General features: G+C 44.8%; 2 protein-coding genes across 8 annotated transcripts; both read left to right on the top strand.

The window, feature by feature from the left end:
- Window positions 1-17,925: 17,925 nt before the first annotated feature.
- skor1b (SKI family transcriptional corepressor 1b) lies at window positions 17,926-19,791 on the top strand. The gene has a single exon (XM_039016993.1). It carries the CDS (start codon window positions 17,926-17,928, stop codon window positions 19,789-19,791), a length of 1,866 nt encoding a protein of 621 aa, XP_038872921.1.
- A 13,981-nt stretch (window positions 19,792-33,772) lies between these two features.
- Window positions 33,773-71,250, top strand: pias1b (protein inhibitor of activated STAT, 1b). 7 transcript variants are annotated; one of them, XR_005478771.1, is made up of 14 exons: window positions 33,773-33,832; window positions 37,818-38,283; window positions 38,511-38,595; window positions 41,030-41,077; window positions 43,358-43,448; window positions 44,545-44,679; window positions 54,161-54,266; window positions 56,601-56,674; window positions 62,199-62,359; window positions 62,567-62,697; window positions 64,406-64,592; window positions 66,778-66,992; window positions 67,080-67,174; window positions 67,233-67,970. XR_005478771.1 is itself a non-coding variant. In XM_039017817.1 (14 exons), the coding sequence occupies exons 1-14, from the start codon at window positions 33,809-33,811 to the stop codon at window positions 67,366-67,368; spliced, it is 1,785 nt and encodes a 594-aa protein (XP_038873745.1). In that variant the 5' UTR covers window positions 33,773-33,808; the 3' UTR covers window positions 67,369-67,970. The 7 variants fall into 7 exon arrangements, 4 of the variants coding, with proteins under 4 accessions (XP_038873745.1, XP_038873744.1, XP_038873747.1 ...); XR_005478772.1 differs by having other exon boundaries at window positions 67,080-67,203; window positions 67,394-67,970; XR_005478770.1 differs by having other exon boundaries at window positions 67,080-67,232; window positions 67,270-67,970.
- The last annotated feature ends 839 nt before the right edge of the window (window positions 71,251-72,089 follow it).

Raw genomic sequence — 72,089 nt, 5'->3', positions numbered from 1 at the left:
AGTTATTCTAGTCGCTTTGGTGAGAGTTGTGATGGTGGCTGCAATGGTAAACTATGATTTATACCTGAAATATGCAAATATTTCTAACAAAACATATGCTATACAATAAATATGTTATCAGACTGTCATCTGATGAAGTTGTTTCTTGGTTAGTGGCTATTTATATCTTTATTTGGTCGAATTTGTGATAGCTACTGATGGAGTAAAAAACTGGTGGAGTAAAAAAAAGTGGTGTCTTTTGCTAACGTGGTTAGCTAATAGATTTACATATTGTGTCTTCCCTGTAAAACATTTTAAAAATCAGAAATGATGGCTGGATTCACAAGATGTGTATCTTTCATCTGGTGTCTTGGACTTGTGATTTAATGATATTTAGATGCTAGTATTTACTTGTGACGCTATGCTAGGCTATGCTAGTCAGCTTTTTTACTGATGGGGGTGCTCCCGGATCCGGGTTTGGGAGGAATTAGAGGTTAAATTGTTTAACTTGGGTCAAACGTTTCGGGTAGCCTTCCACAAGCTTCCCACAACAAGTTGGGTGAATTTTGGCCCATTCCTCCTGACAGAGCTGGTGTAACTGAGTCAGGTTTGTAGGCCTCTTTGCTCGCACATGCTTTTTCAGTTCTGCCCACCAATTTCCTATAGTATTGAGGTCAGGGCTTTGTGATGGCCACTGCAATACCTTGACTTTGTTGTCCTTAAGACATTTTGCCACAACTTTGGAAGTATGCTTGGGGTCATTGTCCATTTGGAAGACCCATTTACGACCAAGCTTTAACTTCCTGACTGATGTCTTGAGCTGTTGCTTCAATATATCGACATAATTGTCCTTCCTCATGATGCCATCTATTTTGTGAAGTGCACCAGTCCCTCCTGCAGCAAAGCACCCCCACAACATGATGCTGCCACCCCCGTGCTTCACGGTTGGGATGGTGTTCTTCGGCTTGCAAGCCTCCCCCTTTTTCCTCCAAACATAACAATGGTCATTATGGCCAAACAGTTCTATTTTTGTTTCATGAGACCAGAGGACATTTCTCAAAAAAGTACGATCTTTGTCCCCATGTGCAGTTGCAAACCGTAGTCTGGCTTTTTTATGGTGGTTTTGGAGCAGTGGCTTCTTCCTTGCTGAGCGGCCTTTCAGGATATGTCGATATAGGACTCGTTTTACTGTGGATATAGATACTTTTGTACCTGTTTCCTCCAGCATCTTCACAAGGTCCTTTGCTGTTGTTCTGGAATTGATTTGCACTTTTCGCACCAAAGTACGTTCATCTCTAGGAGACAGAACGCGTCTTCTTCCTGAGCGGTATGATGGCTGCGTGGTCCCATGGTGTTTATACTTGCGTACTATTGTTTGTACAGATGAATGTGGTACCTTCAAGGGTTTGGAAATTGCTCCCAAAGATGAACCAGACTTGTGGAGATCTACAATATTTTTTTCTGAGGTCTTGGCTGATTTCTTTTGATTTTCCCATGATGTCAAGCAAAGAGGCACTGAGTTTGAAGGTAGGCCTTGAAATACATCCACAGGTACACCTCCAATTGACTCAAATGATGTCAATTAGCCTATCAGAAGCTTCTAAAGCATTTTCTGGAATTGTCCAAGCTGTTTAAAGGCACAGTCAACTTAATGTATGTAAACTTCTGACCCACTGGAATTGTGATACAGTTCATTATAAGTGAAATAATCTGTCTGTAAACAATTGTTGGAAAAATGACTTGTGTCATGCACAAAGTAGATGTCCTTACCGACTTGCCAAAACTATAGTTTGTTCACAAGAAATTTGTGGAGTGGTTGAAAAACGAGTTTTAATGACTCCAACCTAAGTGTATGTAAACTTCCGACTTCAACTTAACAGCCTTGTCGAAGCCTTCAAGGGAAAATGACTTGTCCTGACCCGTCAAGTAGAAGTCAACCTTTCAACTAGTCTCTTGCAGAGCAAGGGGAACAACTACTTCAAGGTCTCAGAGCGAGTGACGTCACCGATTGAAACGCTATTAGCGCGCACCACAGCTAATTAGCTAGCCATTTCACATCGGATACATATGTGAACAGACATTTTCAGTGATGAAATATAACAAGTCAAGGCACAGCTCATCTCTTACTGACTCTCACCTCTCAGCAATCCTGCACATAGCCACGTCTGAAACTATACCTGACTTCACTACTCTAGTCAATGTCCATCAGAGACTTCACTCCTCACGCTGGCTGAGTAGTTTAAATGTAATGTTGAACTCCCTCTCTCATGTTTTTGTGCGTACCCGTTAACAAGAGTTCTGTCCGTGGTGCACAGTGTATTTTTAGGCCAGCATCCCGAAGGCCAGCATCCCGGAGTCACCTCTTCACTATTGACGTTAAGACTGGTGTTTTGCGGGTACTATTTAATGGTGCTGCCAGTTGAGGAAATGTCTAAGTGACCCCAAACTTTTGAATGGTAGTGCATATATTTATTTTTACTTTCAATATTAAGTATATTTTAGCAATTACATTTTTTTTTTTTTTTTTTTAAAGGAAAGTCAGTTACCAACAAATTTTTATTTACAAGAACGGCCCTATGGGGCTCCCAATCAAAGCCGGATGTGATACAGCCTGGACTTGAACCAGGGACTGTAGTGACACCTGTAGTGACACCTCTTGCACTGAGAGCCCACAGTTACTTTTGATACTTATGTATATTTAAAAACAAATACTTTTAGACTTTTACTCAAGTAGTATTTTACTGAGTGACTTTCATTTTCTATTCAGGTTTCTTTACTTTTACTCAAGAACACTACTGACTGTTTCCACATTTTGTTACTGTCGTGGAGAATCGTCTCAGAAATATAACACTCTTACAAGAACTTGTGAATTCAATATAGACTTTAATACAAAGTAGCAAAGCCGAGCCCCTCCATGGAAAGAGACTAAATTCTCATATTACAGAGTCCTGCCTTTATAGGATTCTGTCTTTGCATAACGTATAGAGTCCCCTCCCTCTATATGAAAATAGCTTCCCTTGACTTTTCTCTATGATTATCTTTTCATCTCAGAGCTTGCTTGTTCACGCCCACTAACGCTCATATCTGCTTTTGGTTAGGTTATAACGATGACAGAACCCCCTTCACGTCCTATAATAATCTATGCATTGCATGCTTATGTTTTACGCGTTAGTCATCAGTTATCTTGCCTCCATCTTTCCTCCTGTATCCTGCTGACCATAGTACGTCCAGCTGTCATAAATGTACGTGTGGTCTTGGTTAATGTACTCTTTCAAAAATAGAGTATAGCCTGGGTGTCATATGGCCTGGGTGTCATCTTCTCTTAATGTGCATGTCCTTGCTACTTCAGCCTGGCAACTAGACCTACTCATATTTAATGCTCAGCTCTCCTTCATGATTTGCTCCAACATAATGTTACAACAAATTCTAAAATAGATTTTTTTCTTAAAATTCCTCATCAATCTACACACAATACCACACAATGACAAAGCGAAAACAGATTTTTGGAAATTTTGCTAAATGATAAAAAATTCCAAACTGAAAAATCACACTTACATAAGTATTCAGACCCTTTACTCAGTACTTTGTTGAAGCACCTTTGGCAGCGATTACAGCCTCAAGTCTTCTTGGGTATGACTCTACAAGCTTGGCACACCTGTATTTGGGGAGTTTCTCCCATTCTTCTCTGCAGTTCCTCTCAAGCTCTGTCAAGTTGGATGTGGAGCGTCACTGCACAGCTATTTTCAGGTCTCTCCAGAGATGTTCGATCGGGTTCAAGTCCGAAGCTTTGGCTGGGCCACTCAAGGACATTCGGAGACTTGTCCCGAAGCCACTCCTGTGTTGTCTTGGCTATGTGCTTCGGGTTGTTGTCCTGTTGTAAAGTGAACCTTCGACCCAGTCTGAGGTCCTGGGCGCTCTGGAGCAGGTTTTCATCAAGGATCTCTCTGTACCTTGCTCCATTCATCTTTCCCTCGATCCTGACTAATCTCCCAGTCCCTGCTGCTGAAAAACACCCCCACAGCATGATGCTGCCACCACCATGCTTCACCGTAGGGATGGTGTCAGGTTTCCTCCAGACGTGACGCTTGGCATTCAGGACAAAGAGTTCAATCTTGGTTTCATCAGACCAGAGAATCTTGTTTCTCATGGTCTGAGAGTCCTTTAGGTGCCTTTTGGCAAACTCCAAGCGGGCTGTCATGTGCCTTTTACTGAGGAGTGGCTTTGGTCTGGCCACTCTACCATAAAGGCCTGATTGGTGGAGTGCTGCAGAGATGGTTGTCCTTCTGGAAGGTTCTCCCATCTCCACAGAGGAAATCCACATATTTTCCTTTCATTTGCAAAAACTCCGTATTCTCCGTCACCTCCCTGACCAAGGCCCTTCTCCCCCGATTGCTCTGTTTGGCCGGGCGGCCAGCTCTAGGAAGAGTCTTGGTGGTTCCAAAATTCTTCCATTAAAGAATGATGGAGGCCTCTGTCTTCTTGGGGACCTTCAATGCCGCAGAAATGTTTTGGTACCCTTCCCCAGATCTGTGCCTCGACACATTCCTGTCTCGGAGCTCTACAGATAATTCCTTCAACCTCATGGCTTAGTTTTTGCTGTGACATGCACTGTCAACTGTGGGGTCTTATATAGACAGGTGTGTACCTTTCCAAATCATGTCCAATCAACTGAATGTACCACTCATCTCAAGGATGATCAATGGAAACAGGAAGCACCTGAGCTCAATTTTGATTCTCATAGCAAAGGTTCTGAAAACTTATCTAAATGAGGTATTTCTGTTTTTTTTTAAATATAATTTGCAAAATTCAATTTTAGAATAAGGCTGTAATGTAAAAAATGTGGAAAAAGTCAAGGGATCTGAAAACTTTCCGAAAGCACTGTATTCCTTCTCTCTCTCTCCTCCTATTTTCTCTTTCCCTTTCCCTTTCCCTTTCCCTCTCCCTCTCCCTCCTCTCGTTCTCTCTCTTACATCCTTTATTTCCATTCTGAATGTACAGGCCTCCATGGGGATGTAAATCTGTAAAGCCCCAGTTCTCCAGTTATGACATTGACCCCTTTCTAGTCCTCTCCTCTCCTCTCTTTCTATTCCTTTCCTCTCCTCTCTTTCTATTCCTTTCCTCTCCTCTCTTTCTATTCCACTCCTCTCCTCTCTTTCTATTCCACTCCTCTCCTCTCTTTCTATTCCACTCCTCTCCTCTCTTTCTATTCCTTTCCTCTCCTCTCTTTCTAGTCCTCTCCTCTCTTTCTACTCCACTCCTCTCCTCTCTTTCTACTCCTCTCCTCTCTTTCTACTCCACTCCTCTCCTCTCTTTCTACTCCTCTCCTCTCCTCTCTTTCTATTCCTCTCCTCTCTTTCTATTCCACTCCTCTCCTCTCTTTCTATTCCACTCCTCTCCTCTTTTTCTATTCCTCTCCTCCCTTTCTATTCCTCTCCTCCCTTTCTATTCCTCTCCTCCCTTTCTATTCCTCTCCTCCCTTTCTATTCCTCTCCTCCCTTTCTATTCCTCTCCTCCCTTTCTATTCCTCTCCTCCCTTTCTATTCCTCTCCTCCCTTTCTATTCCTCTCCTCCCTTTCTATTCCTCTCCTCCCTTTCTATTCCTCTCCTCCCTTTCTATTCCTCTCCTCCCTTTCTATTCCTCTCCTTTCCTCCCTTTCTATTCCTCTCCTCCCTTTCTATTCCTCTCCTTTCCTCCCTTTCTATTCCTCTCGTCCCTTTCTATTCCTCTCATCCCTTTCTATTCCTCTCCTCTCTTTCTATTCCTCTCCTCCCTTTCTATTCCTCTCCTCCCTTTCTATTCCTCTCCTCCCTTTCTATTCCTCTCCTTTCCTCCCTTTCTATTCCTCTCGTCCCTTTCTATTCCTCTCCTCCCTTTCTATTCCTGTCCTCTCTTTCTATTCCTCTCCTCCCTTTCTATTCCTCTCCTCCCTTTCTATTCCTCTCCTCTCCTCTCTTTCTAGTCCTCTCCTCCCTTTCTATTCCTCTCGTCCCTTTCTATTCCTCTCATTTTCCTCTGCTTCTCCTTTGCATCTCCTCCGCTCTCTTTCCCTTTTTCCTTTCACAATAGCTGACTGACAAAAAAATATATTTTCAAGCTGTCACGCTCGTCGAAATGAATGGACCAAGGCGCAGCGTGCGTAGAGTTCCACATATTTTAATAAATCGAAACTCACCAAACAAAACAAACAAGCACAAACGAAACGTAACGTTCTGGGCTGCTCACAGGCGGCTACACAAAAACAAGATCCCAAAACTAAAGGTGGGAAAAGGCTGCCTAAGTATGATCCTCAATCAGAGACAACGATAGACAGCTGCCTCTGATTGGGAACCATACCCGGCCAACAAAGAAATAGAAAAACTAGAATGCCCACCCAAATCACACCCTGACCTAACCAAATAGAGAAATAAAAAGGCTCTCTAAGGTCAGGGCGTGACACATGCTGATGTTAAATAGGAGATAAGAGACAAAACATCATCATAGACTCCCACTGATGAAATAATCAGAGTGGGCCGCCTCTCAGAAAAACTAAATCTCTCTCTCTCTCGCTCTCTCTCTCTCTCTCTCTCTCTCCTCCCTCCTCTCTCCTCTCTCTCCTCTCTCTCCTCTCTCTCCTCTCTCTCTCTACACCACTGATGAAACAATCAGAGTGGGTCGTCTCTCAGAAAAACTAGATCTCTCTTTCCAATTCTTAATGTCTTATGTAGACAACGAATGCACACACACACACACTCACTCACACTGCATCGCTCCATCCTCCCAAAACTGTCTAATGAGGTGATGACTAGCCCCTTGTTATAATTGCTTTAGTCTCCTTTTAATTTCCAAGCATATTAATCATATGTAGAGTTATTTAAGAACGCATAAATGAATCTTAGATTAAAAAGCCTATCAAAAGAATTAAAGAGTAAGTTAGATTTCCCCACGGCCGGGACTTTTATGTGACTAGTGTTGAGGTGATTATCATGGTGTGATACAGCTCTGTTTTTAAATCAGGGAATTTTACTTTATTTAATTTATTTTAGGTTTTATTTATACTTTATTTAACTAGGCAAGTCAGTTAAGAACATTTACAATGACGGCCTACACCGGCCAAAACCTACCCGGAAGACGCTGGGCCAATTGTGCGCCGTCCTATGGGACTCCCAATCACGGCCGGTTGTGATACAGCCTGGAATGGAACCAGGGTCTGTAGTGACTCCTCTAGCCTCTGTGATACAGCCTGGAATGGAACCAGGGTCTGTAGTGACTCCTCTAGCCTCTAGCCGCTGTGATACAGCCTGGAATGGAACCAGGGTCTGTAGTGACTCCTCTAGCCTCTGTGATACAGCCTGGAATGGAATCAGGGTCTGTAGTCATTCCTCTAGCCTCTAACCTCTGTGATACAGCCTGGAATGGAACCAGGGTCTGTAGTGACTCCTCTAGCCTCTAGGCTCTGTGAAACAGCCTGGAATTGAACCAGGGTCTGTAGTGACTCCTCTAGCCTCTAGGCTCTGTGAAACAGCCTGGAATTGAACCAGGGTCTGTAGTGACTCCTCTAACCTCTAGGGTTCTGTGATACAGCCTGGAATTGAACCAGGGTCTGTAGTGACTCCTCTAGCCTCTAGGCTCTGTGATACAGCCTGGAATTGAACCAGGGTCTGTAGTGACTCCTCTAACCTCTAGGGAGCCTGAAGAGAAGATACACTTTCAAAACAGCTTTTCTGTCTCAGAATCAGAGGGTGTGTGTGTGTGTGTGTGTGTGTGTGTGTGTGTGTGTGTGTGTGTGTGTGTGTGTGTGTGTGTGTGTGTGTGTGTGTGTGTGTGTGTGTGAATTGCAGGAAATAAGCTTTAAAACTGCAAAATGTTATCTCCTCTCTGTGTCATAACTTCTCCTAACCTGTTGTGGCATAACTTATCTTAACCTGCTGTGGCATAATTTATCTTAACCTGCTGTGGCATAATTTATCTTAACCTGCTGTGGCATAATTTATCTTAACCTGCTGTGGCATAACTTATCTTAACCTGTTGTGGCATAATTTATCTTAACCTGCTGTGGCATAATTTATCTTAACCTGTTGTGGCATAACTTATCTTAACCTGTTGTGGCATAATTTATCTTAACCTGCTGTGGCATAACTTATCTTAACCTGCTGTGGCATAATTTATCTTAACCTGTTGTGGCATAATTTATCTTAACCTGTTGTGGCATAATTTATCTTAACCTGCTGTGGCATAACTTATCTTAACCTGCTGTGGCATAATTTATCTTAACCTGTTGTGGCATAATTTATCTTAACCTGCTGTGGTGTAACGGTTTTCCTCCTCCTCTTCGTCCGAAGAGGAAGAGTAGGGATTTGACCAAAACGCAGCGTTGTGATACGACATGAATATTTATTTAAACAAGACGAAAACTACACAAACTTGAGAATTTACAAAATAACAAAACCGATGTAGACAGACCTGAACATGGAACTTACATAACACGAAGAACGCATGAACTGGTACAGACGACACAAACGAACAAACGAAACAGTCCCGTGTGGTGCACAGACACAGACACGGAAGACAATCACCCACAAACAAACAGTGTGAACAGGCAACCTATATATGGTTCTCAATCAGAGGAAAAGTCAAACACCTGTCCCTGATTGAGAACCCTATAAGGCTAATTACAAGTGACCTAAACATAGAAACACAAAACATAGAATGCCCACCCCAACTCACGCCCTGACCAACTAAACACATACAAAAATAACATAAAACAGGTCAGGAACGTGACATGTGGCATAATTTATCTTAACCTGTTGTGGCATCATTTATGTTCTGCACGTGGATCCAGGAGAAGACTGTTATAACATATAACATTATAACATTATAAATAAATATGTTGTTATTTTACAGTAACACAAAAATTCTGAAACACCTGATTTATTAATTAATTATAAATATGTATTCCTAAAACGAATATTGGTAGCCTAAGGTTTAACATTTCACAAATAGTGAGGAATGATTATGGATAAATAAATGTAATTCATTCTAATGCCATTGAAGCAAGCTTTAAGAAATGGGTCAGCATTTCATGGTTCTTATGGGCTTAATGAATATTGATACAATAGATATTTACTATTATTAAATTGGCGGTTTAATAACATACATTGGTTAACCTTTTTTTCTCGCCGCTTTCATTGTACTAAAAAGGAGAAGCATCTCGTCCAACGTGGAGGTGGGCTATTAGGCTACAATCCCCTATTGACCTGAGGCGTATGCAGCCGACGACCTGACAAAGCAATGTCTCCTCCATTCAGGCGCTGTGACGCCTCGCTCTGACAGATGGGACCACCTCTGACTGACAACTCAATGTGTTATTAGCAGCCCTCTGCCTGTATAGCAAAGAATAACTTCCGTTAGCTTTTTTTCCCCGTTTTAACAGCACGACAACATTTCGCATACTATTCTTATAGGGTTACTATTTTTCAGGTTTAAAAGGGTTTAGGACTTTATTATTCGTTTTTATTCTATTCTCTAAAGCAGCAATCAGCACTTGAAACAATAACAAAGCGCATCCCCGCTCCTGTTTCGGTAAAACTATGAGGTATGGGGCTGGAGAAAGGTAACCACTCTCAAATTCATAGACAGAGCCCTGGATACAGGGACAGACCACCCATGATGTCAGCGTTAGTTTGAAACATGTTTTGAGGATATATACTATTTGTTTGCATTTACTTTGTTGACAAACATTGGGTTTTGATGGGCTGTGACAGTTGAACTCATGAGACATTTATACGTTATATTCTTCAACAATCTCTGGGTACATATTGTTCATTTGTTTACAAAAAAAATGGATGTAGCAACTGCGGATTGCCCCTTTAATATGCATTCTACTTATTCGTATAGCCTATCATCCGTTTAGACGCTGGGTAAATGTATTGCAAAAACTGACGCATTTGGTGCCATTTTACAAGACATCAAGATTGCGTCCATCAAATGATTGATGCTAGAAATAATCTTAATCACAATTTCATGAAAGTTCTAATAATTGTATTTTACAATTTTATACTATTATCATTAAGACTATTGATTCACACTTTTTCGATGTAAAATTTTGCATATAAATATTTAAAAGCTTTAATCCGTTCAAACAATACAGGTATTCCGGTGCAGTTTATTCTCTAGGTTACATATGGACCAAGTTAATATCAGACATATAGCTTCAAAACAAAGAGATTTCCCTGATGTAAACTGTCAAAACGTGCTGTTTCAGAACATGCAGCTGTGCTAAACTACAGCTAAACTTAAAACACCCAGTTCCTCCTGATTCTACAAGACAATGGCTGACAGTACGGAATCCACCTTGCTAATCATTTAGAGAGATAAATAATTACAGAACAAAATTGTAATAATTGTCGGAGGGGAGGAGGAAAGTATCATGCTAGTGGAAGTCAATATGGACCGGTGGGTGCGCGGTGAATTATCCGGTCACACACCTGCATCAACATTACAGAGGACCCGGGCTAACGGCATTCCGCGTGCCAGGGCCAAAACAGTAACAGACATGCGCTCACTGACTGCTTTGGTCAACGACATGAAAACGTTAAGACTACAATGGATTGTCAATGTTAGAGGCAAACCAATCTTCACTTTACACCTTATTTTGGATATAGGCCTATAGTTTCCCAAATTACTAAAAACAATATGCATTTTTAACCAATCTGTATTACATTTGTCTGTAAATCGTTTAACGTTATGGGGGGAAATGTGTTATATGTTGCTTATAGCTGCCTAATGATTGAACGACCTTTAAAACAGCCGGATCATTGTCAAAACGCATAACGATCTGGAGGCGGTGGCTGCTGGGCTGTTGAGAGAAAGAGAGTCCGTGGGAACTCAACATATGGCCTGTAACCCGTACTCCATCTTGTGAACCTACATTCAATATCAATGTGTCTTCGCTGCCAGTCTATTTTACCACATGCCAAATCCCAGTACACATAGCATTTCAATAACAATGCATGTTTTATTTAGGTGAATGATGTAGTGCTTAGCTGCAGCAACAGCTAGAGGCGGGTTGTGTTGTCGTCATTATCACCAGCCTGATTGGGTAAAGCACTTTCAGAAACACTATGATGTTTAGAACACCTTGTAGCATGTCAAACACTATGTTTCAGCGTAGCCTAGTGGTTAGAGCGTTGGACTAGTAACCAGCGGGTAGCCTAGTGGTTAGAGCGTTGGACTAGTAACCAGCGGGTAGCCTAGTGGTTAGAGCGTTGGACTAGTAACCAGCAGGTAGCCTAGTGGTTAGAGCGTTGGACTAGTAACCAGCAGGTAGCCTAGTGGTTAGAGCGTTGGACTAGTAACCAGCGGGTAGCCTAGTGGTTAGAGCGTTGGACTAGTAACCAGCGGGTAGCCTAGTGGTTAGAGCGTTGGACTAGTAACCAGCAGGTAGCCTAGTGGTTAGAGCGTTGGACTAGTAACCAGCAGGTAGCCTAGTGGTTAGAGCGTTGGACTAGTAACCAGCAGGTAGCCTAGTGGTTAGAGCGTTGGACTAGTAACCAGCGGGTAGCCTAGTGGTTAGAGCGTTGGACTAGTAACCAGCGGGTAGCCTAGTGGTTAGAGCGTTGGACTAGTAACCAGCAGGTAGCCTAGTGGTTAGAGCGTTGGACTAGTAACCAGCAGGTAGCCTAGTGGGTAGAGCGTTGGACTAGTAACCAGCAGGTAGCCTAGTGGGTAGAGCGTTGGACTAGTAACCAGCAGGTAGCCTAGTGGTTAGAGCGTTGGACTAGTAACCAGCAGGTAGCCTAGTGGGTAGAGCGTTGGACTAGTAACCAGCAGGTAGCCTAGTGGTTAGAGCGTTGGACTAGTAACCAGCAGGTAGCCTAGTGGTTAGAGCGTTGGACTAGTAACCAGCAGGTAGCCTAGTGGTTAGAGCGTTGGACTAGTAACCAGCAGGTAGCCTAGTGGTCAGAGCGTTGGACTAGTAACCAGCAGGTAGCCTAGTGGTTAGAGCGTTGGACTAGTAACCAGCAGGTAGCCTAGTGGTTAGAGCGTTGGACTAGTAACCGGCAGGTAGCCTAGTGGTTAGAGCGTTGGACTAGTAACCAGCAGGTAGCCTAGTGGTTAGAGCGTTGGACTAGTAACCAGCAGGTAGCCTAGTGGTTAGAGCGTTGGACTAGTAACCAGCAGGTAGCCTAGTGGTTAGAGCGTTGGACTAGTAACCAGCAGGTAGCCTAGTGGTTAGAGTGCCTAGTGGTTAGAGTGTTGGACTAGTAACCAGCAGGTAGACTAATGGTTAGAGCGTTGGACTAGTAACCAGCAGGTAGCCTAGTGGTTAGAGTGTTGGACTAGTAACCAGCAGGTAGCCTAGTGGTTAGAGCGTTGGACTAGTAACCAGCAGGTAGCCTAGTGGTTAGAACGTTGGACTAGTAACCAGCAGGTAGCCTAGTGGTTAGAACGTTGGACTAGTAACCAGCAGGTAGCCTAGTGGTTAGAGCGTTGGACTAGTAACCAGCAGGTAGCCTAGTGGTTAGAACGTTGGACTAGTAACCAGCAGGTAGCCTAGTGGTTAGAGTGTTGGACTAGTAACCAGCAGGTAGCCTAGTGGTTAGAGCGTTGGACTAGTAACCAGCAGGTAGCCTAGTGGTTAGAGCGTTGGACTAGTAACCAGCAGGTAGCCTAGTGGTTAGAGCGTTGGACTAGTAACCAGCAGGTAGCCTAGTGGTTAGAACGTTGGACTAGTAACCAGCAGGTAGCCTAGTGGGTAGAGCGTTGGACTAGTAACCAGCAGGTAGCCTAGTGGGTAGAGCGTTGGACTAGTAACCAGCAGGTAGCCTAGTGGTTAGAGCGTTGGACTAGTAACCAGCAGGTAGCCTAGTGGGTAGAGCGTTGGACTAGTAACCAGCAGGTAGCCTAGTGGGTAGAGCGTTGGACTAGTAACCAGCAGGTAGCCTAGTGGTTAGAGCGTTGGACTAGTAACCAGCAGGTAGCCTAGTGGTTAGAGCGTTGGACTAGTAACCAGCAGGTAGCCTAGTGGTCAGAGCGTTGGACTAGTAACCAGCAGGTAGCCTAGTGGTTAGAGCGTTGGACAAGTAACCAGCAGGTAGCCTAGTGGTTAGAGCGTTGGACTAGTAACCAGCAGGTAGCCTAGTGGTTAGAGCGTTGGACTAGTAACCAGCAGGTAGCCTAGTGGTTAGAGCGTTGGACCAGTAACCAGCAGGTAGCCTAGTGGTTAGAGCGTTGGACTAGTAACCAGCAGGTAGACTAGTGGTTAGAGCGTTGGACTAGTAACCAGCAGGTAGCCTAGTGGTTAGAGCGTTGGACTAGTAACCAGCAGGTAGCCTAGTGGTTAGAGCGTTGGACTAGTAACCAGCAGGTAGCCTAGTGGTTAGAGCGTTGGACTAGTAACCAGCAGGTAGCCTAGTGGTTAGAGCGTTGGACTAGTAACCAGCAGGTAGCCTAGTGGTTAGAGTGCCTAGTGGTTAGAGTGTTGGACTAGTAACCAGCAGGTAGACTAATGGTTAGAGCGTTGGACTAGTAACCAGCAGGTAGCCTAGTGGTTAGAGTGTTGGACTAGTAACCAGCAGGTAGCCTAGTGGTTAGAACGTTGGACTAGTAACCAGCAGGTAGCCTAGTGGTTAGAGCGTTGGACTAGTAACCAGCAGGTAGCCTAGTGGTTAGAGCGTTGGACTAGTAACCAGCAGGTAGCCTAGTGGTTAGAGCGTTGGACTAGTAACCAGCAGGTAGACTAGTGGTTAGAGCGTTGGACTAGTAACCAGCAGGTAGCCTAGTGGTTAGAGCGTTGGACTAGTAACCAGCAGGTAGCCTAGTGGTTAGAGCGTTGGACTAGTAACCAGCAGGTAGCCTAGTGGTTAGAGCGTTGGACTAGTAACCAGCAGGTAGCCTAGTGGTTAGAGCGTTGGACTAGTAACCAGCAGGTAGCCTAGTGGTTAGAGTGCCTAGTGGTTAGAGTGTTGGACTAGTAACCAGCAGGTAGACTAATGGTTAGAGCGTTGGACTAGTAACCAGCAGGTAGCCTAGTGGTTAGAGTGTTGGACTAGTAACCAGCAGGTAGCCTAGTGGTTAGAGCGTTGGACTAGTAACCAGCAGGTAGCCTAGTGGTTAGAGTGTTGGACTAGTAACCAGCAGGTAGCCTAGTGGTTAGAGCGTTGGACTAGTAACCAGCAGGTAGCCTAGTGGTTAGAGCGTTGGACTAGTAACCAGCAGGTAGCCTAGTGGTTAGAGCGTTGGACTAGTAACCAGCAGGTAGCCTATGGGTTAGAGTGTTGGACCAGTAACCAGCAGGTAGCCTAGTGGTTAGAGCGTTGGACTAGTAACCAGCAGGTAGACTAGTGGTTAGAGCGTTGGACTAGTAACCAGCAGGTAGCCTAGTGGTTAGAGCGTTGGACTAGTAACCAGCAGGTAGCCTAGTGGTTAGAGCGTTGGACTAGTAACCAGCAGGTAGCCTAGTGGTTAGAGCGTTGGACTAGTAACCAGCAGGTAGCCTAGTGGTTAGAGCGTTGGACCAGTAACCAGCAGGTAGCCTAGTGGTTAGAGCGTTGGACTAGTAACCAGCAGGTAGCCTAGTGGTTAGAGCGTTGGACCAGTAACCAGCAGGTAGCCTAGTGGTTAGAGCGTTGGACTAGTAACCAGCAGGTAGCCTAGTGGTTAGAGCGTTGGACCAGTAACCAGCAGGTAGCCTAGTGGTTAGAGCGTTGGACTAGTAACCAGCAGGTAGCCTAGTGGTTAGAGCGTTGGACTAGTAACCAGCAGGTAGCCTAGTGGTTAGAGCGTTGGACTAGTAACCAGCAGGTAGCCTAGTGGTTAGAGCGTTGGACTAGTAACCAGCAGGTAGCCTAGTGGTTAGAGCGTTGGACTAGTAACCAGCAGGTAGCCTAGTGGTTAGAACGTTGGACTAGTAACCAGCAGGTAGCCTAGTGGTTAGAGCGTTGGACTAGTAACCAGCAGGTAGCCTAGTGGTTAGGGTGTTGGACTAGTAACCAGCAGGTAGCCTAGTGGTTAGAGCGTTGGACTAGTAACCAGCAGGTAGCCTAGTGGTTAGAGCGTTGGACTAGTAACCAGCAGGTAGCCTAGTGGTTAGAGCGTTGGACTAGTAACCAGCAGGTAGCCTAGTGGTTAGAGCGTTGGACTAGTAACCAGCAGGTAGCCTAGTGGTTAGAGTGTTGGACTAGTAACCAGCAGGTAGCCTAGTGGTTAGAGTGTTGGACTAGTAACCAGCAGGTAGCCTAGTGGTTAGAGCGTTGGACTAGTAACCAGCAGGTAGCCTAGTGGTTAGAGCGTTGGACTAGTAACCAGCAGGTAGCCTAGTGGTTAGAGTGTTGGACTAGTAACCAGCTGGTAGCCTAGCGGTTAGAGCGTTGGACTAGTGACCGAAAGGTTGCAAGATTGAATCCCCGAGCTGACAAGTTAAAATGATTTCGTTCTGCTCCTGAACAAGGCAGTTAACCCACTGTTCCTAGACTGTCATTGAAAATAAGAATTTGTTCTTAACTGACATGCCTAGATAAATAAAGGTTAAATAAAATACTGGTTAGAACACCGTGTAGCATGTCAGAGACCGTTGATAATGTATACATAAAATATATGAATAAGCTAAACATGGACTCAGTCTATAGGCCTATGTACAATTGATATGGATGTGAATAGGCCTATTTGAGAAAATCTACAAATTGGAATAGAATATTTAGATTAAATGGCAGAGGTCTTATTCATAAACTAATTTGTTTTTTATATCAAATATTTCAAGAGCTGCTTAGCTTTTTAGTTTCGTTTATTTATTTATTTTGATGATGATAATAAATACATTATTTTTTTTATATTGTCTTTCAATTTCTCATCACGAGACTGCAGGAGAGAAACGTCTGTGATTGATCGCAGCATAAAGAGTTTTAAATAATTAAAGGACACTAATAGGACAGTCATTAGCTAACACATCCACTTTCCATAGACTGTTGCTTAAAACTATTACACAGCTGCCTCCTGTTAATAACGAATGTCATATGTGGAGCGAGGGGATATGAGACAATCAATCATAGGTACCACTCACCTTGAAATAAATGTTGGAAGACATCAAGTCAGTAATGATCATTGTTCAAACCCTGTATGTCTTTATTGTCTCTTTCTCCTAACATTTTATAGAAAATGATTCAGGGCCGAAATTGTACTCAGGCCTAGAACAGCACTGGTAGTTTTGATCGCGAAGGCAAACGGTTAATGTAAAGATGCTGGCATTAAGTGGGTGTGCCTTGCCATTATTTCAGCTGTCAATTGATCTGCGTCGCGGGAAATGTCTTTGTAGCGGAGGTGGCTCCTCCGCTCTACCTCGTGGACACTGTCTTTACACACCGCACACACACACACACCGCACACACACACACACACACACACACACAGAGAGAGAGCGAGTCTGGCTCGAGTGAGGGCAGTCAGAGGCAGGTACATAATTATTGGAGAAACCTTCCAGTACAATTCAATGTCGATCTTATTTTTGCTTCAACAACGGGAATATACGGAGTGAATGTTGCTCTTTGTGTAATTAGGCTACCACAGTGTATAGCTGCTTTGCTGTCGCTGGCACAAAGAAGGACTGTTAGTTTTTCCACTGTCCAAAAAGGTAAGCTTCGCTTTAATAAGGAAGGATTAACGTGTTTTATCCGTTTTACCTTTTTGTGTCATTGAAAATCACATTATTTCCTAATGCATTGGGGTACATTCAGAACCATACATTCTTAATGCATTAGGGTACATTCAGAACCATACATTCTTAATGCATTGGGGTACATTCAGAACCATACATTCTTAATGCATTAGGGTACATTCAGAACCATACATTCTTAATGCATTGGGGTACATTCAGAACCATACATTCTTAATGCATTAGGGTACATTCAGAACCATACATTCTTAATGCATTGGGGTACATTCAGAACCATACATTCTTAATGCATTGGGGTACATTCAGAACCATACATTCTTAATGCATTAGGGTACATTCAGAACCATACATTCTTAATGCATTAGGGTACATTCAGAACCATACATTCTTAATGCATTGGGGTACATTCAGAACCATACATTCTTAATGCATTAGGGTACATTCAGAACCATACATTCTTAATGCATTGGGGTACATTCAGAACCATACATTTAATTTCATACAACAATCAATATATTGACGCAATCAGCGATACTAATCTGCGTGCTCATTGGATGGCCTTTTGTAAAATTAGATAGTATCAACTGCATTATATATCTCATGCGGAATTAAAAGTGAATCTTACATGTCACTTCATCGAAAATTAAACGAATATTTACTTGAAACATCTTAATTCTATCTCTTTTCAGTGACTGTTTGTTCTGAACCTTGGTATTTACAAAGAAAGGTGTTTACAGGTTCTATCCTCTTGGTTAATAAGCTTCTTGGCATTGCTCAATGTGTATTCTCCTATTGCTCTGTACGGTGTTAGCCTCTTAGCTGTCCCTGCTCAGCTATATTCCTCATCTCTGGGCTAAATCCAGCTCTCATCCGTTAATGACTTGTGCAAGCGGTTAATAGACCAATATTCAAAGGAGAAAATAGGCATTTTTTTTAAATCCGGAGGAACCACAAAACCTTTCTCGTGAAATTCTTATTATTTAGCCTATTGCATTTAAGTAAACAAACATGTTTACTAGCCTGTTTATGATTAGTATGGGTTAATTAAGTCTATTGGATCATTATTACGATAAGGGATAGTGTTATTATTAATAATAATATAAATAGAATAATAATATTATTATTTGCTGTTGTTGGAGGCTAATCAATGTTATAACAATACTGTTGATGTTTTTGAATCTGGAAAGAGGATAAGGATTGTTTATAAATTAGCTTTCATTGGTTAAAAACGAAAATAAACAACAAACATTTTCATTATAATGATAATAACTGTTTTTCTGTCTTCTGCAGACTTCCAGTGATGGAGTCTAATCCTACTCAGTTACCTGTGGTACGGGACTCCAGCTGCTCTCCACCGAGCTCCAAACAGAACCGACCAACATTCAACCCCAACCTGAAACCCAACCAGGTCAGCGAGACCGCGCTGTATGGAATACCCATAGTCTGCCTGGTGCTGGACGGCCAGGAGAGACTGTGCCTGGCGCAAATCTCCAACACTCTGCTGAAAAACTACAGCTATAACGAGATCCACAACCGGCGCGTGGCTCTGGGCATCACCTGCGTGCAATGCACCCCGGTCCAGCTGGAGATTCTGAGGCGTGCGGGCGCCATGCCCATCTCCTCGAGGCGCTGCGGGATGATCACAAAGCGCGAAGCAGAGAGGCTTTGTAAATCGTTTATCGGAGCCCACAACCCTCCAAAACTACCGGAGAATTTCGCGTTTGATGTTTCCCACGAGTGCACGTGGGGGAGCCGTGGTAACTTTATACCAGCCAGGTACAACAGCTCCCGAGCCAAGTGCATCAAATGCTCTTTCTGTAATATGTATTTTTCTCCCAATAAGTTCATATTTCACTCTCACCGAACATCAGAATCCAAGTATACCCAGCCAGACGCTGCTAACTTTAACTCCTGGAGGAGACACCTCAAACTGACCGACAAGGGCTCACCGGATGATTTAGCTCATGCGTGGGAGGACGTCAAAGCCATGTTCAACGGGGGCAGCCGGAAGAGGACGCTGCCCATGCACCGCCACGGGCCCGAACGTTCCTCTCTGTTAAAACCTCACCAAGGACCTTCCAACCTGCTCCGGAGAGACTCGCCGGAGATCCCCCCTAAAATCCTCCGCTGCGAGGACAACCGGGGAGGCATGGGGAGTATGGCGAGCATCACGCGCAGCTATCCCATTATCCCGGTGCCCAGCAAAAGCTACGGGATGTTGCAGAACGTGAAGATCCCTCCACCTCTCTTCCCACACCCATACGGGTTTCCGGCCTTCGGGTTGTGTCAGAAGAAGGATGACAGTGGTGTGATGGGGGAACCGAATAAAGCCCACCTCTCTGGCGTCTTCTCCTGGCCGCGCACCAAGGACAGCGCCTACCACTCTTTCCCCATGTTCTGGCCTACTGTAGACGGCCTGCCCATACCGTCCTTCCCCCAGCCCCAGCCACAGCACCAGGCCCAGCACCAGGCCCACCCCCAGCCACAGCACCAGGCCCAGCCCAAACAGCCATCGGAGGTCCTGTGCGCTAGACAGAGTGAGCTGGACTCATCCGAGCAGGGTGACAGAAATAGCAAAGCACCAAAGGACAGCCTGGGGGATAGTGAGCGGTGCTCCAGCACTCAGTCCACCCGGAATGAGGATGACAAGTCCGGGGATGAGGCGAGGTCAATGGACGGTAAAATGCCTGTTCTGCCCCGGAAGATTAGCTATGTCTCCGCATTCAGACCCGTCATCAAAGACGCGGAGAGTATAGCCAAACTGTACGGTAACCGGGGGAAGTACAACGGGGCTCGAGCTGGGTATCTGTCACCTGATTTCCTGAGCGAGAGCTCGAGCTACAGGTCCTTGTCGCCAGGCAGCGTGGAGAGCGTTGGCGAGACAGATGTGGACGTGGAGACCAATAAGTCACAGGAGGATGAGGAGTCACTTCCGCACTCCATTGAGGACTGCAGGAGCCCTCCTGTCCCTGTTCTAAGCCTGACGCGCGGTGCAGGTTCACCAAACGGCCTGGAATCCATACCTGAGCCAGAGCAGGCCGCTGTGGTCGACTCACAGAGAATGAACCGACCTTTACAGGTGGAGCTGTCTTCAAATAGAGATAGACAGGGCAAACAGCTGCCGGACTGCAATAACATCACGTCTTTTGATGAAGTGAGTGATTGATATGGTCCGGCTCATTCTATTAGATGGCTATATACATACTAAGGAAGATACTATTTAATTGTGATTAATTCATTGATTCATTAAACAATCATCATCCTCTTGCTTTTACACACACATTGGGCGTATTTCTCACTTTTATGCGCATGTTTGTTTTGTCTGTGTGAATAGCAGAGAATAAAAGGCCGTTCAAAAACACTGTCCAATAGGAGAATTTGTCCCAAATGTCACAGAGCATTATTGACCAATTATCCTCATTATCCGATGTATCTAGGTGTATTCGCCGGACAGGAGCAGTCCATATGCTTTTGGTTCAGCAACGAATTACCAGACAGACAATGTGGAATCGAAAGGTTGGATGTTGTTCTGTTAACATTTTTTAAATAATAAAATACATTTTGTGAAAAGGAATGAGACTTATTTGTTGTTTCTTCAGATGACTGTGCCAGTAGAGAGGAGCCATCTTCGACAGTGAAGGAGGTTGAAACGAAGTCGTATAACGGCCAAAGCAGGGAGGAGGGCCCGAGAGAAGCACTGAACGAGGGCCCGAGAGAAGCACTGAACGAGGGCCCGAGAGAAGCACTGAACGAGGGTAAGTTTAAGCGCTACACTTGTCAGTCGATAATACGGTATTTTACATTTTCTGTCAGAACTTTTAATATACAAATATTTAAACCTTTATTGTATTACCTATTTTTATTTTTGTTTTGTAATGTTATAAATGTTGTCTCTGTGTGCATTCAGGCGAGGAAGCGACGCACAATGTTAGTATAATCTCAGACAAACATAGAAAACTGGCTAAATATAAAACCATTAAATAACCATTACAATTAATATTAATATTACAATTAATAACACATGTTGGGCTATTTAGTTTAAATATGTTTATTATATACTTTCTTTAATAATTGGATTAATCCCTACAGAATAGGTTAGAAAAGAAATAGAACAGCTCTCACCCCAGGCCTTTTACCAATCGCTTAACATGAATCGTTTAACATAAATTAGGCTATACCATTTAACCTACACCATTTAGTCTATATCATTTAGTCTAAACCCCGAAGCAATTTTCAACCCGTATTAATTTTCTATTTTTAACACATTTTGTTCGTTCCTTTTCTACAGACGAATTGCAGAAACAACTCACGGAGCAAGTGGAGCTAAGGAAGAAATTGGAACGAGAATTCCAACATTTAAAAGGTATAATTCAGCAGGCAGGTTTCCATTGACCCAGGTTTATTCGACGCTGGCTGGCTGGCTGGACAAAAGCAATGTCGCAAAAAAATATAATTGCGACATGTGTAATGGAAACGGCAGATATAGGAGACATTTTCTACAGATCAACAACATTTTTATCCGTTCGACGGTTTATTTCTCTTTTTGTCGAACTAACTTTATTGCGACAAATGATGACGGAAACGGTGTTTTCGGATAAATGATGATTGCGGAATACTTCTGAAGGTACGCGGGGCACGTGATGTCATCATGTAACTATAAACTCCACTCCACATTTCATTGTAAATTCCTAGTTTACTGCTTGCAAAATCTATATATTTTTTCAACTATAAAAATAATGTTTCTTTGCAGGACAACGGTTGTCCTGAGTTCCAACAATGCCTGAATTGCTTTTCTGGTTGGCTGGCAAGTTTCCACCATCCAATTATTACAGATGTACAGGAGTGTACGTGTCAGCGTGGCGCGGACGAGGCAGCCCGTAGTGCATGGGCTCTAGATCTGTGGCGATACGTCAGACACATGACAATTATTACAGATGTACAGGAGTGTACGTGTCAGCGTGGCGCGGACGAGGCAGCCCGTAGTGCATGGGCTCTAGATCTGTGGCGATACGTCAGACACATGACAATTATTAGAATGTAGCAAATATTAGTTCACTATTGCATTCTATCCATGCTGGCTTTCACGGGCTGCCTGAGATATGAAACAGATAGGTGGGAGGACACACAGGCTACCTGAAACAGATAGGTGGGAGGACACACAGGCTACCTGAAACAGATAGGTGGGAGGACACACAGGCTACCTGAAACAGATAGGTGGGAGGACACACAGGCTACCTGAAACAGATAGGTGGGAGGACACACAGGCTACCTGAAACAGATAGGTGGGAGGACACACAGGCTACCTGAAACAGATAGGTGGGAGGACACACAGGCTACCTGAAACAGATAGGTGGGAGGACACACAGGCTACCTGAAACAGATAGGTGGGAGGACACACAGGCTACCTGAAACAGATAGGTGGGAGGACACACAGGCTACCTGAAACAGATAGGTGGGATGACACACAGGCTACCTGAAACAGATAGGTGGGAGGACACACAGGCTACCTGAAACAGATAGGTGGGAGGACACACAGGCTACCTGAAACAGATAGGTGGGAGGACACACAGGCTACCTGAAACAGATAGGTGGGAGGACACACAGGCTACCTGAAACAGATAGGTGGGAGGACACACAGGCTACCTGAAACAGATAGGTGGGAGGACACACAGGCTACCTGAAACAGATAGGTGGGAGGACACACAGGCTACCTGAAACAGATAGGTGGGAGGACACACAGGCTACCTGAAACAGATAGGTGGGAGGACACACAGGCTACCTGAAACAGATAGGTGGGAGGACACACAGGCTACCTGAAACAGATAGGTGGGAGGACACACAGGCTACCTGAAACAGATAGGTGGGAGGACACACAGGCTACCTGAAACAGATAGGTGGGAGGACACACAGGCTACCTGAAACAGATAGGTGGGAGGACACACAGGCTACCTGAAACAGATAGGTGGGAGGACACACAGGCTACCTGAAACAGATAGGTGGGAGGACACACAGGCTACCTGAAACAGATAGGTGGGAGGACACACAGGCTACCTGAAACAGATAGGTGGGATGACACACAGGCTACCTGAAACAGATAGGTGGGAGGACACACAGGCTACCTGAAACAGATAGGTGGGAGGACACACAGGCTACCTGAAACAGATAGGTGGGAGGACACACAGGCTACCTGAAACAGATAGGTGGGAGGACACACAGGCTACCTGAAACAGATAGGTGGGAGGACACACAGGCTACCTGAAACAGATAGGTGGGAGGACACACAGGCTACCTGAAACAGATAGGTGGGAGGACACACAGGCTACCTGAAACAGATAGGTGGGAGGACACACAGGCTACCTGAAACAGATAGGTGGGAGGACACACAGGCTACCTGAAACAGATAGGTGGGAGGACACACAGGCTACCTGAAACAGATAGGTGGGAGGACACACAGGCTGTCGCCAATTTATTAATGCGCAATTTTCGTAACTAGTTAATGGAAACACTTCAGCCACTACATTTTGATTCGACATTGTAGGTTTTTGCGAAAACGTTTAATTTTTTTGTGACATCATTGCGTCCCGCTGTTTTTATCGACACAATATAGTTAAATGGAAACGCATCCTAGCAGGCAATTGTCGCATCTATTTTCAATGCGAACTTTCTAAATGTCGACAAATATCAGTTTTATAGTTTTTGATTCCAACGGGTCAGAGAGTGTTTCTCCTAATGTCATGCTTGTCATGATCAGCATCTTGAACGCTGAACAAAAACAATCCGACCAGGTTTTGCACGGCGTTTTATTTGACATGCTGCTTTCACGTGCCAGTCGGATCTAGGAAACTGACATTTTGACTTGCTAACTGGTTGTAGTTATATACGTACCGTGTTCAACCAGTTAGCAAGTCGGACATTTCTGAGTTTCCTTTTTCCGACTAGGCATGTGAACGCGGCATTAGTGCATGCTAATTTTGTATTGCATGGTTCGATTGTAATTGATGTTGCTGTCAAACGCATATGGCTGCAATGGTAATTTAGCTATTTATCACATCTAAGTGCTGTATCCAGGCACTCCGCGTTGTGTCGCGATTAAAGGGCGGTGGGATATTGTTGCACCTGCAATTAGTAATTTAGGAAGCTAGATTCCATTTTGCCCGAGTAGGATGCCAGAGTGTATAGGCTGGCATATTAAAATAATATCCAAGTAGGATAGTTTATCGGCTATACTAAAGATGACTAAGCCGATCTATTGTAATTTGCTCCCCAGATAATTTCCATCATCAGATGAAAAGGGAGCTGTCCTACAGGGAAGAGATGGTTCAGCAGCTTCATATTGTCAGAGGTGAGAACATACCGAACATTCACACTGAGGCATACTGGTGTAAAAGACTTGCTGCTTACAATTTTGTTAATAAAGTGGGATTAGATTAAACAACATCAACAAGTGTTGATGTAAAAAGGGCTTTATGAATTACATATAATTTGTTGATTGATCAAATGCAACTTTGCAAAATAAATCAATTGATGAATAATCTAACCTCTAAATGTATCTCGATAAACTCCGAACATATGTAGATGTAATGTGGCCATAACTGTAGATGTACATCACAAAATGATTGATGTAAATCAGGGGTTCCCCAACGTCTCCTCGTGGACTCCCAGCCATTCAATACATTTGGTGTATTCCACAGCTAGTCTACCTGATTCCACTTGTCAACTAATCATCAAGCCCTTGACTAGGTGAATCAGGTGAGTTATTTCAGGGCTTAAACAACATGGTGAACTGTCCCCAAAGTTTGAAAGCCACTGATGTAAAATCCTAGCTCTTAATATCTTCCTCTGTCCCTTACATATAGACACATTATGCAGCGAGCTGGAGCGAGAGAAAAAGGCTCGCTATGCTATTTAACACAAGTTGAAAGGTAACTGATATGAAGCCTGTAGGAATATGCTAATAAATAAATATGCAGTGTGTTCGGAAAGTTTTCAGACCCTTCGCTATGAGACAAGATAATTGATCTCAGGTGTATCCTGTTTCCATTGATCATCCTTGAGATGTTTCTACAACTTGATTGGAGTCAAACTGTAGTAAATTCAATTGATTGGACATGATTTGGAAAGCCACAAACCTGTCTATATAAGGTCCCATAGTTGACAGTGTTGACAGTGTATGTCTCAGCAAATACCAAGCCATGAGGTCGAAGCAATTGTCCGTAGAGCTCTGAGACAGATATTTTTTTATTGTCCCCAGCACAAGGTGCACCTGTGTAATGATCATGCTGTTTAATCAGCTTCTTGATGTGCTATACCTGTCAGATGGATGGATAATCTTGGCAAAGGAAAAATGCTCACTAACAGATGTGAACACATTTGTGCCAAAAAATGTAGAGAAATCAGTTTTTTGTGCGTATGGAACATTTCTAGGATCTTTTGGTTTCAGCTCATGAAACATGAGAACAACACTTTACATGTTGTGTTTATATTTTTGTTCAGTGTATATATACAATACCAGTCAAAAGTTTGGACACACCTACTCATTCAAGGGTTTTTCTTTATTTGTACTATTTTCTACATTGTAGAATAATAGTGATGACATCAAAACTATGAAATAGCACATATGGAATCATGTAGTAACCAAAAAAGTGTTAAACAAATCAAAATATATTTTATATTTGAGATTCTTCAAATTAGCCACCCTTTGCCTTGATGACAGCTTTGCACACTCTTGGCATTCTCTCAACCAGCTCATGAGGTAGTCACCTGGAATGCATTTCAATTAACAGGTGTGCCTTGTTAAAAGTCAATTTGTGGAATTTCTTTCCTTAATGCGTTTGAGCCAATCAGTTGTGTTGTGACATGGTAGGGGTGGTATACAGAAGATAGCCCTATTTGGTAAAATACCAAGTCCATATTATGGCAAGAAGAGCTCAAAATAAGCAAAGAGAAATGACAGTCCATCATTACTTTAAGAAATTCAGGTCAGTCAATCCGGAAAATTTCAAGAACTTTAAAAGTTTCTTCAAGTGCAGTTGCAAAGACCATCAAGCGCTATGATGAAACTGACTCTCATGAGGACCGCCACAGGAAAGGAAGACCCAGAGTTACCTCTGCTGCAGAGGATAAGTTCAGATAAGTTCAGATTGCAGCCCAAATAAATACTTCAGAGAGTTTAAGTAACAGACACATCTCAACATCAACTGTTCAGAGGAGACTGTGTGATTCAGGCCTTCATGGTCGAATTGCTGCAAAGAAACCACTACTAAAGGACACCAATAAGAAGAAGAGACTTGTTTGGGTCAAGAAACATGAGAAATGAACATTAGACCGCTGGAAATCTGTCCTTTGGTCTGATGAGTCCAAATTTGAGATTTTTGGTTCCAACAGCCGTGTCTTTGTGAGACGCAGAGTAGGTGAACGGATGATCTCCACATGTGTGGTTCCCACCGTGAAGCATGGAGGAGGAGGTGTGAAGGTGCTTTACTGGTGACACTGTCAGTGATTTATTTAGAATTCAAGACACACTTAACCAGCATGGCTACCACAGCATTCTGCAGCAATACGCCATCCTATCTGGTTTGCGCTTAGTGGGACAATCATTTGTTTTTTAACAGGACAATGACCCAAAACATACCTCCAGGCTGTTTAAGGGCAATTTGACCAAGGGGAGTGATGGAGTGCTGCATCAGATGACCTGGCCTCCACAATCACCCGACCTCAACCCAATTGAGATGGTTTGGGATGAGTTGGACCGCAGAGTGAAGGAAAAGCAGCCAACAAGCATATGTGGGAACTACTTCAAGACTGCTGGAAAAGCATTCCAGGTGAAGCTGGTTGAGAGAATGCCAAGAATGTGCAAAGGCAAAGGGTGGCTACTTTGAAAAATATAAAATATATTTTGATTTGTTTAACACTTTTTTTTGGTTACTACATGATTCCATATGTGTTATTTCATAGTTTAATGTCATCACTATTATTCTACAATGTAGAAAATAGTAAAAATAAAGAAAAACCCTTGAATGAGGAGGTGTGTCCAAACTTTTGACTGGTGCTGTATATATACACTGAACAAAAATGTGAACGCAACATATAAAGACATCTAGCCCTTTATACACAGCAAGACTGCCTGTGTCCTTTTGTATGAAATCTGCAGTTAAAAAAAAAAAAAAAAACATTTCTACTACAGTTTTCGTACACTAGGACACACCTAGTTAGGAATGTTAACCTGTGAACAGGAAGTCTTGCTGTGGCTGAAGGGTTAGATTGTATTCTTCAGACATGTCTTCGGAAAGTATTCAGACCTCTTGACTTTACCACAGTTTGTTACGTTACAGCCTTATTCTGAAACTGATTCAATTACACGTGTCCCTCGTCAATCTACACACAATACCCCATAATGACAACACGAAGACAGCTTTTTATTTTTTGGACATTTATTTAAAAAATTAAACAGAAATAGCTTATTTACATAAGTATTCAGACCCTTTGCTATGAGATTCGAAATTGAGCTCAGGTGCATCCTGTTTCCATTGATCATTCTTGAGATATTTCTACAACTTGATTGGAGTCCACCTGTGGTAAATTCAATTGATTGGACATGATTTTGAAAGGCACACACCTGTCTATTTAAGGTCCCACAGTTGACAGTGCATGTCAGAGCAAAAACCAAGCCATGAGGTCCGTAGAGCTCAGAGACAGCATTGTGTCGAGGCACAGATTTGGGAAAGCGAACCAAAAAATGTCTGCAGCATTGAAGGTCCCCAAGAACACACGGGCCTCCATCATTCTTAAATGGATGAAGTTTGGGACCACCAAGACTCTTCCTAGAGCTGGCCGGCCGGCCAAACTGAGCAATCGGGGGAGAAGGGCCTTGGTCAGGGAAGTGACCAACATCCCGATGGTCACTCTGACAGAGCTCTAGAGTTCCTCTGTGGAGATGGCAGAACCTTCCAGAAGGACAACCATCTCTGCAGCACTCCGCCAATCAGGCCTTTATGGTAGAGTGGCCAGACGGAAGCCACTTTTCAGTAAAAGACACATGACAGCCCACTTGGAGTTTGCCAAAAGACACCTAAAGGACTCTCAGACCATGAGTAACAAGATTCTCTGGTCTGATGAAACCAAGATTGAACTCTTTGTCCTGAATGCCAAGCGTCACGTCTGGAGGAAACCTGGCACCATCCCTACGGTGAAGCATGGTGGTGGCAGCATCATGCTGTGGGGTTGTTTTTCAGCGGCAGGGACTGGGAGACTAGTTAGGATCGAGGGAAAGATGAACGGAGCAAAGTACAGAGAGATCCTTGATGAAAACCTGCTCCATACTGGGGCAAATGTTCACCTTCCAACAGGGCAATGACCCTAAGCACACAGCCAAGACAACACAGGAGTGGCTTCCCGAAGCCACAAGTCTCTGAATGTCCTTGAGTGGCTCAGTCAGAGCCGGACTTGAACCCGAACAAACATCTCTGGAGAGACCTGCAAATAGCTGTGCAGCGACGCTCCCCATCCAACCTGACAGCTTGAGAGGATCTGTGGAGAAGAATGGGAGAAACTCCCCAAATACAGGTGTGCCAAGCTTGTAGCGTCATACCCAAGAAGACTTGATGCTCTAATTGCTGCCAAAGGTGCTTCAACAAAGTACTGAGTAATGGGTCTGAATACTGATGTGAATGTAATATTTCTGGTTTTTATTTTCATTTGATCAATTAGCAAACATTTCTAAAACTGTTTTTACTTTGTCATTATGGGGTATTGTGTGTAGATTAATGAGGGGGAAAAAACTATTTAATCTATTTTAGAATAAGGCTGTAATGTAACAAAATGTGGAAAAAGTCAAGGGGTCTGAATGCTTTCCGAAAGCACTGTCCATAAACATGCAGTCTGTTAATTAAGTTGTATTACAATTTAGAGCATGGCCTTGATTCAAGTTGACCCACAACTGCCTTTAACTACTTTTGAATTCAAATATGTTTGTCAAGTTACATTTACTGAGGAAAAAGAGAATGAACTTATATGCATTTTGAAAACACATCAACAGAAAGTAATTGTGCTTTGTGAGGACCACACACACACACACACACACACACACACACACACACACACACACACACACACACACACACGTACATCTAGTGGATCTATTTAGTGATCTATTCTCTTTCTTCCCAGAAGCTCATGACGCACTACACCAATTCTCCTGTAAGATGCTGACTCCTCGTCACTGCACTGGAACCTGCTCCTTCAAACCTCCTCTTCTACCACCCTAGTCCCTTCCCACAGTCCGCCGTGGAGCCCCATCCGTCTGGAAAGCAAGACTACTACCACCCTGAAGACTAGGCGTGCAGTATCCAAAATACTAGGCAGGATCTGAGTTAGGGTAGACAATTTAACACGAGAGCGACAGGGTCTGAGTTAGGGTAGACAATTTAACACGAGAGACAGGGTCTGAGTTAGGGTAGACAATTTAACACGAGAGAGACAGGGTCTGAGTTAGGGTAGACAATTTAACACGAGAGCGACAGGGTCTGAGTTAGGGTAGACAATTTAACACGAGAGAGACAGGGTCTGAGTTAGGGTAGACAATTTAACACGAGAGACAGGGTCTGAGTTAGGGTAGACAATTTAACACGAGAGAGACAGGGTCTGAGTTAGGGTAGACAATTTAACACGAGAGAGACAGGGTCTGAGTTAGGGTAGACAATTTAACACGAGAGACAGGGTCTGAGTTAGGGTAGACAATTTAACACGAGAGCGACAGGGTCTGAGTTAGGGTAGACAATTTAACACGAGAGCGACAGGGTCTGAGTTAGGGTAGACAATTCCTAGTAACTTTCCAAAAAATGTCCCAGAAATCCTGGTTGGAAGATTCCTAGAATCAGAAAGGAATAAGCAGGAAACCCAGAATTCTCAAACCAGGATTTCTGGGAAAGCTGGACATTTTGGGAAAGTTACCGGAATTTTGCAAACCTTGTCTGAGAAATGAAATGTGATCAGCATTTTAGATCATAATACATAATATTATATAGACATGGAGGACCTGATCCCAGATCAGCACTGCTACTCTGAGAGGCTTTATGAATCCGGCCCTGGCCTCTATCAAATGACCACATCATTGTACCAGAGCAATGCTTTGGCGTGAGGGAAACCTAGAGCCGTCATTAGTCACTGCATTAATGATATTAATTGTAACATATGAGAGAGAGTGTCTTCAGACTCGGTGTATAATTTATATAAAGTACAACATGAAAAATATTATATGTTTAATTGAAAATATGACCATAACTTTTATAAATCATTAATATACAGTACCAGTCCAAAGTTTGGAAACAACTACTCATTCAAGGGTTTTTCTTTATTTTTACTATTTTCTACATTGTAGAATAATAGTGAAGACATCAACACTATGAAATAACACATATGGAATCATGTAGTAACCAAAAAAGTGTTAAACAAATCAAAATATTTTTTATATTTCAGATTCTTCAAATTAGCCACCCTTTGCCTTGATGACAGCTTTGCACACTCTTGGCATTCTCTCAACCAGCTTCATGAGGTAGTTACCTGGAATGCATTTCAGTTAACAGGTGTGCCTTGTTAAAAGTTAATTTGTGGAATTTCTTTCCTTCTTAATGCGTTTGAGCCAATCAGTTGTATTGTGACAAGGTAGGGGTGGTATACAGATGATAGCCCTATTTGGTAAAAGACCAAATCCAAATGATGGCAAGAACAACTGAAATAAACGACAGTCCATCATTACTTTAAGAAATTCAGGTCAGTCAATCCGGAAAAATTCCAAAAATGTGAACGTTTCTTCAAGTGCAGTCGCAAAAACCATCAAGCGCTATGATGAAACTGGCTCTCATGAGAACAGGAAGAGAAGACCCAGAGTTACCTCTGCTGCAGAGGATACGTTCAATGGAGTTACCTGCACCTCAGATTGCAGCCCAAATAAATGCTTCACAGAGCTCAAGTAACAGACACATCTCAACATCAACTGTTCAGAGGAGACTGCGTGAATCAGGCCTTCGTGATCGAATTGCTGCAAAGAAACCACTACTAAAGGACACCAATAATAAGAAGAGACTTGCTTGGGCCAAGAAACACGAGCAATGGACATTAGACCAGTGGAAATCTGTCCTTTGGTCTGATGAGTCCAAATTTGAGATTTTTGGTTCCAACCACCATGTCTTTGTGAGATGCAGAGCTGCTGAACGGATGATCTCTGCATGTGTGGTTCCCACCGTGAAGCATGGAGAAGGAGGTGTGATGGTTTGGGGGTGCTTTGCTGGTGATACTGTCAGTGATTTATTTAGAATTCAAGGCACACTTAACCAGCATGGCTACCACAGCATTCTGCAGCGATACGCCATCCCATCTGGTTTGCGCTTAGTGGAACTATCATTTGTTTTTCAACAGGACAATGACCCAACACACCTCCAGGCTGTGTAAGGGCTATTTGACCAAGAAGGAGAGTGATGGAGTGCTGCATCAGATGATCTGGTCTCCACAATCACCCGACCTCAACCCAATTGAGATGGTTTGGGATGAGTTGAACCGCAGAGTGAGCCAACAAGTGCTCAGCATATATGGGAACTCCTTCCAGACTGTTGGAAAAGCATTCCAGGTGAAACTGGTTGAGATAATGCCAAGAGTGTGCAAACCTCTCATCAAGGCAAAGGGTGGCTACTTTGAAAAATCTCAAATGTAAAATATATGTTGATTTGTATAACACTTTTTTGGTTACTACATGATTCCATATGTGTTATTTCATAGTTTGATGTCATCACTATTATCCTACAATGTAGAAAATAGTAAAAATAAAGAAAATCCCTTGAATGAGTAGGTGTTTCCAAACTTTTGACTGGTACTGTATATATTTGGTGGCAAAGTGCAATGAATAATATATATCCTGTGATAGTTTTGTTACTTCAATGTGGCTATTTAAGTGGTATTATTTGAATGTATGTAGTTTACGTTTTATTTCATTTCTAAATGTTAACTAATTACTATTGTTCGCTCTCTGCTAATCTGCAACTTTGTATATGTAATTCACTTTAAAGTAGCACCCTAAATTATTTATATGTGCATTAAAATCTGTGGTTTGGGATTCATTTGTTGCTATTTTTGTAAAACAATAACATTGCACAACATCATAGACAAACTCCTACTGATGAGAATTACTCTAATGCACTGGTAATAGTGGGGCTATAGCTTGTCATAGTGGTGACGGACTGTTCGTAGTGGGGGTATAGCTTGTCATAGTGGTGACAGACTGTTCATAGTGGGGCTATAGCTTGTCATAGTGGAGACAGACTGGTAATAGTGGGGCTATAGCTTGTCATAGTGGTGACGGACTGTTCGTAGTGGGGGTATAGCTTGTCATAGTGGTACAGACTGTTCATAGTGGGGCTATAGCTTGTCATAGTGGAGACAAACTACTTATAGTGGGGCTATAGCTTGTCATAGTGGTGACAGACTGGTAATAGTGGGGCTATAGCTTGTCATAGTGGTGACGGACTGTTAATAGTGGGGATATAGCGTGTCATAGTGGAGACAGACTGGTAATAGTGGGGATATAGCTTGTCATAGTGGAGACAGACTGGTAATAGTGGGGCTATAGCTTGTCATAGTGGTGACAGACTGTTCATAGTGGGGATATAGCTTGTCATAGTGGTGACGGACTGTTAATAGTGGGGATATAGCTTGTCATAGTGGTGACGGACTGTTAATAGTGGGGCTATAGCTTGTCATAGTGGTGACGGACTGGTAATAGTAGGGCTATAGCTTGTCATAGTGGTGACGGACTGTTAATAGTGGGGATATAGCTTGTCATAGTGGTGACGGACTGTTCATAGTGGGGCTATAGCTTGTCATAGTGGAGACAGACTGGTAATAGTGGGGCTATAGCTTGTCATAGTGGTGACGGACTGTTAATAGTGGGGATATAGAATGTCATAGTGGTACCGACTGTTCATAGTGGGGCTATAGCTTGTCAGAGTGGAGACAGACTGATAATAGTGGAGCTATAGCTTGTCATAGTGGAGACAAACTACTTATAGTGGGGCTATAGCTTGTCATAGTGGAGACAGACTGGTAATAGTGGGTCTATAGCTTGTCATAGTGGTGACAGACTGTTCATAGTGAGGCTATAGCTTGTCATAGTGGTGACGGACTGTTAATAGTGGGGATATAGCTTGTCATAGTGGTACAGACTGTTAATAGTGGGGATATAGCTTGTCATAGTGGTGACGGACTGTTAATAGTGGGGATATAGCTTGTCATAGTGGTGACGGACTGTTAATAGTGGGGATATAGAATGTCATAGTGGTGACGGACTGTTAATAGTGGGGATATAGAATGTCATAGTGGTGACGGACTGTTAATAGTGGGGATATAGCTTGTCATAGTGGTGACGGACTGTTAATAGTGGGGATATAGAATGTCATAGTGGTGACGGACTGTTCATAGTGGGGCTATAGCTTGTCATAGTGGTGACGGACTGTTAATAGTGGGGATATAGCTTGTCATAGTGGTACAGACTGTTAATAGTGGGGATATAGCTTGTCATAGTGGTGACGGACTGTTAATAGTGGGGATATAGCTTGTCATAGTGGTGACGGACTGTTAATAGTGGGGATATAGCTTGTCATAGTGGTACAGACTGTTAATAGTGGGGATATAGCTTGTCATAGTGGTGACGGACTGTTAATAGTGGGGATATAGAATGTCATAGTGGTGACGGACTGTTAATAGTGGGGATATAGCTTGTCATAGTGGTGACGGACTGTTAATAGTGGGGATATAGAATGTCATAGTGGTGACGGACTGTTAATAGTGGGGATATAGAATGTCATAGTGGTGACGGACTGTTAATAGTGGGGATATAGAATGTCATAGTGGTGACGGACTGCTGATTTTATCCTCAAATGTAACTTTTTACACACCTGTAACCTAATGCGTTACTTCATCATTTGAAATTAAGTAGCAAATACTGTATAATGGTTGTAAGGGATGTATTTAAATATAAAGTCAATGGATTTATGTAGTGCGAGATTGCCATCTACAGGTCAATTGTGTAGCAATTCAAATTGTAGAGTCAAGGTATCAAAACAACTATTGAGATTCACTCCGTGGACTAGTCTGCCTCCTAGTCTCCTCGCTTTCACGCCTGCGCCCAGAGTTACAAGATGGCGGAGAGTGCGGAACTGAAGGTAAAGCGTAGGCCAAAATTACATTTGACAAAAAAAGGCTGTATTTTGTTTTTAAGTCATACCCATGGGTTACATGTAGTTGGAATCTTCTTTATTTGAATATTTACTTTATTAGTTATAGGGTATGTTTTTCATTTTTGTAGAAAACTCAGTGGAAGTCGTAGGTAGCATTGTTATTGTTAGCTAGCTACGATTGAGTCTTGCCTGCCTCGCAGCTTGATGCTAGCGAATTACAGTAGTAAGCTAGCTAGCTAACTAGTTGTTGTGTGGTTAGCTTACCAGTTAATATTTCATATAAATGTGTAATACATTGCCAGAACCTTGTTATACTAGCCGGAACTGCATATTATTTTCCCGCCAGTCAGCATTTTCCAACCAAACCAAAGAGCCATTGCTCGGCCCCAATGTAATGTTAGCTAATAAGCTAGCTCCGTAGCATTGGTCCAGGCCGGGCGAATCGTCCTGGACCAGACGGCCTCAAAGATGTGTAGTTAGCTGATAACTTCCAGTTGAACGTGTCGACTTTTTTCCCCCCACGATTAAGCAGTTGGATAATCAGCTGATTTAGAATGACGATAGTGACGTCAAAGATGGTCACTACAGGTGGGTGGTGGTAAAAAGTTACCGTAGCTAGCTAACTGGAGTAGCTACCACGGTTAGCCATAGCTAGCTAACTGGAGTAGCTACCACGGTTAGCCACAGCTAGCTAGCGAGCTATTTTAGCCAGCAAACTGTTATGGAGAATGTGCCCATTCGAAATCGACGCAGATTTTTTTTGTAGCTAAAGTCTAGGTTGAAGAAGGCAAGTTATCCGGTATTTTCAACGTCTAAAGTCTAACGTTACACACTAATAGAAACTCTCTTAGCCTCTGTCTCGAGTCCTCTTGTCTACCTGCCACTTTAATTGTGTGAAATATGAATTACGGAGTGACAAAGACAGAACTATTAGTAGGCTAGTCAATGTGTGATCAGAAGCACCCTCCATGCTTTTGCCTGTACAGTGAAACCAAATAACACAGAAGCGTCTGTAAACACACCTTTAATGATTTGGTGTTTGTGAGTGATACTTAAAAAAAAAAAGCCTTTATTTAACACGGATGCCAGTTAACACCAACCTATTTTAATGTAAAGCTATAATGAAACTGAAACACGAGTAGTTGTGAGCCAAGGAGATAAGCCTTGATATTTAATGTAAGGTGCCGTTCTAGGATGTGTGAAGGCTGAGGAAGAAAACGGATTGCATGTCTCCTCTGTTGTTGATGATGTATAAGTTATTAGGTGATGTTAGTTTTGGGAGTTGGCTACCTATCCTCGACGCTTCCCTGCAATTTCACCCATCTGTAGTTCGTCAGGGGCTGTGTGGAGAATCTGATCTCTTTTTGAAGCTTTATCACAGAATTTTCTACAAAAATGAAGAGATTATTTCCCTTCCCCTTTACCACTAAGTCAGATCTAATCTCCTTTCAAAAGATGGATACACAATACACAATTTAATTAACTTTTAAAAATACAAATGTTTTGGTCAAAAGAAGCTTTTCCCCAAAATGTTGGTGACTCTGTTAATGCTGAATGGGTGTCCACTGTCCAGCATGAGTAGCCTACTAAGTAGACCATTTAGGTAGACCTCCACTGTGGGCTAAAGCTGCTAATATGCCCATGTATTCACTTTGTAGGCTACCACAGCACTTCCCTTTCCATGTATTCACATTGTAGGCTACCACAGCACTTCCCTTTCCATGTATTCACATTGTAGGCTACCACAGCACTTCCCTTTCCATGTATTCACATTGTAGGCTACCACAGCACTTCCCTTTCCATGTATTCACATTGTAGGCTACCACAGCACTTCCCTTTCCATGTATTCACATTGTAGGCTACCACAGCACTTCCCTTTCCATGTATTCACATTGTAGGCTACCACAGCACTTCCCTTCCATGTATTCACATTGTAGGCTACCACAGCACTTCCCTTTCCATGTATTCACATTGTAGGCTACCACAGCACTTCCCTTTCCATGTATTCACATTGTAGGCTACCACAGCACTTCCCTTTCCATGTATTCACATTGTAGGCTACCACAGCACTTCCCTTCCCATGTATTCACATTGTAGGCTACCACAGCACTTCCCTTTCCATGTATTCACATTGTAGGCTACCACAGCACTTCTCTTCCCATGTATTCACATTGTAGGCTACCACAGCACTTCCCTTTCCATGTATTCACATTGTAGGCTACCACAGCACTTCCCTTTCCATGTATTCACATTGTAGGCTACCACAGCACTTCCCTTTCCATGTATTCACATTGTAGGCTACCACAGCACTTCCCTTTCCATGTATTCACATTGTAGGCTACCACAGCACTTCCCTTCCATGTATTCACATTGTAGGCTACCACAGCACTTCCCTTTCCATGTATTCACATTGTAGGCTACCACAGCACTTCCCTTCCATGTATTCACATTGTAGGCTACCACAGCACTTCCCTTTCCATGTATTCACATTGTAGGCTACCACAGCACTTCCCTTTCCATGTATTCACTTTGTAGGCTACCACAGCACTTCCCTTCCATGTATTCACTTTGTAGGCTACCACAGCACTTCCCTTCCATGTATTCACATTGTAGGCTACCACAGCACTTCCCTTCCATGTCCCCCATCATCTCAAAGTGTTTCTGAAGTTAGAAACATAATATTAGCATTCCTGAAACATTATTTCGTTGAAGTATAATTTTATCTCTGAGAAATTAAGCTCATTGATTGCACCCAAATTGGCCATTTTAATTGATAGGATTCATATCATCTTCAATAAATATCTGATTTGGGCCATACTTCTTCCTAACAATGAGTAAGACATGAGGAATCGAATAAAATGATCAATAGCCACCCACAGACCCCCGCACACCCAACAACCATTAGACAGTATCAGTTGTCTATGTCTGACAGGCAGGTAGCCTAGTGGTTAGAGCGTCGGGCCAGTAACTGAAAGGTTGCCTGATCGAAAACCCGAACCGACGGAGGTAAAAATCTGTCGTTCTGCCCCTGAACAAGGCAGTTAACCCACTGTTCCTAGGCCGTCATTGAAAATAAGAATGTGTTCTTAATTGACTATCCTAGTTAAATAAATAGTAGTATGGAACTGCTGCTTAGAGTATTGCTCCTTCATCCTCTGTAATGTATTCCCTGTGAGTCTGGGGATGGTTTTCATTCTCTACCATAAATGACTGTGAAAGTACCGTGTTTTGCCAACTACATGCCTCTGTTCCTGCTACTGTCACACCCTTTTATCAATGTTGATTGTCTCTTACGTGGATCACAACATTGTCTTTGTGACTTTGGGTAGAAAACCAATAGCTTTTGCTCATGATGAAAATAAATGGGATGTTAATGACTATATTTAATGAAGATTATCCTATGAATTAAAATGGCTTAATTTGAGTGCAGTCAATTAGCGTAATTTCTCAGAGATTAAATTATAATTCAACAAAATAATGTAATAATGTCTCGGGAATGGTAATCTGTTTCTAACTACATAAAGGATCTCAGAACAATCTGAGATGGTGGGTGTCAAACCTCTTTCTGGTTGCTTTTTGAGGTGGAATGAATGCTATTTTGTCTAGTGAAGGCTAGGTTCTGGTTGTAATTTGTGTAGAGGAGCATGTCCTCAGATCACCTCCAAATTAATCTATCCATAAAGCATCTTAGTGTAGGAGTGCTGCTTGAGACAAGACTGTAGACTCCTATGGTGTCCAGAGCGAGTAGCCTGCCAGCCTAGCTGTCGTTGGTGAAATACAAACATACTTGGCCACCACAACATAATTGACTATTTCACAAGTTGTAAAATACCTGTTGATTGTCCCTTTACTCACACAAGTTGTGTTCCCCAAAATGTAGCTTTGCAGTGAGACAAAGCCAGAGTCTAATGCCAGCATGTTCTGTTGCTAATCCTGTAATAATAGTTATGATCTTTTCCTTCTCCCAAAGCAAATGGTGATGAGCCTTCGTGTTTCAGAGCTGCAAGTGTTACTAGGCTACGCAGGACGCAACAAGCACGGCCGCAAACACGAACTGTTGACCAAAGCCTTGCACCTCCTTAAGGCCGGCTGCAGCCCCGCTGTCCAGATGAAGGTGAAAGAGCTCTACAGACGCCGTTTCCCCACAAAGATGGTGTCTCCGGTGGACCTAGCCCTGCCCAGTGTCCACTCCACCCTGTCTGGAGGCCTCACCTCGCTTGGGTTTGACAGCCACGGGTCTCCCTCGCCCCTCTCTCTGCTTGGGCCCAAACACGAGCTGGGCCTGCCCCACCTGCCCTCCTCCCTTCACCCCGTACACCCTGACGTCAAGCTGCAGAGACTGCCCTCCTCCCTGCACCCCTTACACCCTGACGTCAAGTTGCAGAGACTGCCCTTTTACGACATGCTGGATGAGCTCATCAAACCCACCAGCCTGGGTGAGTATTCTGGTGCGTGTCTGTCTGTTAGGCCATCACTGGGTTGGCTTCTCATGTGATACAATTCAACAGTGTGCAGGTATCTTTCTTTAATCACTTTACCGTTTGTACTCTGCACCTGCAGTTAAGTGGATGTACTAAATGTGCTTCTATGTCATTGTCGGTCTTGGTGTATCTTGGTGAGTTGGCTGAGTCTTCATCCTCTCTCTGTGTTCTTTTGTCCCCAGCCTCAGACAACAGTCAGCGGTTTCAGGAGACGTGTTATGCCTTTGCATTGACACCTCAGCAGGTCCAGCAGATCAGCAGCTCCATGTAAGACTGGGGGGGGGAGAATATGGGGGAGGGGATGGTTAGAGGGGGGTGGTTAGAGGATGGAGGAGGGGGGTGGTTAGAGGATGGGGGAGGGGGGTGGTTAGAGGATGGGGGAGGGGGGTGGTTGGGGGATGGGGGTGGTTAGAGGATGGGGGAGGGGGGTGGTTGGGGGATGGGGGTGGTTAGAGGATGGGGGAGGGGGGTGGTTGGGGGATGGGGGTGGTTAGAGGATGGGGGAGGGTATGGTTGGGGGAGGGGGGTGGTTAGAGGATGGGGGAGGGGGGTGGTTGGGGGAGGGGGTGGTTAGAGGATGGGGGTGGTTGGGGGAAGGGGGTGGTTAGAGGATGGGGGGGGTTGGAGGACGGGGGAGGGGTGATTTTATTTATTTAACTAGGCATGTCAGTTAAGAACAAATTCTTATTTTCAATGACGGCCTAGGAACAGTGGGTTAACTGCCTTGTTCAGGGGCAGAACGACAGATTTTTACCTTGTCAGCTCTGGGATTCAATCATGCAACATTTCGGTTACTAGTCCAATGCTCTAACCACTAGGCTACCTGCCCCCCACTCTCTAACCACTAGGCTACCTGCCCCCCACTCTCTAACCACTAGGCTACCTGCCCCCCACTCTCTAACCACTAGGCTACCTGCCCCCCACTCTCTAACCACTAGGCTACCTGCCCCCCACTCTCTAACCACTAGGCTACCTGCCCCCCACTCTCTAACCACTAGGCTACCTGCCCCCCCACTCTCTAACCACTAGGCTACCTGCCCCCCACTCTCTAACCACTAGGCTACCTGCCCCCCACTCTCTAACCACTAGGCTACCTGCCCCCCACTCTCTAACCACTAGGCTACCTGCCCCCCCACACCCTAACCACTAGGCTACCTGCCCCCCCACTCTCTAACCACTAGGCTACCTGCCCCCCGACTCTCTAACCACTAGGCTACCTGCCCCCCACTCTCTAACCACTAGGCTACCTGCCCCCCACTCTCTAACCACTAGGCTACCTGCCCCCCACTCTCTAACCACTAGGCTACCTGCCCCCCCCCCCCCCCCCCCCTCTCTAACCACTAGGCTACCTGCCCCCCCACTCTCTAACCACTAGGCTACCTGCCCCCCGACTCTCTAACCACTAGGCTACCTGCCCCCCACTCTCTAACCACTAGGCTACCTGCCCCCCACTCTCTAACCACTAGGCTACCTGCCCCCCACTCTCTAACCACTAGGCTACCTGCCCCCCCCCCCTCTCTAACCACTAGGCTACCTGCCATTAGAGGATGGAGGGGGTTAGAGGATGGGGGAGGGGGTTAGAGGATGGGGGAGGGGGGTTAGAGGATGGGGGAGGGGGGTTAGAGGATGGGGAGGGGGGTTAGAGGATGGGGGAGGGGGGTTAGAGGATGGGTGAGGGGGGTTAGAGGATGGAGGGGGTTAGAGGATGGAGGGGGTTAGATGATGGGGGAGGGGGGGTTAGAGGATGGGTGAGGGGGGTTAGAGGATGGGGCAGGGGGGAGGGGGTTAGAGGATGGGGCAGGGGGGAGGGGGTTAGAGGATGGGGGAGGGGGGTTAGAGGAGGGGGGGGGGGGGTTAGAGGATGGAGGGGGTTAGATGATGGGGGAGGGGGGGTTAGAGGATGGAGGGGGTTAGATGATGGGGGAGGGGGGGTTAGAGGATGGGGGACAGGAAGGAGAGTGGAGGGGGATTAAGGTGAGGAGAGAATAGGAGGGAGGAGAGGGGGAGGATAGGGGACCGGGAGGAAAGAAAAAGAGAGTTGAGTGGAGGGGGGGGGGGGGGGGCGGAAGGAGAGAGAATAGGAGAGGGGAGGGGAGGGGGAGAGGGGAGTGGGGAGGGGGAGAGGAGAGAGAATAGGAGAGTGGTGGGGAGGGGAGGGGGAGAGGGGAGTGGGGAGAGGAGAGAGAATAGGAGAGTGGTGGGGAGGGGAGGGGGAGAGGGGAGTGGGGAGAGGAGAGAGAATAGGAGAGTGGAGGGGAGTGGGGAGGGGGAGAGGAGAACTAAGGACAGACCGCTGTACATGATGCCCCTATCTAAAGCAATAAAACACACAGCACCACTGTGTCTGTCTTTACAGTATCTCCCTCGGAATAGAATGTGACTGCTTTCAATTCGTACTCGCACTAGGCGTAATTCTCCTTCTGAAAAATAACATACACATGGAAGAAATACTGTTTATAAACTGCAAATCGATTGGATAATGCATGTTCTATTTGGAAGGGATGTTTATTTTTCTCACTGCTCATTGCTTGACTTCTCACCTAAACCTCCTGTCTGTCTGTCTGTCTGTCTGTCTGTCTGTCTGTCTGTCTGTCTGTCTGTCTGTCTGTCTGTCTCTGTCTCTGTGTCTGTGTCTGTGTCTGTGTCTGTGTCTGTCTCTGTGTCTGTGTCTGTGTGTCTGTCTGTCTCTGTCTGTCTACAGGGACATCTCTGGGACCAAGTGTGACTTTGCGGTCCAGGTTCAGTTAAGGTAAGGCTCCTTTAGTGTTCCAGCCTGTATTCACAGTAGGACTCGTGTTCACAGTAGGACTCGTGTTCACAGTAGGACTCGTGTTCACAGTAGGACTCGTGTTCACAGTAGGACTCGTGTTCACAGTAGGACTCGTGTTCACAGTAGGACTCGTGTTCACAGTAGGACTCGTGTTCACAGTAGGACTCGTGTTCACAGTACGTGTTCACAGTAGGACTCGTGTTCACAGTAGGACTCGTGTTCACAGTACGTGTTCACAGTAGGACTCGTGTTCACAGTAGGACTCGTGTTCACAGTACGTGTTCACAGTAGGACTCGTGTTCACAGTAGGACTCGTGTTCACAGTAGGACTCGTGTTCACAGTGGGACTCGTGTTCACAGTGGGACTCGTGTTCACAGTGGGACTCGTGTTCACAGTGGGACTCGTGTTCACAGTACGTGTTCACAGTAGGACTCGTGTTCACAGTACGTGTTCACAGTAGGACTCGTGTTCACAGTACGTGTTCACAGTAGGACTCGTGTTCACAGTAGGACTCGTGTTCACAGTAGGACTCGTGTTCACAGTACGTGTTCACAGTAGGACTCGTGTTCACAGTACGTGTTCACAGTAGGACTCGTGTTCACAGTAGGACTCGTGTTCACAGTAGGACTCGTGTTCACAGTGGGACTCGTGTTCACAGTGGGACTCGTGTTCACAGTGGGACTCGTGTTCACAGTAGGACTCGTGTTCACAGTGGGACTCGTGTTCACAGTACGTGTTCACAGTAGGACTCGTGTTCACAGTAGGACTCGTGTTCACAGTAGGACTCGTGTTCACAGTGGGACTCGTGTTCACAGTGGGACTCGTGTTCACAGTAGGACTCGTGTTCACAGTGGGACTCGTGTTCACAGTAGGACTCGTGTTCACAGTACGTGTTCACAGTAGGACTCGTGTTCACAGTAGGACTCGTGTTCACAGTACGTGTTCACAGTAGAACTCGTGTTCACAGTAGGACTCGTGTTCACAGTAGGACTCGTGTTCACAGTGGGACTCGTGTTCACAGTGGGACTCGTGTTCACAGTGGGACTCGTGTTCACAGTGGGACTCGTGTTCACAGTGGGACTCGTGTTCACAGTACGTGTTCACAGTAGGACTCGTGTTCACAGTAGGACTCGTGTTCACAGTACGTGTTCACAGTAGGACTCGTGTTCACAGTACGTGTTCACAGTAGGACTCGTGTTCACAGTAGGACTCGTGTTCACAGTAGGACTCGTGTTCACAGTACGTGTTCACAGTAGGACTCGTGTTCACAGTACGTGTTCACAGTAGGACTCGTGTTCACAGTAGGACTCGTGTTCACAGTAGGACTCGTGTTCACAGTGGGACTCGTGTTCACAGTGGGACTCGTGTTCACAGTGGGACTCGTGTTCACAGTAGGACTCGTGTTCACAGTGGGACTCGTGTTCACAGTACGTGTTCACAGTAGGACTCGTGTTCACAGTAGGACTCGTGTTCACAGTAGGACTCGTGTTCACAGTGGGACTCGTGTTCACAGTGGGACTCGTGTTCACAGTAGGACTCGTGTTCACAGTGGGACTCGTGTTCACAGTAGGACTCGTGTTCACAGTACGTGTTCACAGTAGGACTCGTGTTCACAGTAGGACTCGTGTTCACAGTAGGACTCGTGTTCACAGTGGGACTCGTGTTCACAGTGGGACTCGTGTTCACAGTAGGACTCGTGTTCACAGTGGGACTCGTGTTCACAGTGGGACTCGTGTTCACAGTCGGACTCGTTCACTAAGTAAAATTGAGAAATGCCTGCGCTAATAACCGGCTTCATGAGATGGAGTGTTCATCAATGTAGTCAGTATGACTGACTACTGACTGACTACTGACTGGCTACTGACCGGCTACTGACCGGCTACTGACCGGCTACTGACCGGCTACTGACCGGCTACAGACTGGCTACTGACTGACTACTGACTGGCTACTGACCGACTACTGACTGACTACTGACTGACTGACTGACTGACTACTGACTGACTGACTACTGACTGACTACTAACTGGCTACTAACTGACTACTGACTGACTGACCACTGACTACTAACTGACTGACTGACTACTAACTGACTACTGACTGACTGACTACTGACTGACTGACTACTAACTGACTACTGACTGACTGACTACTAACTGACTGACTACTGTGTATTGCTGGGTCTGTCATTTGAATTGGTTATGGGATGTGTCATATAGTTCTGTGGTATTAGTTATTGATCTCTGTATGTTCTCTCCCAGGTTTTGTTTATCAGAGACGAGTTGTACCCAGGAGGATCATTTCCCGTCCAACCTGTGTGTTAAAGTCAACAGCAAGCCCTGCAACCTCCCGGTGAGTCTGTCTTGACAGCCTTCCGTTAAGTACCACTCATTAAGCCGGTGTTTCCTATCCTGGTTCCTGGGGACCTTTAGTTGTTGGGTTTGATCTCTCTAATCAGCTCCTCATCAAGCCTTTAGTTGAATCAGGTGTGCTGGTGCTAAACCAACAATGTGCGCCCCTTTAGGTCCCCAGGAACCAGGAAACACTGCATTAACAAATAGTCAAGGAAAATCTACTCATATAATATGCAGTGCATTTGGAAAGTATTCAGACCCCTTCACTTTTTCCACATTTTATTACGTTACAGCCTTATTTTTTCCCCCTCGTCCATTTTAGAATAAGGCTGTAACGTAACAAAATGTGTGAGAAGTCAAGGGGTCTGAATACTTTCTGAATGCTCTGTATATATATATACATCACTGTTAGAACGGCAGACGCTGTTATCCAAAGGGCTTTACAGTACGAACATTGTTTTCCTATGTTTTTGATCCCTTCGGGGAATTGAACCAACAACCTTGGGTTTCGTCAAGTCCAACCAACTGACGTTGACCCTGTTGTCTCTTCCTCCTCAGGGCTACCTTCCTCCAACCAACTGACGTTGACCCTGTTGTCTCTTCCTCCTCCTCAGGGCTACCTTCCTCCAACAAACTGACGTTGACCCTGTTGTCTCTTCCTCCTCAGGGCTACCTTCCTCCAACCAACTGACGTTGACCCTGTTGTCTCTTCCTCCTCAGGGCTACCTTCCTCCAACCAACTGACGTTGACCCTGTTGTCTCTTCCCCCTCAGGGCTACCTTCCTCCAACCAACTGACGTTGACCCTGTTGTCTCTTCCTCCTCAGGGCTACCTTCCTCCAACAAACTGACGTTGACCCTGTTGTCTCTTCCTCCTCAGGGCTACCTTCCTCCAACCAACTGACGTTGACCCTGTTGTCTCTTCCTCCTCCTCAGGGCTACCTTCCTCCAACAAACTGACGTTGACCCTGTTGTCTCTTCCTCCTCAGGGCTACCTTCCTCCAACCAACTGACGTTGACCCTGTTGTCTCTTCCTCCTCAGGGCTACCTTCCTCCAACCAACTGACGTTGACCCTGTTGTCTCTTCCCCCTCAGGGCTACCTTCCTCCAACCAAAAATGGAGTGGAACCCAAACGGCCGAGTCGCCCCATCAACATCACGTCACTGGTCAGACTGTCCACCACAGTACCCAACACTATCGTGGTGTCATGGACCTCAGAGATAGGCAGGGTAAGGAATCTATCGTGGTGTCATGGATATGCAGGGTAATGAATGGAGGGTGTAATGGATATGCAGGGTAATGGATGCAGGGTGATGTAATAGATATATAGGGTAATGAATGGAGGATGTAATGGATATGCAGGGTAATGGATGCAGGGTGATGTAATAGATAGACAGGGTAATGAATGGAGGGTGTAATGGATATGCAGGGTAATGGATGCAGGGTGATGTAATAGATATACAGGGTAATGAATGGAGGGTGTAATTGATATGCAGGGTAATGGATGCAGGGTGATGTAATAGATATACAGGGTAATGAATGGAGGGTGTAATTGATATGCAGGGTAATGGATGCAGGGTGATGTAATAGATAGACAGGGTAATGAATGGAGGGTGTAATTGATATGCAGGCTAATGGATGCAGGGTGATGTAATAGATAGACAGGCTAATGGATGCAGGGTGATGTAATAGATAGACAGGGTAATGGATGCAGGGCGATGTAATAGATAGACAGGATAATGAATGCAGGGTGATGTAATAGATAGACAGGGTAATGGAAATGCAGGGTGATGTAATAGATAGACAGGGTAATGAAAGGAGGGTGTAATGGATATGCAGGGTAATGAATGGAGTGTGATGTAATAGATAGACAGGGTAATGAATGGAGGGTGTAATGGATGCAGGGTGATGTAATAGATAGACAGGGTAATGAATGGAGGGTGTAATTGATATGCAGGGTAATGGATATGCAGGGCGATGTAATAGATAGACAGGATAATGGATGCAGGGTGATGTAATAGATAGACAGGGTAATGGATGCAAGGTGATATAATAGATAGACAGGGTAATGGATATGCAGGGCGATGTAATAGATAGACAGGGTAATGGAAATGCAGGGTGATGTAATAGGTAGGGTAATGAATGCAGGGTGATGTAATAGGTAGGGTAATGAATGCAGGGTGATGTAATAGATAGACAGGGTAATGAATGCAGGGTGATGTAATAGATAGACATGATAATGAATGCAGGGTGATGTAATAGATAGACAGGGTAATGGAAATGCAGGGTGATGTAATAGATAGACAGGGTAATGAATGGAGGGTGTAATGGATATGCAGGGTAATGGATGCATGGTGATGTAATAGATAGACAGGGTAATGGATGCAGGGTGATGTAATGGATATGCAGGGTAATGGATGCATGGTGATGTAATAGATAGACAGGGTAATGGATGCAGGGTGATGTAATAGATAGACAGGGTAATGAATGCAGGGTGATGTAATAGATAGACAGGGTAATGGATGCAGGGTGATGTAATAGATAGACAGGGTAATGGATGCAGGGTGATGTAATAGATAGACAGGGTAATGGATGCAGGGTGATGTAATATATATGCAGGGTGATTAGAGTTGGAATATTCCGGTAACTTTCCCAGAATTTACAGGTAAAAAAATATCTATTTAAAAATCTGGTTGGTAGATTCACGTAATCAGAAGTGAATAAAATCAGCAGGACATCCAGAATCCAACAAGGAGTTTTTGAAAACCTGGACATTTTTGGAAAGTTCCCATCATTTTGCCTCCCGAAAGATGACTGGCTGATTGACTGTTGAAGGAAAGCTGTGGCATGAGAACATGATAGCTTACGTATTAGCCACTGTGACGCTGAAGGCACATTTCCAGATTGCGTGGATAATAAATGTTTTATGTTCCATTTTATTATTTTAACCCTTATACTACCAATATATTTTACGATCATGGAATACCAACTGTTCATTTGCATATTCTGTCAAACAAAAAAATATACATTTCGTTAACCATAAACTGTGTGTAGCTTTTTTCAATCCACATTAGTACTAAAACGCTGATTTACCTTAATTTGATTGTAGTATCATTTCGTTTTTAGAATTTTTAAGTAAGTATAAATGATCGTGTTTATGAAGTAAAACCATCTGCCGTTTGGGTTGTACACCAAAATGTGAAATGGGCTTTCAGAAAGTATTCATACCCCTTGTTGTTACAGCCTGAATTAAATTAAAATCATTTTTAGATTTTTCTCTCGATCATCTACACACAATACCCTATAATGACAAACATGTTTTATAACATTTTGCAAATGTATTGAAATGCAAAAATATCTCATTTACGTAAATATTCACACCCCTGAGTCCGTACTTTGTAGAAGCACCTTTGGCAGGGATTACAGCTTTGAGTCATCTTGGGTATGTCTGTATCAGCTTTGAGTCGTGTTGGGTATGTCTGTATCAGCTTTGAGTCATCTTGGGTATGTCTGTATCAGCTTTGAGTCATCTTGGGTATGTCTGTATCAGCTTTGAGTCGTCTTGGGTATGTCTGTATCAGCTTTGAGTCGTCTTGGGTATGTCTGTATCAGCTTTGAGTCGTCTTGGGTATGTCTGTACCAGCTTTGAGTCATCTTGGGTATGTCTGTATCAGCTTTGAGTCGTCTTGGGTATGTCTGTACCAGCTTTGAGTCGTCTTGGGTATGTCTGTATCAGCTTTGAGTCGTCTTGGGTATGTCTGTATCAGCTTTGAGTCGTCTTGGGTATGTCTGTATCAGCTTTGAGTCGTCTTGGGTATGTCTGTATCAGCTTTGAGTCGTCTTGGGTATGTCTGTATCAGCTTTGAGTCGTCTTGGGTATGTCTGTATCAGCTTTGAGTCGTCTTGGGTATGTCTGTATCAGCTTTGAGTCGTCTTGGGTATGTCTGTATCAGCTTTGAGTCGTCTTGGGTATGTCTGTATCAGCTTTGAGTCGTCTTGGGTATGTCTGTATCAGCTTTGAGTCGTCTTGGGTATGTCTGTATCAGCTTTGAGTCGTCTTGGGTATGTCTGTATCAGCTTTGAGTCGTCTTGGGTATGTCTGTATCAGCTTTGAGTCGTCTTGGGTATGTCTGTATCAGCTTTGAGTCATCTTGGGTATGTCTGTACCAGCTTTGAGTCGTGTTGGGTATGTCTATCAGCTTTGAGTCATCTTGGGTATGTCTGTACCAGCTTTGAGTCGTGTTGGGTATGTCTGTACCAGCTTTGAGTCATCTTGGGTATGTCTGTACCAGCTTTGAGTCATCTTGGGTATGTCTGTTTCAGCTCTGAGTCATCTTGGGTATGTCTGTATCAGCTCTGAGTCATCTGGATTTGGGAATTTTCTCCCATTCTGCCTTGCAGATTTTTTCAAGCGCTGTTAAGTCAGTGGTGGTGAACAGCAATCTTAGTCTTTCCACAGATTTCCAATGGGATTCAAGTCTGTGCTTTGGCTGGGCCACTCAAGGACTTTCCCATTCTTGTTCTGAAGCCAGTCCAGCATAGCTTTGGCTTTATGCTTCGGGTCATTGTCCTGTTGGAACGTAAATCTTCGCCCCAGTCTAAGGTCATTTGCACTCTGAAGCAGGTTCTCATTAAGGATTTGCTTGTATCTGGCTCCATTCTTTGTTCCCTCTGTCATTACCAGTCTTCCAGTCCCTGCCAGTGAAAAGCATCCCCATAGCATGATGCTGCCACCACCATGCTTCACCGTAGGGATGGTGTTAGACGAGCGATGCCTGGTTTTCTCCAGACGTAGTTCTTTGCATTCATGCCAAAGAGTTCAATTGACTGTCTCATCAGATCACAGAATCATTTGCCTTGTGCTGTGAGACTTTCACCTGCCTTGTTGTAAACTCCAGGTGTGCTGTCATGTGCCTTTTTGTAAACTCCAGGTGTGCTGTCATGTGCCTTTTTGTAAACTCCAGGTGTGCTGTCATGTGCCTTTTTGTAAACTCCAGGTGTGCTGTCATGTGCCTTTTGTAAACTCCAGGTGTGCTGTCATGTGCCTTTTTGTAAACTCCAGGTGTGCTGTCATGTGCCTTTTTGTAAACTCCAGGTGTGCTGTCATGTGCCTTTTTGTAAACTCCAGGTTTTTTTTATTTTTTATTTATTTTACCTTTATTTAACCAGGTAGGCTAGTTGAGAACAAGTTCTCATTTGCAACTGCGACCTGGCCAAGATAAAGCATAGCAGTGTGAACAGACAACACAGAGTTACACATGGAGTAAACAATAAACAAGTCAATAACATGGTAGAAAAAAAAAAAAGAAAAAAAAGAGAATCTATATACAATGTGTGCAAAGGTGTGCTGTCATGTGCCTTGTTGTAAACTCCAGGTGGGCTGTCATGTGCCTTGTTGTAAACTCCAGGTGGGCTGTCATGTGCCTTGTTGTAAACTCCAGGTGGGCTGTCATGTGCCTTGTTGTAAACTCCAGGTGGGCTGTCATGTGCCTTTTTGTAAACTCCAGGTGGGCTGTCATGTGCCTTTTTGTAAACTCCAGGTGTGCTGTCATGTGCCTTTTTGTAAACTCCAGGTGTGCTGTCATGTGCCTTTTTGTAAACTCCAGGTGTGCTGTCATGTGCCTTTTTGTAAACTCCAGGTGTGCTGTCATGTGCCTTTTTGTAAACTCCAGGTGTGCTGTCATGTGCCTTTTTGTAAACTCCAGGTGGGCTGTCATGTGCCTTTTTCTCAGGAGTGGCTTCCATCTGGACATTCTCCCATAAAGCATAGATTGGTAAAATCCTGTAGAGACTGTTGTCCTTCTGGCAGGTTTTCCCATCTCAGCCAAAGAAATCTGTAGTTCTGTCAGAGTGGTCATTGGGTTCTTGGTCACCTCCCTGACCGAGGCCCTTCTTGCCCCGTTGCCCAGTTTGCAGCTCTAGGCAGAGTCTGGGTATTTCAGTTTGGTCAGACGGCCAGCTCTAGGCAGTCTGGGTAGTTCCATATTTGTTCAATTTCCCGATGATGTATAGACCACTGTGCTCTTGGAAACTTTCAACACTCCAGGAATAGTTTTATACCCTTTCCCAGATATATGCCTTATCACAATTCTTTCTCGGAGCTCTATGGACAAGTTCCTTGGACTTCATGGTATATACTGTAGTTTGTGCTCTGACATGAGCTGTCAACTGTGGGACTTTATATAGACAGGCGTGTTTCTTTCTAAATCACGTCCAAAAAATTGAATTTGCCACAGGTGGACTTCAATCAAGTTGTAGTGACAACTCAAGGATGATCAAAGGAAATTGGATGCGCCTGAGCTCAATTTGGAGTGTTATAGCAAAGGGGTGTCAATACTTTCAGTATCAGTCAAGTTTGGACACACCTACTCATTCAAGCGGTTTTCTTTATTTTTACTATTTTCTACATTGTGGAATAATAGTGAAGACATCAAAACTATGAAATAACACATGGAATCATGTAGTAACCAAAAAAAGGTGTTAAACAAATCAAAATGTTTTTTATATTTGAAATTCTTCAAAGTAGCCTCCCTTTGCCTTGATGACATCTTTGCACTCACTTGGTATTCTCTCAACCAGCTTCACCTGGAATGCTTTTGAAGGAGTTCCCACATATACTGAGCACTTGTTGGCTGCTTTTCCTTCACTCTGCGGTCCAACTCATCCCAAACCATCTTAATTGGGTTTAGGTTGGGTGATTGTGGAGGCCAGGTCATCTGATGCAGCACTCCATCACTCTCCTTCTTGGTCAAATAGCACTTACACAGCCTGGAGGTGTGTTGAGTCATTGTCTTGTTGAAAAACAAATGATAGTCCCACTAAGTGCAAATCAGATGGGATGGCGTATCGCTGCAGAATGCTGTGGTAGCCATGCTGGTTAAGTGTGCCTTGAATTCTAATTCCACTGGTCTAATGTCCATTGCTCGTGTTTCTTGGCCCAAGCAAGTCTCTTCTTTTTATTGGTGTCCTTTAGTAGTTGTTTCTTTGCAGCAATTTGACCATGAAGGCCTGATTCACGCAGTCTCCTCTGAACAGTTGATGTTGAGATGTGTGTGTTACTTGAACTCTGTGAAGCATTTATTTGGGCTGCAATTTCCTAGGCTGGTAACTCTAATGAATTTATCCTCTGCAGCAGAGGTAACTCTGGGTCTTCCTTTCCTGTGACGGTCCTCATGAGAGCCAGTTTCATCATAGTGCCTGATGGTTTTTGCGACTGCACTTGAAGAAAAAGTTCTTGAAATGTTCAGTATTGACTGACCTTCATGTCTTAAAGTAATGATGGACTGTCATTTTTCTTTGCTTATTTGAGCTGTTCTTGCCATAATATGGACCTGATCTTTTACCAAATAGGGCTATCTTCTGTATACCACCCCTACCTTGTCACAACACAACTGATTGGCTCAAATGCATTCAGAAGGAAAGAAATTCCACAAATTGACTTTTAAAAAGGCACACCTGTTAATTGAAATGCATTCCAGGTGACTACCTCGTGAAGCTGGTTGAGAAAATGCAAAGAGTGTGCAAAGCGGTCATCCAGGCAAAGGTGGCTACTTTGAAGAATCTCAAATATAAAATATATTTTAATTTGTTTACTACTTGATACCATATGTGTTATTTCATAGTTTTGATGTCTTCACTATTAGTCTACAATGTAGAAAATAGTCCAAATGAAGATAAACCCTGAGTAGGTGTGTCCGAACTGTTGACTGGTACTGAATGTAAATTATATTTCATTTTACATTTTCTATACTTTTGAAAACATTTCTAAAAACATGTTTTCCCTTTTGTTTTTATGGGCTATTGTGTGTAGATGGGTAAGATCTTATATATATATATATATATATATATATATATTATCTGTTTATAATACAACAAAATGCGGAATAAGTCAAGTATGACTACTTTCTGTTATTTTATTGACAAATTGATTCATCCATTGATCCTGAAAGACAGTGACCAAACATATGGCTTTATGGTTTTCTTTATTCACGCCACAGCATTATCATGGCTGCTAGTGAAACAATGGTAGTGGGAGGGCCTATGGCAGGATGCTTCTACTCACAGTGGGGAATTGTGATGTCATTATGGGGTATTGTGATGTCGTGATGGGGTATTGTGATGTCGTGATGGGGTATTGTGATGTCGTGATGGGGTATTGTGATGTCGTGATGGGGTATTGTGATGTCGTTATGGGGTATTGTGATGTCGTGATGGGGTATTGTGTGTAGATTGATGAGGGAAATAAACAATTTAATACATTTTTGAATAAGGCTGCAACGTAACAAAATGTGGGAAAATGATTTTATATATTTGCCACTGCTCAACTAAAAATATCTTGGTCGACCAACAACCTTTCAATCAAACAATGGTCCAGTCAACTAAATGGGGTCAGTCCTAATGTGGAGTGGATCTGAGTTTTATATGGGGTCAGTCCTAATGTGGAGTGGATCTGAGTTCTAAATGGGGTCAGTCCTGATGTGGAGTGGATCTGAGTTCTAAATGGGGTCAGTTCTAATGTGGAGTGGATCTGAGTTTTATATGGGGTCAGTCCTAATGTGGAGTGGATCTGAGTTCTATATGGGGTCAGTCCTAATGTGGAGTGGATCTGAGTTTTATATGGGGTCAGTCCTAATGTGGAGTGGATCTGAGTTTTATATGGGGTCAGTCCTAATGTGGAGTGGATCTGAGTTTTATATGGGGTCAGTCCTGATGTGGAGTGGATCTGAGTTTTATATGGGGTCAGTCCTAATGTGGAGTGGATCTGAGTTCTAAATGGGGTCAGTCCTAATGTGGAGTGGATCTGAGTTCTATATGGGGTCAGTCCTAATGTGGAGTGGATCTGAGTTTTATATGGGGTCAGTCCTAATGTGGAGTGGATCTGAGTTCTATATGGGGTCAGTCCTAATGTGGAGTGGATCTGAGTTCTATATGGGGTCAGTCCTAATGTGGAGTGGATCTGAGTTCTATATGGGGTCAGTCCTAATGTGGAGTGGATCTGAGTTCTATATGGGGTCAGTCCTAATGTGGAGTGGATCTGAGTTTTATATGGGGTCAGTCCTAATGTGGAGTGGATCTGAGTTCTATATGGGGTCAGTCCTAATGTGGAGTGGATCTGAGTTTTATATGGGGTCAGTCCTAATGTGGAGTGGATCTGAGTTTTATATGGGGTCAGTCCTAATGTGGAGTGGATCTGAGTTCTATATGGGGTCAGTCCTAATGTGGAGTGGATCTGAGTTCTATATGGGGTCAGTCCTAATGTGGAGTGGATCTGAGTTCTAAATGGGGTCAGTCCTAATGTGGAGTGGATCTGAATTCTATATGGTGTCAGTCCTAATGTGGAGTGGATCTGAGTTCTATATGGGGTCAGTCCTAATGTGGAGTGGATCTGAGTTCTAAATGGGGTCAGTCCTAATGTGGAGTGGATCTGAGTTTTATATGGGGTCAGTCCTAATGTGGAGTGGATCTGAGTTCTAAATGGGGTCAGTCCTGATGTGGAGTGGATCTGAGTTCTATATGGGGTCAGTCCTAATGTGGAGTGGATCTGAGTTCTAAATGGGGTCAGTCCTAATGTGGAGTGGATCTGAGTTCTAAATGGGGTCAGTCCTAATGTGGAGTGGATCTGAGTTCTAAATGGGGTCAGTCCTAATGTGGAGTGGATCTGAGTTCTAAATGGGGTCAGTCCTAATGTGGAGTGGATCTGAGTTTTATATGGGGTCAGTCCTGATGTGGAGTGGATCTGAGTTTTATATGGGGTCAGTCCTAATGTGGAGTGGATCTGAGTTCTAAATGGGGTCAGTCCTGATGTGGAGTGGATCTGAGTTCTAAATGGGGTCAGTTCTAATGTGGAGTGGATCTGAGTTCTAAATGGGGTCAGTCCTAATGTGGAGTGGATCTGAGTTCTATATGGGGTCAGTTCTAATGTGGAGTGGATCTGAGTTTTATATGGGGTCAGTCCTGATGTGGAGTGGATCTGAGTTCTATATGGGGTCAGTCCTAATGTGGAGTGGATCTGAGTTCTATATGGGATCAGTTCTAATGTGGAGTGGATCTGAGTTTTATATGGGGTCAGTCCTAATGTGGAGTGGATCTGAGTTTTATATGGGGTCAGTCCTAATGTGGAGTGGATCTGAGTTCTATATGGGGTCAGTCCTAATGTGGAGTGGATCTGAGTTCTATATGGGGTCAGTCCTAATGTGGAGTGGATCTGAGTTCTAAATGGGGTCAGTCCTAATGTGGAGTGGATCTGAGTTCTATATGGGGTCAGTCCTAATGTGGAGTGGATCTGAGTTCTAAATGGGGTCAGTCCTAATGTGGAGTGGATCTGAGTTCTATATGGGGTCAGTCCTAATGTGGAGTGGATCTGAGTTCTATATGGGGTCAGTCCTAATGTGGAGTGGATCTGAGTTCTAAATGGGGTCAGTCCTAATGTGGAGTGGATCTGAGTTCTAAATTTTAGTTTAATCAAATATTTATACCATTGGCAGAGTTTGTATACCATTTACCAATTTTTGATATGTAGAAAAATGAGGAACTATATTCATACCAGCCATATTGGCGGGTGGTCAGAGTATTTGGGAGCAGTTTTTTCTCAATCCAATGCCCAAAATGACCCAGGTCAGTAGTATAAGGGTTAAATAATGGTTTTCATGTACGGTGTTGAGTCATCGTGGTTCATTGTGACAAGCTCCTTCCTGTTGTCTCCTCTCTCAGAGTTTCTCCATGGCAGTTTACCTGGTCAGACAGCAGACATCCACAACCCTGCTACAGAGACTACGGGCCAAAGGGATCCGCAACCCAGACCACTCCAGAGCTCTCAGTAGGTGGCTCTCTGATATTAGACGGTGCTGGTCCCAGACCACTCCAGAGCTCTCAGTAGGTGGCTCTCTGATATTAGACGGTGCTGGTCCCAGACCACTCCAGAGCTCTCAGTAGGTGGCTCTCTGATATTAGACGGTGCTGGTCCCAGACCACTCCAGAGCTCTCAGTAGGTGGCTCTCTGATATTAGACGGTGCTGGTCCCAGACCACTCCAGAGCTCTCAGTAGGTGGCTCTCTGATATTAGACGGTGCTGGTCCCAGACCACTCCAGAGCTCTCAGTAGGTGGCTCTCTGATATTAGACGGTGCTGGTCCCAGACCACTCCAGAGCTCTCAGTAGGTGGCTCTCTGATATTAGACGGTGCTGGTCCCAGACCACTCCAGAGCTCTCAGTAGGTGGCTCTCTGATATTAGACTGGTGCTGGTCCCAGACCACTCCAGAGCTCTCAGTAGGTGGCTCTCTGATATTAGACGGTGCTGGTCCCAGACCACTCCAGAGCTCTCAGTAGGTGGCTCTCTGATATTAGACGGTGCTGGTCCCAGACCACTCCAGAGCTCTCAGTAGGTGGCTCTCTGATATTAGACGGTGCTGGTCCCAGACCACTCCAGAGCTCTCAGTAGGTGGCTCTCTGATATTAGACGGTGCTGGTCCCAGACCACTCCAGAGCTCTCAGTAGGTGGCTCTCTGATATTAGACGGTGCTGGTCCCAGACCACTCCAGAGCTCTCAGTAGGTGGCTCTCTGATATTAGACGGTGCTGGTCCCAGACCACTCCAGAGCTCTCAGTAGGTGGCTCTCTGATATTAGACGGTGCTGGTCCCAGACCACTCCAGAGCTCTCAGTAGGTGGCTCTCTGATATTAGACGGTGCTGGTCCCAGACCACTCCAGAGCTCTCAGTAGGTGGCTCTCTGATATTAGACGGTGCTGGTCCCAGACCACTCCAGAGCTCTCAGTAGGTGGCTCTCTGATATTAGACGGTGCTGGTCCCAGACCACTCCAGAGCTCTCAGTAGGTGGCTCTCTGATATTAGACGGTGCTGGTCCCAGACCACTCCAGAGCTCTCAGTAGGTGGCTCTCTGATATTAGACGGTGCTGGTCCCAGACCACTCCAGAGCTCTCAGTAGGTGGCTCTCTGATATTAGACGGTGCTGGTCCCAGACCACTCCAGAGCTCTCAGTAGGTGGCTCTCTGATATTAGACGGTGCTGGTCCCAGACCACTCCAGAGCTCTCAGTAGGTGGCTCTCTGATATTAGACGGTGCTGGTCCCAGACCACTCCAGAGCTCTCAGTAGGTGGCTCTCTGATATTAGACGGTGCTGGTCCCAGACCACTCCAGAGCTCTCAGTAGGTGGCTCTCTGATATTAGACGGTGCTGGTCCCAGACCACTCCAGAGCTCTCAGTAGGTGGCTCTCTGATATTAGACGGTGCTGGTCCCAGACCACTCCAGAGCTCTCAGTAGGTGGCTCTCTGATATTAGACGGTGCTGGTCCCAGACCACTCCAGAGCTCTCAGTAGGTGGCTCTCTGATATTAGACGGTGCTGGTCCCAGACCACTCCAGAGCTCTCAGTAGGTGGCTCTCTGATATTAGACGGTGCTGGTCCCAGACCACTCCAGAGCTCTCAGTAGGTGGCTCTCTGATATTAGACGGTGCTGGTCCCAGACCACTCCAGAGCTCTCAGTAGGTGGCTCTCTGATATTAGACGGTGCTGGTCCCAGACCACTCCAGAGCTCTCAGTAGGTGGCTCTCTGATATTAGACGGTGCTGGTCCCAGACCACTCCAGAGCTCTCAGTAGGTGGCTCTCTGATATTAGACGGTGCTGGTCCCAGACCACTCCAGAGCTCTCAGTAGGTGGCTCTCTGATATTAGACGGTGCTGGTCCCAGACCACTCCAGAGCTCTCAGTAGGTGGCTCTCTGATATTAGACGGTGCTGGTCCCAGACCACTCCAGAGCTCTCAGTAGGTGGCTCTCTGATATTAGACGGTGCTGGTCCCAGACCACTCCAGAGCTCTCAGTAGGTGGCTCTCTGATATTAGACGGTGCTGGTCCCAGACCACTCCAGAGCTCTCAGTAGGTGGCTCTCTGATATTAGACGGTGCTGGTCCCAGACCACTCCAGAGCTCTCAGTAGGTGGCTCTCTGATATTAGACGGTGCTGGTCCCAGACCACTCCAGAGCTCTCAGTAGGTGGCTCTCTGATATTAGACGTTGCTGCATGGTCCCATAAACCCAAGTCCCTCATGACCATAGGAGCTGCCTCAACAGCACCAGGCTAGGGAAATGGAACGGGAGAATGTCATCGTTATTGTGTTGTCTCTCTCTCTCTCCACAGTCAAAGAGAAGTTAACAGCTGACCCCGACAGTGAGATTGCGACCACCAGTCTACGAGTCTCTCTACTCTGTCCGGTACGTACACTCATTTACATTTTAGTTATTTAGCAGACGTTCTTAATCAGAATCGATCAATCGGTGATCAACTAATCAGAAGTGATCAACTTGGGTAAAAGTAGGTAGATTAGGTAAAACAACCACATCACAATCACAAGTTCTGTCATCCCACTGAGGCTACAAACAGCACGATATTCATCCTTCTGTTTCCTGTGTGTTTGTCTAGCTGGTCCTCGTGATGTTGATGTATATTCATCTTCCTGTTTCCTGTGTGTTTGTCTAGCTGGTCCTCGTGATGTTGATGTATATTCATCTTCCTGTTTCCTGTGTGTTTGTCTAGCTGGTCCTCGTGATGTTGATGTGTATTCATCTTCCTGTTTCCTGTTTCCTGTGTGTTTGTCTAGCTGGTCCTCGTGATGTTGATGTATATTCATCTTCCTGTTTCCTGTGTGTTTGTCTAGCTGGTCTCGTGATGTTGATGTGTATTCATCTTCCTGTTTCCTGTGTGTTTGTCTAGCTGGTCCTCGTGATGTTGATGTATATTCATCTTCCTGTTTCCTGTTTGTTTGTCTAGCTGGTCCTCGTGATGTTGATGTATATTCATCTTCCTGTTTCCTGTGTGTTTGTCTAGCTGGTCCTCGTGATGTTGATGTATATTCATCTTCCTGTTTCCTGTGTGTTTGTCTAGCTGGTCCTCGTGATGTTGATGTATATTCATCTTCCTGTTTCCTGTTTCCTGTGTGTTTGTCTAGCTGGTCCTCGTGATGTTGATGTGTATTCATCTTCCTGTTTCCTGTGTGTTTGTCTAGCTGGTCCTCGTGATGTTGATGTATATTCATCTTCCTGTTTCCTGTGTGTTTGTCTAGCTGGTCCTCGTGATGTTGATGTGTATTCATCTTCCTGTTTCCTGTGTGTTTGTCTAGCTGGTCCTCGTGATGTTGATGTATATTCATCTTCCTGTTTCCTGTGTGTTTGTCTAGCTGGTCCTCGTGATGTTGATGTATATTCATCTTCCTGTTTCCTGTGTGTTTGTCTAGCTGGTCCTCGTGATGTTGATGTATATTCATCCTTCTGTTTCCTGTGTGTTTGTCTAGCTGGTCCTCGTGATGTTGATGTATATTCATCTTCCTGTTTCCTGTGTGTTTGTCTAGCTGGTCCTCGTGATGTTGATGTGTATTCATCTTCCTGTTTCCTGTTTCCTGTGTGTTTGTCTAGCTGGTCCTCGTGATGTTGATGTGTATTCATCTTCCTGTTTCCTGTTTCCTGTGTGTTTGTCTAGCTGGTCCTCGTGATGTTGATGTATATTCATCTTCCTGTTTCCTGTTTCCTGTGTGTTTGTCTAGCTGGTCCTCGTGATGTTGATGTGTATTCATCTTCCTGTTTCCTGTGTGTTTGTCTAGCTGGTCCTCGTGATGTTGATGTGTATTCATCTTCCTGTTTCCTGTGTGTTTGTCTAGCTGGTCCTCGTGATGTTGATGTATATTCATCTTCCTGTTTCCTGTTTCCTGTGTGTTTGTCTAGCTGGTCCTCGTGATGTTGATGTATATTCATCTTCCTGTTTCCTGTGTGTTTGTCTAGCTGGTCCTCGTGATGTTGATGTATATTCATCTTCCTGTTTCCTGTTTCCTGTGTGTTTGTCTAGCTGGTCCTCGTGATGTTGATGTATATTCATCTTCCTGTTTCCTGTGTGTTTGTCTAGCTGGTCCTCGTGATGTTGATGTATATTCATCTTCCTGTTTCCTGTGTGTTTGTCTAGCTGGTCCTCGTGATGTTGATGTATATTCATCTTCCTGTTTCCTGTGTGTTTGTCTAGCTGGTCCTCGTGATGTTGATGTATATTCATCTTCCTGTTTCCTGTGTGTTTGTCTAGCTGGTCCTCGTGATGTTGATGTATATTCATCTTCCTGTTTCCTGTGTGTTTGTCTAGCTGGTCCTCGTGATGTTGATGTGTATTCATCTTCCTGTTTCCTGTGTGTTTGTCTAGCTGGTCCTCGTGATGTTGATGTATATTCATCTTCCTGTTTCCTGTGTGTTTGTCTAGCTGGTCCTCGTGATTTTGATGTATATTCATCTTCCTGTTTCCTGTGTGTTTGTCTAGCTGGTCCTCGTGATGTTGATGTATATTCATCTTCCTGTTTCCTGTTTCCTGTGTGTTTGTCTAGCTGGTCCTCGTGATGTTGATGTGTATTCATCTTCCTGTTTCCTGTGTTTTTGTCTAGCTGGTCCTTGTGATGTTGATGTATATTCATCCTCCTGTTTCCTGTTTCCTGTGTGTTTGTCTAGCTGGTCCTCGTGATGTTGATGTATATTCATCTTCCTGTTTCCTGTGTGTTTGTCTAGCTGGTCCTCGTGATGTTGATGTATATTCATCTTCCTGTTTCCTGTGTGTTTGTCTAGCTGGTCTCGTGATGTTGATGTATATTCATCTTCCTGTTTCCTGTTTCCTGTGTGTTTGTCTAGCTGGTCCTCGTGATGTTGATGTGTATTCATCTTCCTGTTTCCTGTTTCCTGTGTGTTTGTCTAGCTGGTCCTCGTGATGTTGATGTGTATTCATCTTCCTGTTTCCTGTGTGTTTGTCTAGCTGGTCCTCGTGATGTTGATGTATATTCATCTTCCTGTTTCCTGTGTGTTTGTCTAGCTGGTCCTCGTGATGTTGATGTATATTCATCTTCCTGTTTCCTGTTTCCTGTGTGTTTGTCTAGCTGGTCCTCGTGATGTTGATGTGTATTCATCTTCCTGTTTCCTGTTTCCTGTGTGTTTGTCTAGCTGGTCCTCGTGATGTTGATGTATATTCATCTTCCTGTTTCCTGTTTCCTGTGTGTTTGTCTAGCTGGTCCTCGTGATGTTGATGTGTATTCATCTTCCTGTTTCCTGTGTGTTTGTCTAGCTGGTCCTCGTGATGTTGATGTATATTCATCTTCCTGTTTCCTGTGTGTTTGTCTAGCTGGTCCTCGTGATGTTGATGTATATTCATCTTCCTGTTTCCTGTTTCCTGTGTGTTTGTCTAGCTGGTCCTCGTGATGTTGATGTGTATTCATCTTCCTGTTTCCTGTTTCCTGTGTGTTTGTCTAGCTGGTCCTCGATGTTGATGTATATTCATCTTCCTGTTTCCTGTGTGTTTGTCTAGCTGGTCCTTGTGATGTTGATGTATATTCATCTTCCTGTTTCCTGTTTCCTGTGTGTTTGTCTAGCTGGTCCTCGTGATGTTGATGTGTATTCATCTTCCTGTTTCCTGTGTGTTTGTCTAGCTGGTCCTCGTGATGTTGATGTATATTCATCTTCCTGTTTCCTGTGTGTTTGTCTAGCTGGTCCTCGTGATGTTGATGTATATTCATCTTCCTGTTTCCTGTGTGTTTGTCTAGCTGGTCCTCGTGATGTTGATGTATATTCATCCTCCTGTTTCCTGTTTCCTGTGTGTTTGTCTAGCTGGTCCTCGTGATGTTGATGTATATTCATCCTCCTGTTTCCTGTTTCCTGTGTGTTTGTCTAGCTGGTCCTCGTGATGTTGATGTATATTCATCCTCCTGTTTCCTGTTTCCTGTGTGTTTGTCTAGCTGGTCCTCGTGATGTTGATGTATATTCATCTTCCTGTTTCCTGTGTGTTTGTCTAGCTGGTCCTCGTGATGTTGATGTATATTCATCTTCCTGTTTCCTGTGTGTTTGTCTAGCTGGTCCTCGTGATGTTGATGTATATTCATCTTCCTGTTTCCTGTGTGTTTGTCTAGCTGGTCCTCGTGATGTTGATGTATATTCATCTTCCTGTTTCCTGTGTGTTTGTCTAGCTGGTCCTCGTGATGTTGATGTATATTCATCTTCCTGTTTCCTGTGTGTTTGTCTAGCTGGTCCTCGTGATGTTGATGTATATTCATCTTCCTGTTTCCTGTGTGTTTGTCTAGCTGGTCCTCGTGATGTTGATGTATATTCATCTTCCTGTTTCCTGTGTGTTTGTCTAGCTGGTCCTCGTGATGTTGATGTGTATTCATCTTCCTGTTTCCTGTGTGTTTGTCTAGCTGGTCCTCGTGATGTTGATGTATATTCATCTTCCTGTTTCCTGTGTGTTTGTCTAGCTGGTCCTCGTGATGTTGATGTATATTCATCTTCCTGTTTCCTGTGTGTTTGTCTAGCTGGTCCTCGTGATGTTGATGTATATTCATCTTCCTGTTTCCTGTTTCCTGTGTGTTTGTCTAGCTGGTCCTCGTGATGTTGATGTGTATTCATCTTCCTGTTTCCTGTGTGTTTGTCTAGCTGGTCCTCGATGTTGATGTATATTCATCTTCCTGTTTCCTGTGTGTTTGTCTAGCTGGTCCTTGTGATGTTGATGTATATTCATCTTCCTGTTTCCTGTTTCCTGTGTGTTTGTCTAGCTGGTCCTCGTGATGTTGATGTGTATTCATCTTCCTGTTTCCTGTGTGTTTGTCTAGCTGGTCCTCGTGATGTTGATGTATATTCATCTTCCTGTTTCCTGTGTGTTTGTCTAGCTGGTCCTCGTGATGTTGATGTATATTCATCTTCCTGTTTCCTGTGTGTTTGTCTAGCTGGTCCTCGTGATGTTGATGTATATTCATCCTCCTGTTTCCTGTTTCCTGTGTGTTTGTCTAGCTGGTCCTCGTGATGTTGATGTATATTCATCCTCCTGTTTCCTGTTTCCTGTGTGTTTGTCTAGCTGGTCCTCGTGATGTTGATGTATATTCATCCTCCTGTTTCCTGTTTCCTGTGTGTTTGTCTAGCTGGTCCTCGTGATGTTGATGTATATTCATCTTCCTGTTTCCTGTGTGTTTGTCTAGCTGGTCCTCGTGATGTTGATGTATATTCATCTTCCTGTTTCCTGTGTGTTTGTCTAGCTGGTCCTCGTGATGTTGATGTATATTCATCTTCCTGTTTCCTGTGTGTTTGTCTAGCTGGTCCTCGTGATGTTGATGTATATTCATCTTCCTGTTTCCTGTGTGTTTGTCTAGCTGGTCCTCGTGATGTTGATGTATATTCATCTTCCTGTTTCCTGTGTGTTTGTCTAGCTGGTCCTCGTGATGTTGATGTATATTCATCTTCCTGTTTCCTGTGTGTTTGTCTAGCTGGTCCTCGTGATGTTGATGTATATTCATCTTCCTGTTTCCTGTGTGTTTGTCTAGCTGGTCCTCGTGATGTTGATGTGTATTCATCTTCCTGTTTCCTGTGTGTTTGTCTAGCTGGTCCTCGTGATGTTGATGTATATTCATCTTCCTGTTTCCTGTGTGTTTGTCTAGCTGGTCCTCGTGATGTTGATGTATATTCATCTTCCTGTTTCCTGTGTGTTTGTCTAGCTGGTCCTCGTGATGTTGATGTGTATTCATCTTCCTGTTTCCTGTGTGTTTGTCTAGCTGGTCCTCGTGATGTTGATGTATATTCATCTTCCTGTTTCCTGTTTCCTGTGCGTTTGTCTAGCTGGTCCTCGTGATGTTGATGTATATTCATCTTCCTGTTTCCTGTGTGTTTTGTCTAGCTGGTCCTCGTGATGTTGATGTATATTCATCCTCCTGTTTCCTGTTTCCTGTGTGTGTTTGTCTAGCTGGGGAAGATGCGTCTGATGATCCCGTGCAGAGCGTTGACCTGTTCCCACCTGCAGTGTTTCGATGCGACGCTTTACATCCAGATGAATGAGAAGAAACCCACCTGGGTTTGTCCTGTGTGTGATCAGAAGGCCCCCTACCAACACCTCATCATCGACGGGTTCGTTCTGCTGCACCTCTCTGGGGATGTTTCACATTGAATGAACAGTCATCCAATGCATTGCAGTACAGTAGCACACACTATTTCTGAACCCCTGTCGTGTGTGTGTGTGTGTGTGTGTGTGTGTGTGTGTGTGTGTGTGTGTGTGTGTGTGTGTGTGTGTGTGTGTGTGTGTGTGTGTGTGTGTGTGTGTGTGCGCGCGCGCAGGTTGTTCATGGAGATCCTAAACAGCTGTGAGGACTGTGATGAGATCCAGTTTAAAGAGGACGGGAACTGGTATCCCATGAGATCGAAGAAAGAGGTCACAGAGGTGTCTGCTTCATTCAACGGGGAGGACGGTACGTGGGGATTCCTCCGGCTTCATAGCCCTTCTGGTATCATAGTAGCGCCATTTATACAAATTCATTAAAAAAATCAAAAGCTGAGATGTCTTGAGTCATTAAGTATTCAACTCCTTTGTTATGTAAAGCCTAAAGTTGCAATAATAGTGTTTAACATGATTTCTAAATGACTACCTCATCTCTGCACCCCAAACATACAATTATCTGTAAGGTCCCTCAGTCGAGCAGTGAATTTAAAACACAGATTCGACCACAAAGACCAGGGAGGTTTTCCAATGCCTCACAAAGGGCACCTATTGGTAGATGGGTAAAAAAAACAATAAACAGACATTGAATATCCCTTTGAGCATGAAGTTATTAATTACACTTTGGATGCTGTATCAATACACCCAGTCACTACAAAGATACAGGTGTCCTTCCTAACTCAGTTGCCGGAGAGGAAGGAAACCGCTCAGGGGTTTCACCATGAGGCCAATGGTGACTGTAAAACAGTTTAAATCAACATTTATTGGTCACATACACATATTTAGCAGATGTTATTGCGGGTGTAGTGAAATGCTTGTGTTCCTAGCTCCAACAGTGCAGTAATATCTAACAATTCACAACAATATACACACATCTAAAGTAAAAGAATGGAATTAAGAAATATATAAATATTAGGACGAGCAATGTCGGCGTGGCATTGACTAAAATACAGTAGAATAGAATACATATGAGATGAGTGAAGCAGTATGGAACTATTGTTAAAGTGACCAGTGATGTAGAAAGGGCAGCAGCCTCTAAGGTGCAGGTTTGAGTAACCGGGTGGTAGCCGGCTAGTGATGGCTATTTAACAGTCTGATGGCCTTGAGATAGAAGCTGTTTTTCAGTCTCTCGGTCCCTGCTTCGATGCACCTGTACTGACCGCGCCTTCTGGATGATAGCGGGGTGAACAGGCCGTGGCTCGGGTGGATGATGTCCTGGATGAGTTTAATGGCTGTGATAGGAGAAAACTGAGGATGGATCAACATTGTAGTTACTCCACAATACTAACCCTACAGGACAGTGAAAAGAAGGAAGCCTGAACATAATACAAATATTCCAAAACATGCATCCTGTTTGTATCAAGGCACTAAAGTAATACTTTTAAAAAATGTGGCAAAGAAATTAAGTTTATGTCCTGAATACAAAGTGTTATGTTTGGGGCAAATCCAATACAACACATTACTGAGTACCACTCTCCATATTTTCAAGCATAGTTGTGGCTGCATCATGTTATGGGTATGCTTGTAATAATTAAGGACTAGGGAGTTTATTTTTAGGATACAAGTAAACAGAATTGAGCTAACCACAGGCAAAATCCTAGAGGAAAACCTGGTTCAGTCTGCTTTCCACCAGACACTGGGATATTAATTCACCTTTCAGCAGAACAATAACCTAAAACACAAGGCCAAATATAGACTGCAGTTGTTTACCAAGAAGAGATTGAATGTGCCTGAGTGGCCTAGTTACTGTTTTGACTTACATCTGCTTGAAAATCTATGTCAAGACTTAAAAATGGCTGTCTAGAAATGAGCAACAACCAACTTGACTGAAGTTGGACTTGTCTCTCTCTTTCTGTCTCTCTGTCTGTCTCTGTTTCTCTTTCTGTCTGTCTCTCTGTCTGTCTCTGTCTGTCTCTGTCTGTCTCTGTCTCTCTGTCTGCCTGTCTCTCTGTCTGCCATAGACTCGTGTCGGACAGTAGAATCAGAGCACCACAGGAACAGCTCATCCCACAGCAGTACCAATAAGGTGGTGGTGATTGATCTGACTCTAGACAGCTCTTCAGACGACGATCTGGACGATGAGCCTCCTCTCAAGAGGGCCTGTCCCTCCTCCTCGCTGTCCCCTGCCTCGCCGCCTGCCAGCAAGGGGTATGTCCAATCACAAAATCCTACAAATACAATCTGTCCACTCATCCTTTCCTGTCATTGCGTGAATTTGAAAGAAGTGAGCAGTTGAAAGCTAAGCCAGCCTTATGATGAGCTTCCGCCATATTGTTATCACCTGTCTGCGACGAAAAGAGGACAGATTTGTCACAGCACCAGGCTACTATTGTTTTATTCAGTTGTCTTCCTTGGCTTTCGGGCCGACTGAACACCAGCCAGACTGCTGTCTGTTTTGGGCCGACTGAACACCAGCCAGACTGCTGTCTGTTTTGGGCCGACTGAACACCAGCCAGACTGCTGTCTGTTTTGGGCCAGACTGAACACCAGCCAGACTGCTGTCTGTTTTGGGCCGACAGAACACCAGCCAGACTGCTGTCTGTTTTGGGCCAGACTGCTGTCTGTTTCGGGCCGACTGAACACCAGCCAGACTGCTGTCTGTTTTGGGCCGACTGAACACCAGCCAGACTGCTGTCTGTTTTGGGCCAAACTGCTGTCTGTTTTGGGCCGACTGAACACCAGCCAGACTGCTGTCTGTTTTGGGCCCACTGAGCACCAGTCGGACTGCTGTCTGTTTCGGGCCCACTGAGCACCAGTCGGACTGCTGTCTGTTTCGGGCCCACTGAGCTCCAGCCGGACTGCTGTCTGTTTCGGGGCCACTGAGCTCCAGCCGGACTGCTGTCTGTTTCGGGCCCACTGAGCACCAGTCGGACTGCTGTCTGTTTCGGGCCCACTGAGCACCAGTCGGACTGCTGTCTGTTTCGGGCCCACTGAGCACCAGTCGGACTGCTGTCTGTTTCGGGCCCACTGAGCACCAGTCGGACTGCTGTCTGTTTCGGGCCCACTGAGCACCAGTCGGACTGCTGTCTGTTTCGGGCCCACTGAGCACCAGTCGGACTGCTGTCTGTTTCGGGCCCACTGAGCACCAGTCGGACTGCTGTCTGTTTCGGGCCCACTGAGCACCAGTCGGACTGCTGTCTGTTTCGGGCCCACTGAGCTCCAGCCGGACTGCTGTCTGTTTCGGGGCCACTGAGCTCCAGCCGGACTGCTGTCTGTTTCGGGCCCACTGAGCACCAGTCGGACTGCTGTCTGTTTCGGGCCCACTGAGCACCAGTCGGACTGCTGTCTGTTTCGGGCCCACTGAGCACCAGTCGGACTGCTGTCTGTTTCGGGCCCACTGAGCACCAGTCGGACTGCTGTCTGTTTCGGGCCCACTGAGCACCAGTCGGACTGCTGTCTGTTTTGGGCCTGACTGCTGTCTGTTTCGTGCCCACTGAGCACCAGTCGGACTGCTGTCTGTTTCGGGCCCACTGAGCACCAGTCGGACTGCTGTCTGTTTCGGGCCCACTGAGCACCAGTCGGACTGCTGTCTGTTTCGGGCCCACTGAGCACCAGTCGGACTGCTGTCTGTTTCGGGCCCACTGAGCACCAGTCGGACTGCTGTCTGTTTCGGGCCCACTGAGCACCAGTCGGACTGCTGTCTGTTTCGGGCCCACTGAGCACCAGTCGGACTGCTGTCTGTTTCGGGCCCACTGAGCACCAGTCGGACTGCTGTCTGTTTCGGGCCCACTGAGCTCCAGCCGGACTGCTGTCTGTTTCGGGCCCACTGAGCTCCAGCCGGACTGCTGTCTGTTTCGGGGCCACTGAGCTCCAGCCGGACTGCTGTCTGTTTCGGGGCCACTGAGCTCCAGCCGGACTGCTGTCTGTTTCGGGCCCACTGAACACCAGCCGGACTGCTGTCTGTTTCGGGCCCACTGAGCACCAGTCGGACTGCTGTCTGTTTCGGGCCCACTGAGCACCAGTCGGACTGCTGTCTGTTTCGGGGCCACTGAGCTCCAGCCGGACTGCTGTCTGTTTCGGTCCCACTGAGCTCCAGCCGGACTGCTGTCTGTTTCGGGGCCACTGAGCTCCAGCCGGACTGCTGTCTGTTTCGGGGCCACTGAGCTCCAGCCGGACTGCTGTCTGTTTCGGGCCCACTGAACACCAGCCGGACTGCTGTCTGTTTCGGGCCCACTGAGCACCAGCCGGACTGCTGTCTGTTTCGGGCCCACTGAGCACCAGCCGGACTGCTGTCTGTTTCGGGGCCACTGAGCTCCAGCCGGACTGCTGTCTGTTTCGGTCCGACTGAACACCAGCCGGACTGTTCTGACCTGGTGTTATGTTCTCCCCACAGAGTGTTGAACCTCCACAGCCAGGCGTCTCCGGTGGCCAGAGCTCCCAGCATGCCTCCTGTTGAGACCAGCTATATCCCTCCTCCTCCCCCCCTCATACAGGACTACAGCCACTACTACCACACCCCCAACGACCTGGACCTCAACTTCTTCTCATTCCTCCAGGGAGACAACCATCAGGTAATGACTTCACAGAATAGAACCAGACAACCATCAGGTAATGACTTCACAGAATACCACCGTCAGGTAATGACTTCACAGAATAGAACCATCAGGTAATGACTTCACAGAATAGAACCATCAGGTAATGACTTCACAGGATAGAACCATCAGGTAATGACTTCACAGAATAGAACCATCAGGTAATGACTTCACAGAATAGAACCAGACAACCATCAGGTAATGACTTCACAGGATAGAACCATCAGGTAATGACTTCACAGAATACAACCATCAGGTAATGACTTCACAGAATAGAACCAGACAACCATCAGGTAATGACTTCACAGAATAGAACCAGACAACCATCAGGTAATGACTTCACAGAATACAACCATCAGGTAATGACTACACAGAATACAACCACCAGGTAATGACTTCACAGAATACCACCATCAGGTAATGACTTCACAGGATAGAACCATCAGGTAATGACTTCACAGGATAGAACCACCAGGTAATGACTTCACAGGATAGAACCACCAGGTAATGACTTCACAGAATACAACCACCAGGTAATGACTTCACAGAATACCACCATCAGGTAATGACTTCACAGAATACCACCATCAGGTAATGACTTCACAGAATACCACCATCAGGTAATGACTTCACAGAATACCACCATCAGGTAATGACTTCACAGAATACCACCATCAGGTAATGACTTCACAGAATACCACCATCAGGTAATGACTTCACAGAATACCACCATCGGGTAATGACTTCACAGAATACCACCATCAGGTAATGACTTCACAGAATACCACCATCGGGTAATGACTTCACAGAATAGAACCATCGGGTAATGACTTCACAGAATAGAACCATCGGGTAATGACTTCACAGAATAGAACCATCGGGTAATGACTTCACAGAATAGAACCATCAGGTAATGACTTCACAGAATAGAACCATCAGGTAATGACTTCACAGGATAGAACCATCAGGTAATGACTTCACAGAATAGAACCATCAGGTAATGACTTCACAGAATAGAACCATCAGGTAATGACTTCACAGGATAGAACCATCAGGTAATGACTTCACAGAATAGAACCATCAGGTAATGACTTCACAGAATAGAACCAGACAACCATCAGGTAATGACTTCACAGAATAGAACCAGACAACCATCAGGTAATGACTTCACAGAATACAACCATCAGGTAATGACTACACAGAATACAACCACCAGGTAATGACTTCACAGAATACCACCATCAGGTAATGACTTCACAGGATAGAACCATCAGGTAATGACTTCACAGGATAGAACCACCAGGTAATGACTTCACAGGATAGAACCACCAGGTAATGACTTCACAGAATACAACCACCAGGTAATGACTTCACAGAATACCACCATCAGGTAATGACTTCACAGAATACCACCATCAGGTAATGACTTCACAGAATACCACCATCAGGTAATGACTTCACAGAATACCACCATCAGGTAATGACTTCACAGAATACCACCATCAGGTAATGACTTCACAGAATACCACCATCAGGTAATGACTTCACAGAATACCACCATCGGGTAATGACTTCACAGAATACCACCATCGGGTAATGACTTCACAGAATACCACCATCGGGTAATGACTTCACAGAATACCACCATCAGGTAATGACTTCACAGAATACCACCATCAGGTAATGACTTCACAGAATACCACCATCGGGTAATGACTTCACAGAATACCACCATCGGGTAATGACTTCACAGAATACCACCATCGGGTAATGACTTCACAGAATACCACCATCGGGTAATGACTACTCTCTCCTCTCTGTAGCATTACAACATGGTGATGGCTGCAGCAGCGGCGGCCTCGGCCTCAGAAGACCATGACCTTCTCCTCAACCGCTTCCTGCCGTATAGCTCCTCCCAGATGTTCCTGGACCAACCAGGGACCCCCGGGGGCGGGAGCAGCGCCCTGCCAGCAGCCAATGGGGGCAGCAACAGCGGGAGCAGCTCCAGTCTTGTTTCATCTAATAGTTTAAGAGAGAGGGATGGCGACAGGGATGGCGAGAGGGACAGCCAGTCGAGCAGGTCTGATGCAGCGGCAGCAGTCATATATGGCTCCATACCAGACGTGATCTCGTTAGACTGAAGGGAGGCGGGGGATCGTTCACACAGAACGGAAAAACAACTTGAGGGAGAAAATAGAAACGGAAGGGGACGAATAAAGGAAAAATAAAAAGTAGGAGAAAACAATGCTATGTACAGAGAGGAAAAATATATATTTTCAATTTGACTTATTATATATAAGCTCCCGACGATGATGATGATGATGATGAGTAACTTCAGGTGATATTTTTCTGTGGATACTGAAGATTTTTCCCCCCAGCCTCTTCCTTCACGTGCCCCCTGACCTTTTGTACTTCGTTTCTACTGTTGTATTTCAATATTACACGTCGACGGCATTATTTTTGTCTCAAAAACATGTTTGGACTTGTGCTTCGGAGCGAGAAGAGGAATCTGTCCGTTTGTTTCCTCATCACTGTAGATTTATTTTTCCTTTTTTTTTTTTTTTTCGTTAATTTCTTACTGTGGTCAATAATATTGTATTTAATTATTTTCAAGGTATTATTTATTAATATGCTTTCAAGTTCTGTTGGATCTGTGTGCTGTGTAAAAAGCATTCCCTATGCTCCATGTTGTCGTTGCCACTAGGATCACACAGGCTAGCCTGGGTACCATTCTGTCTGCTGTCATTCCACTCCTCGTCATGCGTAACAAGGAGTGGAATGGTAGCACAAGACAGACTGGTACCCAGGCTGGTTATACATCCACTACTGTGGTTTCTCTGGTTAGTGTGCTCCTCTCTCATCTCTTTAAGTTAGCTGAGGAAACTGTTTTCACATTAAAGAAATATTAGGAAAATAGTATTGAAATTGGCATCATAGTTACACACAGCAAATTTACATTATGTGGGGGGGGGGGGCAAAATGGTTTCAATCCAGTGTATTACTATGGTACCTTATTAAATGTAAGCACTATTTTCACGCAGGGGGTATCTTTTGACTCACTTTTTCACCAGGTCATCTAAGGAAAACAAAAACCCAAGTATATTGAAGTTGTTTTGGAACAGAGAACAAACTGCATGGCTTTTCACGCCTGCTATCTCAGTCAGTCTCTCCTCTGTCTCCTCTCACTCACCAGAGTCCAGTAGCTCTATAACCTGTGTCCTTGTGGTCTGATTCAGAGCTGTCAGTGTGACTGTGCTAGAATTCCTATTGAATGCCTGACAGACGGTCTGTGACAGCAGCGTCACGTGCCGCATCCACACTAAAGGGCCGACCTGGACGGTACTGTGATGGCTGGTCTGTGACAGCAGCGTCACGTGCCGCAGCCACACTAAAGGGCCGACCTGAACGGTACTGTGATGGCTGGTCTGTGACAGCAGCATCACGTGCCGCATCCACACTAAAGGGCCGACCTGGACGGTACTGTGATGGCTGGTCTGTGACAGCAGCGTCACGTGCCGCATCCACACTAAAGGGCCGACCTGGACGGTACTGTGATGGCTGGTCTGTGACAGCAGCGTCACGTGCCGCAGCCACACTAAAGGGCCGACCTGGACGGTACTGTGATGGCTTGGGGATTTTCTTTGGCTCTTTCCAGGATTTTTTCCCCAGCAACTTTTGTGGATATGGAACCAGCCCAGTACAGCTTGGCTCAGTTAGGCCCTATAGTGTGGAATGGGCCATAGTGGTTTTGATACCATTATTCTGTCCTTTGTTCTGTTTCCTTCCTGTGTACACAGTTAGTATTATTTATTATTTCCTCTCTTAGTTTTGGTTGACTCATGAATATGCATTGCTATTGTCCTATGATATTTCTTTAGTAATTCTATGATTCATGAATATGCATTGCTATTGTCCTATGATATTTCTTTAGTAATTCTATGATTCATGAATATGCATTGCTATTGTCCTATGATATTTCTTTAGTAATTCTATGATTCGTGCTATTTAAGAGGTCATTGTCGCTTGATCTGCATCGTTGTAACAAACCAATTCTGTTTTAGTTTTTCTTCTTCTGTCTTGTTGTGCTATTGAATGACGTCAATATCACAACAGAGGTTTGGAGCATTTTGATGGTCTGTGGCCTCTACTGTGTCGTTTGATAATTGTATGAATTAAACAGATAGATACAGCAAGACGACAGACAAGTAATGGTTTGCTCTGGCCTCTGCAAGAAATAGAGCTAGTCAATAAATCACTGTGTATGAGCGGTTGAATCAAGGTGCTTTTGCAGAAGTAATTATGTTCCTGTTATTGAATGTTCTTCGGACGTGAAGCATTTTGTTTGTGCAGCTGTCTTTTCTTGAACGCAGTCTGTTCATATGATGGTGTCGCGATGACTATACGTCATGGACGTGACACCGTTTTGATGACCTTTACTGTTTCGAATGAAATGAGAGCTTGGCGATGCGTGGATTTGATTTTTCAGATATTTTAATAGTTTAAGTGAATGGCATCAAAACAGGACTCTGAACCTAAACGTCAAGACGGTAAGGAACCTCTAAATGTGATATTTAGAGAGTTAAATCGATCTGAGTCTGGTAAGGCAGTGCACGGCTGGCTCATTGTAAACAACTACAAATATAAAACTAACCATCCCTGTTCTGTGACAACTATAGCTGAGATTAGCATAAGATACACAGCTATCTAGCGTGGCTCAACGCAATAAATGTCTTGTTAACTAACTAGTTAAATCTAATCTTTGTCTGAAAGATCCCAGAAGGGTGACACCGCTATTATCTAGCTCGCTAGCTAGTGGCCAGGTCCCCGGTGTCCTGAAGATACGAGCTCTGCTGGTCGGCTACTGCATAGCAACCTAACCCGGTTGCATTAAACCCCTATAGTTAATGTACCTCTTATATTTTCCCTGAACGTTTCCTTATCTTTAAGTTAGTTGCACAAAACATTTTAAGGTCAATTTACCCCTTAAATGAAGTGGGAAAAGTTTCAGGTTGCCCATGAGGTTTCTTAACCGCTTCATTCAATATGGAAATCAATGTAAACAGCATTTTGTGGAGGTGAATGTTGGTTTCCTCTGGCCTGGTTCAACAGGGAA

The sequence above is a fragment of the Salvelinus namaycush genome, chromosome 21 (genome assembly GCF_016432855.1).
Source record: "Salvelinus namaycush isolate Seneca chromosome 21, SaNama_1.0, whole genome shotgun sequence".
In the NCBI taxonomy this organism is placed as follows: domain Eukaryota; kingdom Metazoa; phylum Chordata; class Actinopteri; order Salmoniformes; family Salmonidae; genus Salvelinus; species Salvelinus namaycush.
Note: the sequence above shows the minus strand (reverse complement) of the source record. Positions and strands in the feature narration are given on the sequence as shown.

Coding starts and splice junctions, on each gene's coding strand:
- skor1b (XM_039016993.1), top strand. CDS start 17,926: ATGGAGTCTAATCCTACTCAGTTACCTGTGGTACGGGACTCCAGCTGC.
- pias1b (XM_039017816.1), top strand. CDS start 33,809: ATGGCGGAGAGTGCGGAACTGAAG. Junction 41,078..43,357: donor GCGGTCCAGGTTCAGTTAAG/GTAAGGCTCCTT, acceptor GTTCTCTCCCAG/GTTTTGTTTATCAGAGACGA. Junction 44,680..54,160: donor GGACCTCAGAGATAGGCAGG/GTAAGGAATCTA, acceptor CTCCTCTCTCAG/AGTTTCTCCATGGCAGTTTA.